The 54,422-nt window shown below is 34.5% G+C and overlaps 6 protein-coding genes and 1 long non-coding RNA gene across 10 annotated transcripts; 6 read left to right on the plus strand and 1 right to left on the minus strand.

Moving 5' to 3' along the window:
* Window positions 1-1,977: 1,977 nt before the first annotated feature.
* LOC133699076 (presequence protease 1, chloroplastic/mitochondrial) lies at window positions 1,978-10,677 on the plus strand. The gene is made up of 19 exons (XM_062122213.1): window positions 1,978-2,335; window positions 2,412-2,595; window positions 3,106-3,280; window positions 3,388-3,520; window positions 3,624-3,694; window positions 3,929-4,012; window positions 4,617-4,707; window positions 5,296-5,816; window positions 5,905-6,069; window positions 6,154-6,372; window positions 6,462-6,589; window positions 6,828-7,017; window positions 7,618-7,701; window positions 7,796-7,893; window positions 8,134-8,398; window positions 8,481-8,643; window positions 8,782-8,962; window positions 9,520-9,591; window positions 10,269-10,677. Exons 1-19 carry the CDS (start codon window positions 2,050-2,052, stop codon window positions 10,408-10,410), a joined length of 3,252 nt encoding a protein of 1,083 aa, XP_061978197.1. The 5' UTR covers window positions 1,978-2,049; the 3' UTR covers window positions 10,411-10,677.
* Window positions 10,678-12,319: 1,642 nt separating this feature from the next.
* On the plus strand, window positions 12,320-13,128 carry LOC133699999 (uncharacterized). Its single transcript, XR_009843348.1, has 2 exons — window positions 12,320-12,554; window positions 12,881-13,128. It is a non-coding gene; the product is annotated as an uncharacterized LOC133699999 (long non-coding RNA).
* Window positions 13,129-15,512: 2,384 nt separating this feature from the next.
* On the minus strand, window positions 15,513-24,993 carry LOC133699451 (uncharacterized). Its single transcript, XM_062122688.1, has 6 exons — window positions 24,957-24,993; window positions 24,659-24,723; window positions 24,121-24,312; window positions 23,952-24,025; window positions 21,983-22,026; window positions 15,513-15,667 (listed from the first exon to the last, which is right to left on the minus strand). Exons 1-6 carry the CDS (start codon window positions 24,991-24,993, stop codon window positions 15,606-15,608), a joined length of 474 nt encoding a protein of 157 aa, XP_061978672.1. The 3' UTR covers window positions 15,513-15,605.
* Window positions 24,994-28,095: 3,102 nt separating this feature from the next.
* On the plus strand, window positions 28,096-30,154 carry LOC133699938 (cyclin-dependent kinase inhibitor 7-like). Of its 2 annotated transcripts, none has more exons than XM_062123461.1 (4): window positions 28,096-28,537; window positions 29,125-29,174; window positions 29,305-29,490; window positions 29,611-30,154. In XM_062123461.1, exons 1-4 carry the CDS (start codon window positions 28,226-28,228, stop codon window positions 29,678-29,680), a joined length of 618 nt encoding a protein of 205 aa, XP_061979445.1. In that variant the 5' UTR covers window positions 28,096-28,225; the 3' UTR covers window positions 29,681-30,154. The 2 variants fall into 2 exon arrangements, with proteins under 2 accessions (XP_061979445.1, XP_061979444.1); XM_062123460.1 differs by having other exon boundaries at window positions 28,100-28,537; window positions 29,302-29,490.
* A 6,203-nt stretch (window positions 30,155-36,357) lies between these two features.
* LOC133698451 (uncharacterized) lies at window positions 36,358-40,953 on the plus strand. Its single transcript, XM_062121371.1, has 7 exons — window positions 36,358-36,694; window positions 37,467-37,524; window positions 37,783-37,863; window positions 37,955-37,990; window positions 38,110-38,349; window positions 38,433-38,574; window positions 39,919-40,953. Exons 1-7 carry the CDS (start codon window positions 36,519-36,521, stop codon window positions 40,410-40,412), a joined length of 1,227 nt encoding a protein of 408 aa, XP_061977355.1. The 5' UTR covers window positions 36,358-36,518; the 3' UTR covers window positions 40,413-40,953.
* Window positions 40,954-42,358: 1,405 nt separating this feature from the next.
* LOC133698452 (B3 domain-containing protein Os06g0194400-like) lies at window positions 42,359-44,824 on the plus strand. Of its 2 annotated transcripts, XM_062121373.1 has the most exons (5): window positions 42,363-42,939; window positions 43,563-43,723; window positions 43,813-44,019; window positions 44,302-44,389; window positions 44,600-44,824. In XM_062121373.1, exons 2-5 carry the CDS (start codon window positions 43,598-43,600, stop codon window positions 44,647-44,649), a joined length of 471 nt encoding a protein of 156 aa, XP_061977357.1. In that variant the 5' UTR covers window positions 42,363-42,939; window positions 43,563-43,597; the 3' UTR covers window positions 44,650-44,824. The 2 variants fall into 2 exon arrangements, with proteins under 2 accessions (XP_061977356.1, XP_061977357.1); XM_062121372.1 differs by lacking the exon at window positions 44,600-44,824 and having other exon boundaries at window positions 42,359-42,939; window positions 44,302-44,579.
* Window positions 44,825-45,874: 1,050 nt separating this feature from the next.
* LOC133698450 (B3 domain-containing protein Os01g0234100-like) lies at window positions 45,875-50,372 on the plus strand. 2 transcript variants are annotated; one of them, XM_062121369.1, is made up of 7 exons: window positions 45,875-46,238; window positions 46,332-46,424; window positions 47,911-47,954; window positions 48,050-48,212; window positions 48,299-48,505; window positions 49,217-49,307; window positions 49,403-50,372. In XM_062121369.1, the coding sequence occupies exons 1-7, from the start codon at window positions 46,155-46,157 to the stop codon at window positions 50,152-50,154; spliced, it is 1,434 nt and encodes a 477-aa protein (XP_061977353.1). In that variant the 5' UTR covers window positions 45,875-46,154; the 3' UTR covers window positions 50,155-50,372. The 2 variants fall into 2 exon arrangements, with proteins under 2 accessions (XP_061977353.1, XP_061977354.1); XM_062121370.1 differs by having other exon boundaries at window positions 47,914-47,954.
* The last annotated feature ends 4,050 nt before the right edge of the window (window positions 50,373-54,422 follow it).

Consider the following 54,422-nt stretch of genomic DNA (forward strand, 5'->3'; position numbering starts at 1 on the left):
TTATTTCCATGCATTTCCATGCAAAAAATACTTTTTTAAAATAACCGTTATCACAATACCAAACGGGCTCCAAAAATATAATAACTGGTTATGATGGATAAACATACTAATTGATCTTGATATTCCATGACATGCATGCAATCCTTGGCACATCAAACATTTTTGTTAATTAAAAACAATGACATTGGCTAGAAGTACTTTATATAAGATCTTACTCATAACAAAGAAAAAAGACATCGAAGAAGAGATATATGTTTCTTCTTCTGATAAACACTCATCAAGTCATACCAAACAATTGGTTCACATACTTCGAGTCCTTGTTAGACAAATTAAAAGAAATTAAAAGAGGTCTTTTTGTTACTACAATTCACATAATATTATGAATTATAACAATGTTTTTTTTTTAATTAGATCCTTGAACTTTTATTTTGCATGATTTAGCTTTTTTAATCCCAAAATAACATCTAATTACATATTTTTTAGGAGGGATGGTTGAATTGAAAGACAAGGGACTGAAGTAAAAAAAACAAGTGGAATGAGTGGTGAATTTGAAATTTGTTTTAAAAGGTCATTTTTATCCCCCCCCCCCATTTTTTTGATCTATTAGGAAACTAGTCCCTGTAATTTTTAAAAATTAAAATTTGGTCTTAAAATTTATTTTCCTTATTTTGTAATCCTTTTCTTGCTGGGAGGAGAGAGAGGAAGTTGCCAGATTCTAGCGTAGAGAGAGAAAGTTGTCAATGGTGATTATTCTGGCCACCAAAACAGTTATTTTTTTGTGTGTCAAATAATTCTATATATGAAGAGAGTTTAAAATAATTATTTTTGTTTACCTTAAAAGTGTCTAAAAAAACAGATTTGATCTCGAGAAGATTTTGGGTTTCAAGTTAATTTTGGGTTTTGGGTGGGGTTTTTGCGTTTTTGAAGGCTATGGATTGGTTTATCAAGATTTATAGAGTATTTTCTGTGTATTTTGGATTAAAAAAATGGGTTGAAAATGAGTTTATTTTTTGAAAAATCTGGTGGATCCTGTTTTTATGACCACCACAGTTACTGGATTTTAGGGATTCCCAAATGACGCGTTGTTTTTTTTTTAAATGATGGGGCCCTATTAACTTTTAAAACAATGAAGGCCCCTGTGCTTGGGCCTGACCCTGTCTGCTCCATAATATTTTTTTTATTATGTTTTGATGTTTTAAATTTGATCTTTATTTTTATATTTTTTGATTTTTTTTCTTGATATTTTTATAAAAGTTTCATTGTTTTTAATTTTACTTTTCAATCCAAGTTTATAGTTTATTGTTTTTTTTTTCATTTTAGTCTTCATTCTTTTTTTTTTCTTTTGTTAATGTTTTTTTTTCTTTTCAATTTATTTCTCAAATTAAAAACTTGTTCCATCTAATATATTTTTTACGATTTTAACTCTCATTTTTTTATTGTTGTTTTTTATTTTGGATTTTTTTTGTTTAGTTTTTTTGTATAATTTCAACCCTCATAATTTTTTCATGTTGATAACTCGAGTCACGGTTTAAAAAGTTAATAGGGAATATTTTTTTTCAACATCATTGTTCAATATTATTTTTTGTTTTGGAAAGATTTTGGTAAAATTGTCATTATTACACACACACACAAAAGAAAATGTACTTTTTTTTTTGTTTTTTTTCAAACCTATTTTCTACTCTAAATATATAAATAACTATAGTATCAATAAGGTTAAACTGTAACTCGGATCAGAATTCATCCTGCTTGTTTTTATGAAAACAACTGAGAACTCAAAAAAAAATAAAGTAAGAATAAATGAATTTATATATAATTTCCGTCTATAAATAATTTAAATAAAGATTTATGATTAAATAAGATGATAATTTCATCAAATGTTTTTATTTTTATTTTTTATGATCAAGAAAAAAGCCCAAAACGACACTCCAAAGTCACATCCTTCCCATCCTTCACCTCTTGATATTTTCCCTCCTTCCCCCGTTAGACCCCAATAAAACAAGAAACAAAACCCACCTCTCTACCTTGGCCCCTCGCTCTATCTCCACAAAAATGGAGACAGCAGTTCTCCTGCGCTCTTCCAACAAACTAATCCTCAACCATCGCTACTACTGTCCTCATAAATTCTTTCGCCTTCTCTCCTCCTCCTCCTCATCCACCCCTCGAAATTCCCACCGTTCGATCAACCCGCTCACTTCTCGCTCCCTAGCCCGCCGCCGCCGCCGCAAACTCCTTCCTCTCTCTGCCACGTCGTCTTCGTCCTCCCCCTCTTTTCACTTCAACAAACATCACTTCTCTACTATCTCTCCTCACGCCATCTCTACTCAGTACTCTCCAGGTCAAGTGTATTTCATTTTTCCAGTTTAAAATCAGAAAAACGAATGACTGAGTTTTGATTTTGTGTGTGGCTGCAGATGTCAGCAACGTGTCTGACGAGGTTGCGGCGAAATATGGATTTGAGAAAGTATCGGAGGAGTTTATCGGAGAGTGTAAATCAAAAGCTGTGTTATTCAAGCATAAAAAAACTGGAGCTGAAGTCATGTCTGTTTCTAATGATGATGAGAACAAAGTTTTCGGCATTGTTTTTCGCACTCCTCCGTAAGTTCTTAGTATCAGCATTAGTATCATCCCTTGTTTTAATTTGATGCTAAGTGGATGCAGTTATAGTGGTTTATTATGTAATTTAGATAAAGAAAATTGGATATTATTGAAATCTTGAATTAGTTGTGATAGTTAATTTTATAGCATTTAGCATTCTTTTTCGTTGTTTTAAAGCTTAATTTAGTGCTACGTGGATGCAGTTGTGGAGGTTCATAGTAGAAGAGTGTGGATACTATTGAAAATCTTGAATTTATTATGATTGTCCAAGTGTTGAATTTGTGAAAGAAAACGGCTATGGAGTGTTTTGTATTTGAAAATTAAATGCTTTGTGAAAAAAATTTGTGTTTTATGCTCTTCTCGGTTTGGTTATCAGTGAAAAATAGTTTCTTGAGAGGGGACCTGAGAACTTGTTAAACTTGTCAGATTTTGTAGCAAGCACCACAAGCTGACTAGTGACTAATTTAGTTGATGTGCAAGCTACTGATCGTGGCTAATGGTGTAATGCAGGAAGGATTCTACTGGGATACCGCACATATTGGAACATAGTGTACTATGTGGGTCAAGAAAGTACCCATTGAAAGAACCATTTGTTGAGTTATTGAAAGGAAGTTTGCATACTTTTCTGAATGCATTCACTTATCCTGATAGGACTTGTTACCCAGTTGCTTCCACGAATACAAAGGTAAGAGGAAATTGATAAATGTACAATATGCAACTTTGGGTAATAGAGTAGTTCTTTTTTTGGATTTTGTTTAGATTTTAATTCTTGGACCTTGTTTTCCAAAACAGGATTTCTATAACTTGGTTGATGTATACCTGGATGCTGTATTCTTCCCAAAATGTGTGGAGGATTACCAGACTTTTCAACAGGAGGGTTGGCATTTCGAGCTCAATGATCCTTCAGAAGAAATATCTTATAAAGGTTGCACATATAAATATATCCAGCTACTTGTTAGGCAGTATTATTTGCTCTTTTTGCATGCAGCATCTTCATCTTTAATGAGTTTATTTTCCCTTTATTTCAGGTGTTGTTTTTAATGAGATGAAGGGTGTCTATTCCCAACCTGATAATATTTTAGGGCGGACTGCTCAGCAGGCAAGTTCCCCTATCTCTAATTGTTTTGATTTTAATCATTTCTGTATGAAAAGTGTTGACTATGACATTCCTTCATGTCTGTTTGGAATCATTCATGAGTGCAATTTTGTGAATGCAGTTATTCAAATGCTTTTAATTTGATATTTAGTTCACTAAGTGCTATTTATTTTATGGACGTGCCTCCACTACACATTATCTTATCCTTAATAACTGTCACTCGCAACTTGTGTGCAGGCTCTTTTCCCAGACAATACCTACGGTGTTGATAGTGGAGGGGATCCAAAAGTTATTCCCAAATTAACTTTTGAGCAATTTAAGGTCAGTCTCAACATCCTTGATCTAGCATGTTAGTGTAGAAGTGTCTATACTATACAATCCACACAGCTGTTTTTTTTTCCTTTTTTTTTGTGCGGGGGGTTGTAAATTCTTTCCAGGTTTGAAATGATATTCTGGTGTGTCAAACTGACCATTTGTTTTTTTTTTTCACTGTCTTGACTGAAAACTTTTGGAACTTTGATGGCACTAATCCATTTGTCTGGACTTAGAAAACTTGTGTGTTTTCATTATTGCTTTTAGAAGCTGGATACTTACAAAACAATATATAGACTAGGGCAGTGAATATTTTATTATCCATTCACTCTTATGTATTGCCTGCTGCAATAACTTCTGCTTTGTGGTGTGATTTTCTCGTCAAGTACATCTGGTGCCTAATATTTTCAATAATGTGTGAATATTTTTATGCATGAATATTTAATTTATTTTGCCCGTGTGCAATCTCTGGCACTGTAGTGAGTATGCTATATATATATATTATTATTTCCTTGCATGCATAGCTTATCCTTGGCTTTACTTAGGATCAGTCTATTCATGATTATGACTAACACATAAGGTAATCTCTTCTTTACTGACTAAAATATCACAGGAGTTTCATGGTAAATATTACCACCCGAGCAATGCCAGGATATGGTTTTATGGAGATGATGATCCAACTGAGCGCTTACGCATTCTGAGTGGTACTGCATCCGAGTCCCATCTCTGTTAATAAATTATGCAAGCAGTTTATGTAAACCATTTTTTCCCATTTAAATACAAGGCACGGTGAGCCTATTAGAAAATACCCAGGTAATTTTGTCCTAAAGGAAAGCATTTGCAAAGCTACAGGTGTAAAAGGTGAAATGATGTTGGCCATGAGTGTCAGGAGTTGATGTTCACAAAATAGCTGAAATGAAACCAAAATTTATTCATTTAATGGGTTTTGTCTGGTGGACTTTTGCTGCTGTTTCATATATTTTAATTTGTCTAAATAATAATGTCATCATGCTTCATCATACTATCACACTATCATACTGTTTAAGTAGAATAAGTTATGTGTCCGTGTATTCACAAAGCATGTAGGCTGGCCTATAGATTGTTAATGTTTCTTTTTTAGTTCTATGATAAATTTGCTTTAGAGGAATACTGTGTTGTGTACCTTAAGATCATTACACAGTCAACATTCATCTCATATACCATCACTTGTAATATTCAGCTCAGTAATTAAGAAAATTTCAGGATTCTGAAAAACTTGTACTTTGATTGTTCTCTCTCTCTCTCTCTCTCAGAGTATCTAGATATGTTTGATGCAAGTTCAGCTCCAAACGAGTCAAGGGTTGAGCAACAGAAGCTTTTTTCAGAGCCTGTCAGGATCATTGAGAAATATCCTGCTGGTGATGGAGGTGATTTGAAAAAGAAGCACATGGTATGCCTTAATTGGCTGCTAGCAGATAAGCCCCTAGACTTGGAAACTGAGCTTACACTTGGCTTTTTGGATCATCTTATGTTGGGAACTCCTGCTTCTCCCTTGAGGAAAATCTTGCTGGAAAGTGGTCTTGGAGATGCCATTGTTGGCGGTGGAATTGAAGATGAGCTGCTTCAGCCTCAATTTAGTATTGGGTTGAAGGGTGTCTTTGAAGAGGACATTCAAAAGGTAGAAGAATTAGTCATGAATACACTTAAAAAGTTAGCAGAGGAAGGATTTGAGACAGAAGCTGTGGAGGCATCCATGAATACAATTGAGTTTTCTCTCAGGGAAAACAACACAGGGTCATTTCCTCGTGGCTTGTCACTGATGCTTCGATCCATTGTAAGATTTGATTATTTTTTCCCTAGCTTCTGCAAACCAGTCATCATTTATTCATTTCAAGTATGATTTATGTGGTTTTGTTTTGTAGAGCAAATGGATATATGATATGAATCCCTTTGAGCCTTTAAAGTATGAGAAACCTTTGATGGACCTAAAAGCAAGAATAGCTGAGGAAGGTTACAAAGCTGTTTTTTCTCCTTTAATTGAGAAATTCATCTTGAACAATCCTCATCGTGTTACTGTTGAAATGCAGGTAAACAGTTAAATCTGAAAGTTCAGTTTCTATTTGTATTGTAAAGTAATTACTTCAGATGACACTGGGTGTTTTCTGTTTCAGCCTGATCCTGAGAAAGCTTCTCATGATGAAGCTGCTGAAAGGGAAATTTTGGAGAAAGTTAAAGCAAGCATGACCGAAGAAGATCTTGCTGAGCTAGCACGTGCTACACAGGAGCTGAAATTGAAGCAGGAAACTCCCGACCCACCTGAAGCTTTAAGAAGTGTTCCAAGCCTCTTTCTGTGTGACATCCCCAAAGAACCCATACATGTTCCCACTGAGGTTATTGTTAAGCTTAGTGTTTTGTACTTGAATATCCTGCAGACAAGAATTTTGGAGACTTGTACTGAGCATTTATATACTAACTGTAGGTTGGGGATATCAATGGAGTAAAAGTATTGAAGCATGACCTCTTCACAAATGATGTCCTTTATGCTGAGATTGTCTTCAATATGAGATCACTGAAGCAAGAACTTCTTCCTTTGGTGCCACTTTTCTGGTGAGATGTTGCCACGAAGATTATCTCCATGGTCATTTCTTGTCATGCATGCTTGTCTTTCCTGTCTCCACTGTTAACAAATGTTCACAAATTGAGTTTTGCTTAGTTCAGGATAACTGATCAGAAATCTTAAAAACAATATGAGATTTTTGGTCAATTTTATTAGCTGGGCCCTGTCTTGTATATTTCTTTGCAGACTATTTATTCATATTTTCACTATTTATCAATGTCCTTCCAGCCAGTCATTGCTTGAAATGGGCACAAAGGATTTGACCTTTGTGCAACTTAACCAGTTGATTGGAAGAAAAACTGGAGGTCTATCAGTTTATCCATTCACATCATCTGTTCGAGGTAGGGAAGATCCATGCAGTCATATAGTTGCTCGGGGGAAAGCCATGGCAGGGCGTGTTGAAGACTTATTTAACCTGGTAAGTGTGGTTGAATTGTTTTGTTACTATAGCCGGTTGAATTGGCTTTCAAGCACTTGTGTCATTGTAGGTATTGCAGTTGCCTTTTTTCCCCTGAAGGCTTCAGCACACGGAGAAATTTGATTAATTTTGCTCTAGTGACTTTTAATGTTTTTTCTCTTGCCTGCTCCTGTTTGTTGAAGTGCTAGTTTCTAGAAATTGAATTTACTGATAGGTGATGCATTCTAGAATCCGGAAATGCTTTCTTTTTTCTTTTTATTGTATGTCCTTGTAAATTCTTCTTTGATACCTGAACCAGTTGAAGAAACCCAGATAGCAACAAATTAACATTTTTGAAGTATTGGTTTTGCTTAAGCATGAATACTATATAGCTACTGGTTTAGTTTCATGAAGATGTTTTTTTGAAGAAGGCTTTACATGGTTTTATTTGTACTCTTTTTTCAAGCCTGCATTTGTTTCTTGCTGCAAACATCTGTACACAGCAAGAGACCTATTTTCTGATACTTTGAGCCGATGCTTTATGTTTCAAAGTCTGTAGCTACATTTACAGAATCAGTTGCCCGGGGATGCAACCAATGGATGCAATGTTTTTTGTTGTAGGTCAATTGTGTTCTTCAAGAAGTCCAATTTACAGACCAGCAACGCTTTAAGCAGTTTGTTTCCCAAAGTAAAGCAAGAATGGAGGTACTTATTCATGTATTTTTGTATGATGAATCAGAAATGAAATTGGGTCTGTCTTTAATAACATCATTTCAATGTTCTCAAAAACTATCTTCAGAACCGTTTAAGAGGCAGTGGCCACGGAATTGCAGCTGCAAGAATGGATGCAAAGTTAAATGTTGCAGGATGGATTTCAGAACAAATGGGTGGTGTAAGGTTAGAATGTTCACCTTTTGGATTAATCTGTTACCCTTTGATTTCATCCCACAACCTAATACGATACAAGTGTTTCAGCTCTAGGATTTCAATACATATGCAATAACATTGATTTGTGATTTTGACATAGTGCTAATTGCTTTGAATGTACAAATAAATCATTAAAGATTCAAGTTTCATGGATAGCTTTCTCACTGCATGAAATGACACTAACACAGCTCAATTTTTGGGGTTCTATAGTTACTTGGAATTCCTAAAAGCTCTCGAGAAGAGAGTTGATCAAGATTGGGCTGGAGTTTCATCATCTCTTGAGGAAATTCGTATGTCCTTATTTTCAAAGAATGGATGCTTGATAAACATGACTGCTGATGGGAAAAATCTCACCAACTCAGAAAAGTATGTTAGCAAGTTTCTTGATTTGCTTCCTAGCAAGTCTTCTGTTGAAGCTGCTGCCTGGAATGCTCGCCTTTCTCCAGGAAATGAAGCTATTGTGATTCCTACACAGGTGAACAAACTACAATGTTGTCTGCCATATTGTCTCTTATTCTTGTTGCCAGGGTAAAATTCTGAGCTTTCACCTTCTACAGGTTAATTATGTAGGCAAAGCTGCTAATATCTATGACACTGGTTATCAGCTTAATGGGAGTGCTTATGTTATCTCCAAATACATTAGTAATACATGGTTGTGGGATCGTGTGCGTGTTAGTGGTGGGGCATATGGAGGGTTTTGTGATTTTGATACTCACTCAGGTATGGGGCATATGGGCATAATGAGATGCAGTGCTCAGCATGGAATTCCAGTTACACACTGTTTGGAACTTGAAAGGAGTTCTAACAGCTACAAAATATAAACCTAACCATTGGAATTCAATTTATGATTTTTTGTAGGAGTGTTCTCCTTCTTATCGTATCGTGATCCCAACCTTTTGAAGACACTTGATGTATACGATGGGTCTGGTGCTTTTCTACGTGAATTAGAAATGGACAATGATACTCTTACTAAAGCAATTATTGGAACAATTGGAGACGTGGATTCATACCAGCTGGCAGATGCCAAAGGTTATAGTAGGTATGTGGAGAGTATGTTTTAGAACCATTTTTGACGACTCAATTTTCTGGACACTCAAAAACCTTTGTTTCATCGTTTAGTCTTCAAAGTTTTTTCTAGAGAACACATGTCTAGGTGACACATACTGTTAATAATTCAATCTTTGGAATTTTTTTAGTGAGATGAGAGATGCAACCATAACCTTGGCCCTGTCAGAGGCACTTTGAACTTCTGACAATAGCTTCCTCCATTGTGTGTGTGTGTTTTGTAGGGTTGACTGCTAGCTTCTCTGGCTGCCTTTTTAACGCACTTCTTTGATTTGAGCTTTTTATCTGCTTGGTGTGGTTAAACAAGGAATATTTAAACACTTTTCTCTTTATTCCCCCACCCCACCCCACCAAACCCCTATCCAAAAAATCCAAAACACAACCTCAATACGTGGAATCAAAATCTATGAGCCTGAAATTAGAAGTCAGCAGTTAAGCAAAAAACTTTAAGGAAATGCAATTCTAATTGGTTTTTATTCTTTGTATTATAACCACTGCACTAACTATATTGTTGTATCCCTTGCCTTTCAGTTTATTGCGGTATTTATTGGGAATCACGGAAGAAGAAAGGCAAAAGAGACGGGAAGAAATATTGTCAACCAGGTAACGGTTAAGGTCTATTTGTTTAATTTCTGCATTGACCAAACACTAAACTTGTGAAAATACAAAAGCGTTGGTTGGTTATTACCCAGAATGGAGGACAGAGCTAGTATCCTTTAAATAAACGTGATAGGGAGAGGAAAATAATGGAAGAACAGATCAAGGCCATATCATTTACATGTATTTTAATGATAACAATGCAAGTCTTGCAGATTGTGATTTGTTTGGCGCTTCATAAAGCTTATCTCTCTGTAATCATGTCATTATAATTGATAGTTTGAAATTTTTTTCATCATGAAACTAACATCATTCTTTTTAGAGGAACTAGAATGATATATAACTTGTAGATGTCAAGGAATCTAAAGTTGTGCGGCTTCTCTTTTCTTAATTGAAATCATGGTCAATGCTCAAGCATTTAGATGTATTTTTCCTCCTAGCATAACTACTTTGATTGTTAGCCATAGACAATTTGAATGACATTGTCTTGATTATATATATATGAAGAACGAACATGAATGCGGTTTTGAATATAGATCCACACCAGCACTTGTCATTTCTATATCTAGTATCAATAAGACAAATGGATTTTGTTCCTATACATGGCATGTAGATCTGTTTCAGATGGATTTTACAAGATTATGAACCTTTCCTTTCTCCTTTCTCCTCTATTTTTTCCACAGCTTGAAGGACTTCAAGGAATTTGGGGAGGTAATCGAGGCTGTTAAAGATAAAGGGGTTTCAGTTGTTGTGGCATCTCCAGAGGATGTTCATGCCGCAAACAAAGAGCGTTCTAATTACTTTGATGTGAAGAAAGCCCTTTAATGCCTCATGGCAATATCAGATCAACTGATATCCCATTTTTTTTTCTTACAGTGATTGACAAATTAAAAATGAAAAAGATATCGGAGGAAAAAAATAATAATTAATCTTAAACCATACACCATGCCAGTGGTGCCGCAAAGGTTACCTGTATCTTTAAACTTTGAACAGTATTGTATATCTCCTTCAAGATTAACTGGAGAAACGTTGTCTTCCTTTTTCTCCCCATATTTTAATGGGTTGATAAACCATCTCAAGACGTTTCCTGCACTTAATCTCACCATAGATTCAAGTTTTCTTTATATGTGAACAACTACATTGGAACTTACCATGTTAAGAAAAACCTTTCTGTATTTTGGCTAGTAAGAGCTTTAAAACTTGACAAGGGTCACCTGTCAATAAATTTATGAAGTAGCAGTCCCTGATTTCATCATCAAGGGCTCTAAAAAACCAGAACGAATTTAAAAACATTTTGTTTTGGCTCCAATCTACCATTTAACTTATGGGTTCAAATTTATACCTTGTCAGAGAAAAGAGAGGGGAGGAACCCAGCCCAGACCCGTAAAAGTCTTCTGGCTTGTGAGGGTTTTACAAACAGAAAAGCACCGTGCTCAAAGTTGAAACGAGAAAGAAGGGTTCTTGTAAAGTGCGAATGTCGTGGAAACAGGGAGGAGAAAAAGAATGTCAGATGATATCCTACAAGAAGCCTTGTCAGAAATTCTTTCAAGATTACCAATGAAATCGCTCCTGAGACTCAGGTGCGTTTCAAAAACATGATGTTTTTTGGGGTTTCTTTACGGTGATGACCATAGACACTTCTTTTCTACCTCTGATCTAGCTTCTCGTCAGCACTGACTCTACATCTTGTCTTTTTTCTGTTTTAAGCCTTGCATGTTAATATCTCCTACTAGTTTAGTTCTCTTGTATTTCTAGTTTCAACTTTTAAAATAATTAACTGTTCAGTTAGGTGTATCTTTATTTTGTTTTATTAGTGTGGAGTTGGTTTAATGTATTGTTTTTTTTTTATTCGAGGAAACCCCACTTCTCGGAAATGGTACTTTGTGGATTCAGGTGTGCGAGTAAAACCTCGGTTGTCCCAGACTCTTACAAGAGATACACGTCCTGACTTGAACTCGAGACCTGCTGTGCAGATCTCAAACCCTTTACAATCACACTACACCTCTTGGGGTCTTAGTGTTAAAGGATACAAAGGTATATTCTATAGAACAGATCCTGTTAAAGTATTATTCTTTAAGCTTTGATTATAAATCTTGTATTATTCTAAATTTCTAATCAATCTTTCTTATTTTGCAACAAGATTAATTTGTTTTTTAAGAATTTTCTTATAATCAATAAATTTTACTAATTTTATTTTTAAAAATTAAACTGAATTGAGCAAAACCGGTTGATATAAATTGATTTTCAATTTAATCCGATCATAATTTATATCAATTTCATTAGTTTTTTATATAAAAAAATTAATTACGGAGCCAAAACCGAAATTATATTATACGAAGATAGAATTTTGCAGAGAATGCAGGCTTTAGAGCTGCCACGTATGGTGTACCGTTGCCACGAAATGATTTTAAGGTAGTGTATATATGTGGCATATCAGCATGTGACAAGCCTATGATACAGCTAAATCATATTTAAAACCGTTTCTCAAGTAGGAAATTAATAAATAAGGGTAGCTCGAATCTGTCAGCAATTCTGTACAATCACATTATTCAACAATCAATATGTTCCAGTAAACGTGGCAGCGTTATTGCTACCTCAGTTATGTACGTACCATTTGCCCCAAGAATAATGAATTTCTTTCTTTAAATGGCCCAAGCCAGTGGCCCGGCTGGGCTCAGCAGCACGCGTGCGCTAACGCACGCGTGCGCTAACGCACGCGTGCGCTAACGCACGCGTGCGCTAACGCACGCGTGCTGCTGCACTGTGCAAGTGAATTAAAATTCACTTGCACAGTGTAAAAGACACTTGAAATAATGCAGAAGAAGAAGTCTCTTACCTGGTCTGCTGGAGGCGAAGGCGCGTGGTTGCTGATCAACCAGCCATTTTCTTGCTTTCCCTGCCTTTGAGTTTATTCCTCTGTTTTTTGTTTCGTTTGGTGATACTCCCCTCTGCAGGTTCACTCCCTCTAGGTTTCCGTCTTCCCCTCTGGTTTCCCCTGTTTATGTTTTCTTCGTCTCCTTGTGTTGTTCGTCTTCCTCTTTCCCCCCCTGCTTGTTTTTTGGGTTTTTTTGTTATCTACAGGGACGAAAGCAATGGTAAAAGCAATACCCCTCTCTGTGTAGTCTTTGTTTGGCTCGTGCTCTATCTCGGGTTTTTGCTCTGTGTGCTGTCTTTTTTCTGTTTTTCTAGGTTTTTTTGCTTTGTTTTTTTGCTCTGGTTCTGCCCTTTTTTTTTTCCAGTTCGTGGTCTTTTTCTCCCTCCCCCTTTGTGACCTTTCGTTCTCTGGCTTTTATAGCCAGAGAACAATCCGTTTCTTCCAACCATTGATTGCAGGTGTAATGGCAGCGATGGCAGCGGCGGGCATCCGTTGAAGAAGATGAACAGCGTATCCACAGACGGCGCCGTTTTGAAGTTTAACGATTATTTGCGTTTTGGCCCTTGAAGTTGTAAATGTTTTGTAATTAAGCCCCTAGTTCAAACTGTAATTGGCTCCCTGCATTTGCGCGCAATTTTTAATGTAGTCCTTGGATTTTAACTTTATAATTTTTACCCCAAACTTTAATATTTCTTCAATTAAGTCCCTGAATAAGTTAATTTAATTAAATCCAAAGTCCAATTAAGTCTAAAACTTATTAATTCTCTAATTAAACCCCTGATTGGATTAATAAAATTAATTCCAAACTTAATTAAGTCTCAAAACTTATCAATTCTCCAATTAAACCCTTGATTGGATGAATTAAATTAATTCCAAGCTTAATTAAGTCTCAAAACTTAATCAATTCTCCAATTAAACCCTTGATTGAATTAATTAAATTAATTTCAAGTTCAATTAACTCTAAAAATTTAATCAATTCTATAATTAAGCCCCTGATTGGATTACTTAAATTAATTTCAAGCTTAATTAAATCTCAAAACTTATCAATTCTCCAATTAAGCCCCTGATTGGATTAATTAAATTAATTCCAAGCTTAATTAAGTCTCAAAACTTATCAATTCTCCAATTAAACCCTTGATTGGATGAATTAAATTAATTCCAAGCTTAATTAAGTCTAAAAATTTATCAATTCTCCAATTAAACCCTTAATTGGATTAATTAAATTAATTCCAAGCTTAATTAGATTAATTTCAAAGTTTAATTAAACCCCAAAACTTCCAATCATTTTGTCCTTAACCCAAATTTTAATTCATTCTGCATTTATTTCATTTTACTTGTTTTTCCATCATTATTATTATTATTATTCCATCATTTTTTATTCTTTTCAGTAAATAAAATAATAATAATAATTAAAATAAAATGGTCAAAAATTGAGTTATGACATTAAGTAAGCATCGTACTCCAACTCTCCAAATGAGTCAGTATTCCCCAGCAAATCCAAGTCATAAACATAAATATCTCCATCAATATTCTTATGAGTCTTGATCTTCTTGTTTGCATGCTCTCTATCACACAAAAGACCAAGGCATAACAGACATGAGACTACACCAACCCTAACTCTCACACGTTATTCCCACCAAGAGGAACAATATTTAATTTGTAACAAAGTGTTATATACTCACCTCACTAAGAATTATGTCGCTGCTAAAGACAACTTACACAACTAAAATGATTTTACAGACCCTATGAAACACTTACAAAACATTAAAAGCATCCTCGAGCTAGTGATAACAAAGAGTGATGCCATGTGTAAGATTTTTATAATAACGTTTCACGGATCTACTAAGGTGTGGTATCATAGCTTTAAACCTGGCTCAATTCTAAGTCTTTATGATCTCTATATAAAGCCCATCTCTCATTTCAACACCAGCATTCCTGCCGAAAAGAGCACCATCAAGCTCTTTGTCATCACATAACGAGATGATAAAAACACGAGGGCATATCTCTAGAGATTTAACAAGGAAACATTAAGCATCAAGAAGCTACTTGAACTCATCACCACCAAAGCCTTAATCAATGGAGTCTATAACTATTCCTTATAAGAAATGTTATACATACTCCTTGATAAAAATCTCCTTAACATCAACCACGTGATGGAAAATTATATTAGGGTAAACGAAGCTAGCGTGAGCAAACAAGATCATCCATGTTTCCACACATAAGAAGAGTCTCTACCATGCCATCAATCTCCAACATTAGTATCCAAAAGAAGCCTTAAGAGGAACATCTATGATCGTTTGACATTCCCTGAGCTTATGACCATACTTCTCACAATGACAAGTGTTGAGACTTTGGCTAATATAAAAGGAAAAGAATCCTTGCAACACTCATGTCCAATGAAAAATGCTTCAAATACAAAGAACTTAAACAAGTTTCATCTTTTTCATTACGATTATGACACAACAAAAAAAAGTGTCACACACTCATAAAAAAGATTAAAGATTGATCTATAAATGGTACCTTCAAGAATTTATAAAGGAAGAGATATAATATGAACAAACAGGAAATAATACTCGTGATGTATATTACCTTAGATAAGATAAATTTCAGAAATTGCATCTTCATCATTTTTGGAGTTTTTGTTTAAAAGTAGTGCATTTTCATATCTCTAAACATGAAAGGTCTCTATGGAATTTCCATGGAAAAATCTCCATTAATCTTTATTTTATCATTAGGTCATTATGATCGATTTTGCATGGATTCAGTGACCAGTTGTCTTCAGGTCCCCTTGTCTTTTTCTTGCTCGTCGACGTTCTTGGCTAGTATATGAAATGTTACAATCAAACTTGTCTTCACCATACAGGAACAATAACAGGTCTATTTTGTCGTTAGGTCACTGTGACCGATTTTCCTTGGATTCAGTGATCAATTATCTTCATGTCCCTTTATCATTTTCTTACTCGTCGATACTCTTGGCTTGTATATGAATTGTTACAATCAAACCTGTTTTCACCATACAAGAACAATATTAAGTACTACAAGACTATTAATTGCAAATGTAATTTGGAGATCTTTTTAAGAAAACCACATAAGTTCTCATTGATAATGTCACATTCAAAGAAGAATTATCCAATGTCCCCAATAATCAGTCCTCCAATGTCATTTGATGAAGGATCATCGTATTGTCAAGAGTCACTATCTCTTTTCCTAAGCAAACAAAGTTTATAATCAGGGACAAGGCCAGAACCCAAGCACTCTTTTACAGAACAAAAGATTTTAGCAAGATCATATGTATTATCAAGTATATTCATAAACCCATAAACAATGTAATTGTCTAGGGACAATGTTACAGAGCCACGAACAAACGGTGTAAGTTGATTTTTGACCTCATTTCTTATGTCATTGATATATAGCTAAGCAAATTTCAGTGTTTCCTCTTCATTAAGCAAAAGGAACCCATAACATGATGGCAATGACCATTTATTTTAAAGAAATATGGTCCTAAATATTCATTAACAGAGTGGTTAACATTAGTGCCCATTAAAGTAAAAACAAACTTTGAGTTATATGCATAGTTGTTATCCTAAAACCTTTTGGCAATTAAGAAGCTTTGGAGTTGGGCGTGGAGAAGGTAATTTGATTTTCCCATTTAAACAACAAAGAGAGAAAAATGATTTTGTTTGTGATGAACCCATCAGCATTTTTTCACACCAAAAAAGAGCATTGTAATGACGGAACTTGTAAGTCATGTTACCTAAATCTACATATTAATAAAACAATCCTAAACAAAATTTAAAGAAACGATAAGGGTAGTTGAAATGATAGATAAAGGCAATTCTAATAGCGACACTTGGAGCATGCATGAGAATCTACGATCTATTACTCGGATCATAAAACAAAGGTATAGACTAGCATGTGTCTACATCCAGTGGAAATGAGTCATTTTTTCCATTTTCATTATTGAGGAACTCAAAAGCCGAGTTAATATAAGTTTTCCATGACAGGGTGAGATTGTAGTGTTTGGTGTTGGCTAGTTATGGGATAAAAGGTTCAATATGAAACCTCGGGTCGAAAGGAAAAGGAAAGAAAACCTAAGAAGTCTAAGCTATTGGAACTGAGTTAGTTAATAATGTCCTAGTTTTTAGGATTAAGAGATTAGGTTTGATTTATTATTTGCACATTAAACCACATTTGTAAAAGTGTTAAAAGTGGGTTATCCATTTTTTTTTGTTTTCTATTGTAATGGTTTGATATATAAACCAGCTTTACTATTGAATAAAGGTGCAGTCTTTCATTCTTCAATTATAAGAGGCTTAAGTGCTTAAACTTGTCTGACTCTAACAATTGGTATAAGAGCTTCATCACACGGGCCTGATCGAGAGAAGGGATATCTTCTTGTGAAGAGAAAAAAAATGCAAAGAAGGAAGAAGGTGAGATCATCAGGATATCATAGGCAAAGAGAGTGCAGAGAAGGAAGAAGGTAAGATCATCAGGAGGTCAAAGGCATGACAACTAAAGGAAATTTCGTTCAACCAGCTATTTCCAAGTTTGATGGTCACTAGACCATTAGGCCATGCTGATGGAAAATTTCCTATGATCCAAAGAGTATTGAAGTTTGATCAAGACTGAAATTCCCACAATTGCAACTAAAACAGAACAGACGGAGGCACAACAAAAAACCGTAGAGGACATAAGGCTGAAAGATTTGAAAGTAAAATTTTTTCTCTTCCAAGCCATTGATTGTACCATTATAGAGACAATCTTGAATAAAGATTCTACAAAAGAAATATGAGATTCCATGCGTCAAAAGTATTAAGGGTCTACTTAGGTGAAACGAGCTCAATTACAAGCCGTTGCGGATAGAATTTGAGCTTCTTATAATGAAAAAAGGAGAGAGTGTTGATGACTATTTTGGTAGAACTCTTACTATTGCCAATAAGATGAAATCTCATGGTGAATGTATGGAGCAAACTATCATCATTGAGAAGATTTTGAGATCCATGACGACAAAGTTTGATTATGTCGCATGCTTTATCGGGGAATCACATAACCTTGCTGAAATGACCATTGATGAGCTTTAAAGCAACCTGCTTGTGCATGAGCAAGTAATGAAAGGATGCAAAAAGGAAGAGCAAGTTCTCAAGGTCACGTCTAAAACAAAGGAAGATGATTGATTTGGAGGTAGAAGTAGAGGTCATAGAGGCTTCAGAGGCAGAGGCAGAGGCAGAGGTAGAGGTCGGGGAAGACAACCTTTCAACAAAGCCATCATTGAGTGCTTTTGATGTCATAAACTAGGACATTTTTCTTATGAATGTCCTAATTGGAAAAAGGCAGCTAATTATGCAGAACTGAATGAAGAAGATGAAATGTTGCTCATATCATATGTGGAACTTCATAAATTAACCAGAGAAGAGATATGGTTTTTGGACTCAGGTTGTACCAGTCATATGAGTGGGAATAAACTGTGGTTTACAGAATTAAATGAAGAGTTTAGACATTCAGTCAAACTAGACAACAATTCAAGAATGACAGTAATGAGAAAAGGGATGTGTGAAACTGATTGTAACTGGAGTAATGTAAAAGATTGGTGGTGTTTACTATATCCCATAGTTGAAAAACAATTTGCTAAATATGGGTCAACCATAGGAGAAAGGCCTATCAATACTTATTCAAAACAACATGTGCAAACTATATCATCCAACTAGAGGCCTCATTATAGAGATAGTCATGATTGCTAACAGAATGTTCATTATGCTTGCAACAATACCTCCAAAAGAACCAGTAGCCTTTTTTGAACTAGTAAAGATGGTGAAACATAATTATAGCACAACAAGTTTGCTCATCTTAGTTTTAAGGGCTTAAGGACATTACAAAAGGATGGTTGAAGAGCTGCCATCACTTAAAGCCCCTACAAAGGTGTATGCTGATTGCTTAGTTGGGAAACAACATAAGGATAATATTCCAAAGAAAAGCAACTGGAGAGCTTCAAACAAATTGCAACTTGTTTATTCGGACATTTATGGACTTATGAACCTAAAATCCAACAGAGAAAATAGGTACTTAATCACTTTCATTGATGATTTTTGTAGAAAGGGTTAGGTTTATTTCATTTCAGAAAAGTCAGAAGCTCTTAATATGTTCAAAAGGTTCAAAAGTTTAGTTGAGAAAGAGGCTGGTTCTTTAGTGGGTTATTTACGAACTGATAAAGATGGTGAATCCACTTTTTTAAAAAATCAATGAGTACTATAGTGTGAATGGGATCAAGAGACAATTAACTTCAACATACACTCCTCAGCAAAACGGAGTTACTGAGAGAAAGAATCAGACGATCATAAATCTAGTTAGAAGCATGTTGTCGAAAAATATATTCCTAAAGACTTCTAGCTGGATGTAGTATACTGATGTGTACATGTACTGAATAGGATTCCTACCTTGGCAGTTAAAGAAATCACACCTGAAGAGGCATGGAGTGGTGTTAAACCCTTAGTTGAATACTTTCGAGTGTTTGGTTGCATTGGCCATGTATATATTCTGGATGTGAAACAAACAAAGTTGGATTCAAGGAGCTCAAAATATGTATTGTTGGGAGTAAGTGAAGAAACAAAAGGCTACAAAATATATAATCCAATCACAAAGAAAGTGATGATTAGTCGAGATTTAATCTTTAAAGAAAATAAAATGTGGAACTGGACAGAAAGTGTTACCAATGTGCTGCTAAAGTGGGGAGATGCTGAGAATGATATAACTAAAGAAGAATTAGAAGAAAATGAAGATGAGATTAAAGAGAAAAAGCAAGAACAGAATGAGGCAATTGGAGTAATCAATCCTTTTTTTTTTAATCAAGATTGTCTTCAACTTCAATAAGCTCAGCCGAACATAATAAGCCTAATCAACCTGCTGCCAAAAACCGAAGAACGCTAACTAGAGTAATCAATTCTTCTTTACAAGTCTGTCTTTAACAAGCTCAACCGAAAACAATAAGTCTAATCATTTTGTTGCCAAAAATTGAAGAACACCATATTAGATGGAGGATTATGTCACAGGTGCAGGTTTATTTGAATAAGAAAAAACTCAAAACATGGTACTTTATACCGGTGTTGGAGATCCATACACCTATGAAGATGCCTTTAAAAGTCAAAAGTAGAGAGAAGCCATGGATAATGAGATTTATGTAATAGAAAAAAAATGGTACGTGGGAACTAACTGTGTTACCAAAGAATGCAAAAAAGATTGGAGTAAAATGAATATACAAGACAAAGCTCAATAAGAAGGGGGAAGTTGACAAATACAAGGCTAGACTTGTAGCAAAGGGGTATGCACAACAACATGAGATTGACTACACTGAGGTGTTCACACCAGTGGCAAGATAGGACATAATCTGGATGGTTCTAGCTATGACAGCACAGAGAAAATGAAAGGTGTATCAACTGGATGTAAAAAGTGTGTTTCTTCATAGAGAATTAGAAAAAGATGTATACGTAGAACAATCCTTTGGTTATGAGAAGAAGAGAGAAAAGTACAAAGTTTTCAAGTTAAAGAAAGCTTTATACAGCTTGAGGCAGGCACCACGAGCCTGAATTAGTAGAATTAAATCATATTTTTTTAGGGAAGGGTTTGTTTGATGTCTAAGTAAGCATATTTATTTGTCAAAACTCAAGGAGAAGGAAAGATTCTGATAGTGAGCATATACGTGGATGACTTGGTATTCACTGGAAGTGATACGGAGATGTTTGCAGAGTTTAAAGCTTTAATGAAACGGGAGTTAGATATGACTGATTTAGGTAAAATAAAGTTTTTTCTCGGAGTAGAGGTTGTGCAGAATGATAAAGGAATTTATTTGAGTCAAAAGAAATATGCTCTAGAAATTTTAGAAAGGTTTGGCTTGGAGAATGCACATTTAGTTTGCAATCTAATGGTACTAGGTATTAAACTAATGAAGAATGAAAATGGAAAGCAAGTGGATATGACTCAATACAAGCAGATGGTATGAAGTCTTATGTACTTATCAGTAACTACATCGAACCTTATGTTTGTGGTTAGTCTGATCAGTAGGTATATGAAGAGACCTACAAATCTATTATGCAAGCTATCAAGAGAGCTTTGAGATATATGAAGGGATCAATGGACTTGGGAATTTACTACAAAAAGGGAGCTGCAAGTTATGAAATGTTAATGGCCTTCTCTGATAGTGACTATACTGGTGATCAAGATGATCGTAGGTTTTTATGCTTAATAAGGAGTAGTTGCTTAGAGTTCGAAGAAGCAATCAATGGTTTTCTTGTCAACAACCAAGGTAGAGTTTATATTTACAGCTCATTGTGCTTGTTAGGTGGTGTGGATGAGAAAAGTGCTTGAAAGGGTAGATTGCAAGCAAGATATACCTACTATCATATACCGTGATAACTTGTCTACAATTAAATTAGCAAAGAATCCAGTTATACATGGCAGAAGCAAGCATATAGATATTAGGTTTCACTTCCTGCGTGAGCTTTGCAAAGAAGGTATAATTGAGTTGAAGTATTAAAATTCATGAGACCAAATTGCTATATTATGACAAAAGCTTTGAAGATGGATGCATTTAAAAAGCTGAGAAGCTTGCTAGGTGTATGTGTGGTATCAAGTGGGTAAACTGTTTGCTGAAAGCAATGCAGTTTAAGGAAGGAATTGTTGGAACTGAATTAGTTAATAATGTACTAGTTTTTAGGATTAAAAAATTAAACTTGATTTACTCTTTGTGTGTTTTAGGAGTATTAAACACGGGTTGTATATTTTTTTGTTTTTTTTTGTAATGGTTTGATATATAAACTAGCTTTAGTTGCATTCTTTCATTCTTTAATTTTGAGAGGCGTAAGTGCTTAAACTTGTTCGGACTCTAACATAAGCAACAACATGAAAATACCCTACAAACAAAGCATTTCAAGTGAATCTAACTCTCATCTCTTTTCTTGATAAGTCATTGAAATTGGGTTAAACATGAAACCTGGCGCAAACAGCACCATATGATAGCAGGGGAAAAAACCGAAATAGAATGTTTGATTCATGAAACGGGAGAAAAAAAAAAGAGTTGCGCAGGGAAAAAAAAACAAAGGAAATGTACTTGGTAAGATTGCCAAACAAGCCAAGTAAGCAGACAAATTAAAGATCAACTAATGGAGGCAACACATCAAGTCGTGATCTTTTATCAGAGACGAAAAACCAAATACTATAGTAAAAGGCTGTGAATGGAAAATAAGGGAGAGAAGCAGAGAAAGTAAGAAGGCATACAACATTGAAAAAAACAGGAAAAATACGGAGCACTAAACAGAGGTTAGGCGTGCAAAACAACAAACAAAGAAGAAATGAAATTCAAGAAAAAGAAAAAAAGTCAACGTAGAGCAATATAAAATAACATTGCATTGAGCATGTGTAGAAAGGCATGTATAAAGGAACCAAGCAGACGCAATTATGACACGGAAAGAACAGCATACATCTGAGAAAAAAAAGAGAGGACCTATAAGCTCTAAGGAAAAAAACCTGAGGTACCTTGAGAAGGGGAGCAGGAAACCTGATAACCCAAACGCCTGTCGCTGAGAAAACAAGGTGAGACAGTGGGGGGAAAAAAGCTGGAGTTAAAAAGTCATGAGATCCAAATAAAAAAATCAAGATGAGCTGGAAAAAAAAAGCCAAAAGCTTGCATAAACAGTGTATAGCTGAATAGCAAGCATTAATATAAATTGAGATCCAAAAACCAAATCGCAAGGTGAATAACTTCTTCTTTTTTTCATGGCTGTTGATTGAAAGAAGTCTGAGAGACCTGAATTGTGTAAAGAAGTAATGAGAATTCATCAAATTCCTAAGGCTTGAAACTGCCATAAAAGGCCGGAAATTGCAGGGGGGGAATCAACAGCTCGATGTGGTCTGACATTCTTAGAAGCAGGTCAGAACATGCTGCTGAAACAGCTCTGACAATAAAATAACAACGACAACCTACACTGCATTGACAGCAATGTTCCATTCTCAACAGAAACCCCGAGTGGATGTGTGAACACCATAACAAATCCCAAAACTAATGGACATCTATGGAAAACTGGGAAACTTACAGCCTACAAAACAAATCAAAGAAAGGCAAGGAAAAATGAAGCTAAAAAGAATGAGAAACCACAACAGAACAACTAAAAGAAAACGATCCTGTAATGGGACCATCCAAAAGGGAGCAGAGTTTTCAGTAGCTAAGAAATTGCTGCTGGTTGGGAAAAAAACAGGACGCCAAAGTGCCAGCTGCAGCTGTGACAACCGCAAGGACAGATTGCAACAAAGTAGAAGATAGAGGCAGTAGGGAAAGATAAGCAAAATAGATTTCCCTACAACAACCAGCCATGCCCTTTATTGTGTAAGATGGAACAACAACATCATTGTCCCATGTAACGGAAAACACCTGAGACAGTGTCACAGGATTTGCACAGGTGATGAAATGCAGCTAAAGGTAATGGTTTTATCAAAGACAAAAAAATAAAATAAAGCAAGAGTGGTAACAGGTCTCGGGATCAACAGTCCCTCGTGAACTTCTGATGTAATGTTGTAAAAAAAAGTAACAAACACCATGACCTCTCAGCGGATAAGGAGATGATGAGCTAGTCCCTATTCCCTGAATTCAAGGCTCCCCTAAGCGGACTCTAAATGTAGAAATAATTCGCAAATTGTCGAAAATGCGCAAACCTACATGCATCACCTTAAATGTCTGGAGAAAACCAATACAAGCAAAGGAACCCCAACATTCAGCTAACTTTGAAAGGTAGCTTAGTCAGCAAAAATGATAAATGAAAAAAATAAATCCTATCCATGTCTATTCCATGTATTAACTTCACAATAAAAGATCCTATCCCCTTCGGTCCAACATAAAAGTCATAACCTTGTTGCTTTTAATGGCTGAATCTTAATCAAAACGAATTTAAACACTTTAGGCCACCAATCTCAGGGCAATTTCCTCAACTAAGCATGCAGTTCCCCCCTACAATGTCAAAAACTTGGGACGCAATCCTGCGTTTTCTTGTTTCAATTGACTGAATCATTTCTGTATTAAAAGGATTAAACAACGGGTTAGACGTCATAAACCAATCTTATAACAACATTTACAGAGACTAGATCAATGCATCAGCCAACCTAGCCACTAACATCCATAAGGGAAACCTTTTAACTGACTGTTTTCCTATGACGCTCACACCTCTCTATCTGAAATATATTTTCTCAAATAACCTCTCACAGCAGCTCAAGCAAGAGTTCAAAAAAAATCATTTCAGAAAATATATATCTTGCAGCAAGGAGCAACACACCTCTACTCTGAAACTCCCATACCAGCAAAGAATAAAGCATTGAATTATGAAACAAAGCATCGGTTCACAGCAGGAAGGATAATTCAAAGAAAATCAGCGAAACAAGCTAGAAAAAGCTCAAAATTCCAGCAGCAGAGCAAAAAAAATTAAAAAACGGAGTGAAAATGGCCTGACACACTTACCTTGAAAGGGGACGGAAAAGACAACAGAAAAAACGACTTAAAATGTTGAGGAGGACCACAAAGGACACTGGAACCTGTGAAAGCAAAAAAACACAGATGATCAAGAGGAATAAAAAAGCAGAAGTGCATCGAAAACAAAAGGCAAAAAGTGGGGAAATCAAACTTTTACATGAGAAAATCCAACACCAAAAGAAATCAAGAAAAGAGTATAGAGGAGTGTAAGCAACCCATCCCAAACAAAGTTGAAAAGCTGCAATCCAAACTGCTTGAATAATAAAACTAAGGAAGAGAAGAAAAAAAGAGATGATGCATCCTGCCTCTGTCTAAGCAGAAACCAAAAAAGGAGAAGAGCCAGTACACCCTAAAGCAGAACCTAAAGCATTATATAAGGGCAGGAGAAAAGGGCAATGTATGCCTGCCATGCTGACCAAAAAAAAAAAACAGGATGACACAAACCAAGCACAAAGGAACAGTTTAGATTAGACATGCTTGAAAGTGCATGAGTATTAAAAAAAAATCCAATCACCTAACCCAGTCAAAGCCAAACTAACCCATCAGAATCCCTCACCATGAATTGATATTTCCCGCCCAAGAAAAAACAGGACAACTCTCCCCTCAACAAAGGACATTCCTAGCAATATGCCAACCTCAACATGCATTCAATGGATGGATGTCGGCTCAAAGAGCCCAGACCCGTAACGCCCTACCCACCTTTCATGGGCAACGAGAAACGCCCCCAGCTCTGCGAAACCCAAAACAACAGCCTTAGAACCTAGCAGAATGATCCAACACCCATCAAGCAATAACATGGCGAGATTTAAGGAAGCAACTTATGGGTAGCCTCAAGTGAGACTGTCAAACGCATGTTAGGCCCTAAATTCCTGGAAAAGGAAGCTTGCCAGCCGAGAGAAATGCTCGCAGATCAATCATAGAAAGAGAAGAAAGATAAAGGCCCTGTTACGCCCAGCCAAGCCACTGAAAACACCATGTTAAACAGAAGAGAACCTGCCCATAAAAGAGCCAGCCAAAAAAGCAAGTCCATGGTGCCCCAGCAGAACAACTAAGAACCTATAAAGAGCTGCCCTGCTGTGGTGCATAGAAATTTGTCTCTTTTTTTTTTCTTTTTCTTTTTTTTAGTTTAACGTGGGTGTCCGAGCCAGCTTGCGCGCACCTCGACTAATTCCACGGGCCCTGAAGTTAACGACCATGTAAGCCTCCAGTGGCCATCATATGAGCAACCACAGGGCTCGAACCTGAAACCATAGAGGGAGCAAACCTCTTGGTCCCAAACTTTTATCACTGAGTCACCACCTAGAAAGTTAAAAATTTGTTTCTTTGATAATATTAGTAATGTCACTCAAGGTTTAATGATCATAATCACCGACTTACCTCAGTGTCTCAATGCTTCTATTTAGAGTGTGTATGTTTTTTATGTTGTTTTTATGGTTATAATTTTAAAAATTAAGTTTTAAAAAAGTATGATTAGCTGTGATTGGTTGAATTTAAATACGTGTTTTGTAAAAATTATAGTTGAAGTTTATATAAAATAAAAAATATGTATAAAATAATTGGAGGAAGTGTGAATGCAGTTGTTTTTTAAAGTATTTTTTACTTGAAAATACATCAAAATAATATTTTTTTTATTTTAAAAAAATTATTTTTGATATCATTGCATCAAAATGATCTAAAAACATAAAAATTATATCAATTTGAAGTAAAGAAAAAAATAAAATAAAAATTTAATTTTTTTCAAAAAAACTTTGAAAACATAAACACAAATAGAGTTATATAAAACTCAATTAAAAAAATATAAAAACTCATATACAAAAACTGTATTTCAAACTTAATTTTTTAATAAATCTCATAATATAAAATATAATTTAATCTATTATCAAACACTATATTCTATATTTATATCCGGTGAAAAACAAATACAGCAGAAAACTACGGCTCTCTATATGGAATTAAAGTGATCTATCTGCCAGTAATGTATAAATAGAATTCCTCATCTAATCTGTCACTGTGCGAAAATGCCATATCAAGACTACTTGTGTTTCTCTTAATCAGGAAAAACACATTTTTCTGCATCAGCATGGTGTATCTAAATAAATTCTTTAAAGCGTTTATCTTTAGATTTAAACATTAAAAAAAATCAATTAATAAATTATACGTCAAAGTTAAAATTAATGAAAGCTTCAAAACAAAGGTTTAATAATAATAATAATAATAATAATAATTTGGATAGTATAGTAAATAGAATGACGCTTATAAAATATTTTATAAAAAGTTGATTAGCTGAAAGTATTTAATTAACAAATTAGGCTTAAAAACTAATTATAAAATATTTTATATTTTATAAAATATATGATAAAGAATAAAACCAAAAAATATATTTTATGCAAAATAAGCGTGCTCTAATATATATATATATATAAAACCTGGTTGTTTAATGAGGGAGAATTGAATTGTTAATGGGAGAGGTTGGCTATTCTATAACTGAATAGCTGCCTGCCATCAAATTTACATGAGCAATTTCAGTTTCAGTACTAATTATAACTACCTGATTCGTACATTAACTGTACAGTATTAAGGCTTCAGTCGGTATAAGCTTGTGGGTCTGGCGATAAAGAATTAGGTGAGCTAGACTTATCTGAACCCACATCTTTAGAGGGTGCATGTTAAAGATGGTGCATGTTAGTGTAATCTACCGGTAATAATTGATTTTTAAAGTATTTTTTATTTAAATATTATTTAAATAATATAAAAATAAATTAATCTCAAACAACTCCTCAAAAACCAACAAAGTGTTAATCTCGTGTTTAAGACATCTTTATATCCATGCAATGATAAAAATACAAGTTTAATTCCTATGAAATGTAATTTTAGAAGAGACAATCATAAATCTCGAACAGAACTAATCTCATTCTATAAAAAGAATGTAAAGATATTGATGTAAAAATCAGAAAAAAAAAACAATTTCTCAGAAAGATAAGATATACTTGTGTCGTCATCACAAACATCACTCATTTAAACATGATTATTAAACTTTATTAAAATCAGTGAAGCGATTGGATCATAGTTAATATATGAAAAAGTTTGATTTCAAAAAATAAATATTCTCTCTCTATGGTTATTTTTCTGTTTTTTTAATTTAAATTTTTGTTTATCTTGTGAGCCCTTTATTTAACCAGGCCAATTACAAATCTAATTTTTTAATATCTAAAACCCAGATAAAGCTCTGGTTCACCTCGTAGGCCGGGTTTTGCAACAAGGCATTTAAGGAAGCTGGTATTTTTATTGACAAGATGAGTCCGTGCAAAATAAAGAACATGCAGACACGTCTTCGTGGTTGGAACTCAAATAATTATGTTCCATCATTGGCACAATGAATTTTTTATAATAATAATAATAATAATAATAATAATAATAATGATAATAATAATGATTTAACCATAACAGCCTTTACCCAGACAATGGTAATCAAACTTAGGAGTTCTGCTTGAATGCAATAAATCCCACTCAATTACTTCCTCTAATTAATGTAATTAGTATATGGTCAAATTCTAGGTTTTCATAATAATATTCTTGATGGAATTTTATACCTTCCCTAATTTAATCTCTTATACTTTGACCTAAGATTGGCAACCTTCGATCTCCTGGTTTATTACTCATCAAAATTAAATCAAGCTAAAATATTTTTATTATATATATATATAGGTGATTAGGTGTGATTGTTAAGAGGGAGGGGAGGAATCGAATATAATACGTTAATTTATTTAAGTTTGTGAGTATTATGGAAAAAACTTCAGTAATTTTTTTTTAATGAAAAACCACGGATAGAAAACTATGTCGTTTTAAGAGAGATTAGAATTATCTGAGATCACCGGTCAAGGATATGATACAAGTAAGAAGGGTTAGCAGGCTACAAATACATAAATACATAAACCTATAGGTAAAAAATAAAAATCCAAAAACTGCACAAATGGCATGGATTTTAACGTGTTAGCAATTCATTGGTCAACAAAAGAATCTCTCAACAGCCAGATCTCCCTAATGGATCCCGATGTTGTTTCCTAATCACCGTCAATGTAATCAGGACCAAGTCAAAAGGGAACATTTAAAAAAACAAATCTCACCCGTCCATTATATCAACGGCTTTCCTTCATTCAGTGCCTCCGTGTTTAACTCTTCACTTCACGCTCTCTCCACTCTTCAGAAACCAGAATCAAAGCACCCACAAACTCAAAATTAAAGTAAAACTTAAAAAAGAAAAGATGGGAGAGAGCGCGAGAAATAGTACGCGGGTAGCAGAAACTGAGATTCCGGAATCCTCGATCACAAGTTTCTCAAAGAAAATGGATTTTGATTTCGAAGAGTTTAACTCACCTTCGTTGAATTTGAAGCTCCAACCTCATCGTTGCACCGATACGTCGCCGCAGAAAGTGGTTTCACCTGGAAATTCTTCGAATCCCAGTGGCGTTCTAACCGGATTTTCCAGCTGCGGCGACTCTCCAGTACTTTCATGCTGCTCCAGCAATGCACCGGTCCAGGTTGTGAAGGATAGCTTGAGGTTTCTAGATCTAGAGGTGAATTTGAAGTTCAAAACTTAGAAGTTGGCTAAATTTTGGTCATGTTTTGTTTCTGTTTGTTCGCAGAGAAAATAGAGGAAAAAATAAACAAGCATTTGAGATGCTTCTGGAATCCTCATGCGAGTTTAAAACTCTTCTCAGTTTGCGTAAACTTTCCTTTTTTTCTCAGTGAACAAACAGAGGCGTTCGTTCAGATTCTATCATGGAATTTAAGTTTTGCAATGTGTTGCAGCTTGTTTTGTGAGAAAAGAAAGAAAAACAACCGGGAAGCTTTAGATTTTGACAAGCTTTATGAATATGAAGTTTTTCTCAGTCCACGCAGGTTTTTCTCACTAAACAAACAAAGACATACAAAATTTGTGACGTGGTTTGATTTTACAGTTTGTTACTGTTTGTTTGCCGAGAAAACGAAGGGAACAGGATTTCACACTCTCTCTTTCAAAATTAAATAAGTTTTGTTTGTTCGTGGTCGTTACTATCTTTTCCATTATTCTTTAAATTTCAGTTTCAGTTTCTCGTGTTTAAATAAGAGTACCTAGCATTAATTAGCAGTAATAATTATGAAATCTTATTTATATTTGCAGGCGAAGAGTCCCGAAACGGAAAGCTCAACGTGCAATGACAGGAAATTCAGGTTCAAATAATTTATAAGCTATCACCTTCGCTTCATTAATTAATATTCCTTTATGGTCTCAGAAAACGAAACCGTCCTTAACCTCTTCATTTCTCCAAACTAAAAATCACCCTCCCTTGCTTGGCAGCAGAGAAACCACTCCTTCAAGCGACTTTCACGGCAGCGGTACCGATCACATGGACACACCGGCAGCTATAGAGAAGATGGAAAGTCTTCGCCCGAGAGATTCACAGGCGGTGAAAATGCCGAGTCAGGCGGAGATCGACGAGTTTTTCACGGGGGCAGAGAGAGAGGAGCAGAGAAGATTTGCGGAGAAGTAAGTGGTCCTATTGTGCAGTGTGGCAGTTACTTTTTATGTGGTGTGGCGTGGGATAAGGAGCGTGGAGAGAACGGAAGAGTAACTAACTGCTAACAAACTTGTATTCGAGATTTGCAGGTACAACTATGATGTTGTGATGGATTTGCCAATGGAGGGTCGCTACCAGTGGATTTGCTTGAAGCCATAGAGGATCGATAAGGGAGTTACAGGGGTAGTAGCCTTCGTCTAGCACGTGACCATTGAAATTGCCAATTTCAGGGAAGGTTGTCTGGTTTGCTGCTGTACAGTTTCTTTTTTCTTTCGTGGAGGTCTCGCATTATTTATATAATATCTGAAGCCCGATACCATACAGTGATCGAAACGAGGTTCTTGAATAAAATTCCCAGGACTTTGAGTGGCGGGCGGGTACTACGGTAGCAATTCTGGCGGTTGTTTTTTGGACTTGCAGGCATGGGATGGGTTTTATTTTGTTCTTGTATGGGGAAAAAGTATTTTTTTGTTTGAGCTTTAGGCTTGGCTGTTTATGGCAGTTCTCTTTTTTGTTTGTTTTTTCAGAGAAGGCTTCTTCTTTTTTTTTATCGTTACCTCCATGTCTCCTTTCTGCTTAATCTTTGAATATTATCTGAAATATCAGGCCATGATCGATGATTTCTTCTGCAAACATATATATATATATATATATATATATATATATATATATATATATATATCTTGGAGGGGTTTTTTTTTTTTTTGAAATTAGAACAGCGGCTAAAAGAATTTATTAATTTAAATGAAAACAAACAGAAAAGGGTTTCTAATTAATTCTGGAGTTTTCTTTATAAAACCGTTCCTGCATTGAGATCATCTCGAGCTAGAAATTCGAGATATCATCCATCCATCCATCCATCCATACATGCATATACGAGACGCTGGAGCAGATCGAGACGAGCACGCACGCATGAGGGGCGAAAATGGTAAATTTGGAGGCTTATCATGTTCGTCTAATCAATTATTAATTTGTTTGCTTCGCGGTGGAAACATGCTTCTGGGGATCGGATACGTTGTGATATGTTGTCCCTCGGAGAGCTGACATTATTGGCTGTATTGTACTGGTGAGAGCATAACAGATATTTCTTGCTCAAGAAGCCAGCTTTACAGGATAGAAGATCTTCACCGTTTAAAAGAAAGCACGGCAGCATCTTCCCATAGAAAGGTAAAAAAATCGTTATCGAGATAACCGAGCAGATCAGGATAGCAAGCACAAAGCTCGCCGGAGGAGGGAAGGAAACAATTATGGAGAAACTAGCTAGACTGGCGGTACATTGCACGTTGGCTAGCTGATTAAGGGCATTGACAACGACATACAAGTGGCAAGATCATAGCGATCGAGCCACAAGTTCATAAATTTGGAAAAAGACGATTGAAAGAAAGAGGGCAGAACGTGCAGTGTGCTTGCCATGTATTATAGCTTGGTGGCTGGCTTTGGATCTGATGAGCCACTAATTAAATTGCTATTTGCAATAATAATAAAAATAACAAACAGATATGGTCCTTGTGGGGGTATAGAATGCATTGCTTGTTAACGAGAGATCAGTATGGTCTCTTTCGATTTTGCTGTTTCTTACAGTTTATCTGTTTACGAAACTGATTAATTATGAGGTTTACAACGAAGAATCGCTTCTGTTTTTGCATCTCGGTAACCATTATTTTTTAAAATATTTTTTATTTAAAAATATATTAAAATAATATTTTTTTATTTTTTAAAAATCATTTTTAATATCAAGACATTAAAATAATTTAAAAATATCAAAAACATATTAATTTAAAAAAAATTAATTTTTTTAAAAAAACTAGAGTTTTTAAAACATACAAATAAAAGAGAATTACATCCTTTTGGTAAATTAAATATCTCCTTGTGCATAAAGTAAGAGTAACAAATATTCTATTGACCCGTCATCTTTGCAGGTATCTTTTTGGTCAACTTGGAGAAAGGTTCCCTCTCCCTCTCCCTCGTGTTTTTGTATTTGTTTACCCTCCTTCTTTTTTTTTTCACTCGTTCAAGATTTTAAAGTGAAGTGTTAGCGTGATCAGTCACGTACACACAGATTCATCTTCATTATTGTGTGTTTCAAACGTATTTAGATTGTTAGATTGGTGTCCCAGCAAAAAAACAAATTATTAAAATGAAAATATGTTACATTGATTTGTGTTAATTTAGATTAATTTATAAAATTTATAATTTAGATAATAAGATCGTGTTAATTTAGATTAATTTATAAAATTTATAATTTAGATAATAAGATCATGATAATGCTATATAAAATAAATCAAAATAAATTATGAAACTCAATTCCAAATCAACTCAGTGTTGAAGAATAAAATTAAAAAAAAAAACAACATAAATTAACTTGTCAAACTCATAACCCGAGTCATGAAACTGGATATTCTCCTAAAAATAAACAAAAAGAGAAAAATAAGTTAACTTGTGATCAAGATCATAAGATTACGATAACTTTATATAAAGAAAATAAAAACAAATTATGAAACTTAATTTTCAACAAATCCATTATTATAGGGTAAAATTGAAAAAAAAATCAATCTAAAAACAAGATGCAATAAAATAACTTGAGTTTACTCAGGTTTACCTGCAAAATATATAATCTGAGTCATAAGATTATTATAATTTTATAGAAAGAAAACCAAAAAGTATCATGAAATCTAATTCTTAATCAACTCAATGTTGAAGGATGAAATTAAAAAAAATTAAAAAATACAAAAAAAAAACTCGAGTCAATTGGGTTTACTTGACAACCCACGACTAAAGTAATGAGACTATAATAACCTCACAGAAAACAAACCAAAATAAATTATAAAGTTTATTTATCAATCAACTCAATGCTAAACAATAAAATTATAAAAAAATTATAAAAGACAAAAAAAAAACTTAAGTTAAGTAAATCATAATAAAATATGAAGTCAAATCTCGAATAAATTAAATGTTGAAGTATGAAATTAATAAAAAATATATAAATTTAGAAAAAGCCAACAAAACTACAAAACAATAGCATGATATTGCAAGGTAGAGCATAGAAAAATCATGTATTATTAATGTATTCTCAAGACCATATCCCTTTCTTTATAAATTTTTATGAGGGTATTTAGTATTTAGAATTTGTTTGGTAATATGACAGTAGTTATTTTTAAAAATATTTTTTATTTAAAAATATATAAAAATAATATTTTTTATATTTTTTTTAAATTTATTTTTGACATTATTGTATAAAAATATATAAGAAAATACATATTTTAAAGTAAAAAAATAATTTTAGATCCAAATTGTCCGATTCGAAGTAAGAAGTTGACAATTATTGGGTCAATCTGTTGGATGACAGGTCCTTGTTGTATCCTTTGATTAGATCATTCAAAATTCAGGTAACAGCATTGTACCGGTTTTGAAGCTTAAAAAAAAAGAGTTTTTTTAATAGTAAGAAAGGTATAAACAAGCCTAGTTTATTTGCTAAAAAATAATTTTTTTAAGAAAATAAATTATTTTTTAATATTTGGTAGTGTAATAGAAAATAAATTAGAAAATATTTTCTAGTGTTTGGTCATGTCATGAAAAATAAGCTGAAAAATAACTTATTAATGTTTTATTTTTTTCAAGTTTATTAAAATAATAAGGAACAAATCTTACAAATTAAAAAGTTGAATGAGAATGAAATTGAAAAAAAAAAATATAATTTCATAAATTATCTCAAATAAAATAAATAATAATCAAAGTAATAGAGATCAAATCTAACAAATAAAAAATTGAAAAGATGAAGAAATTAAAATAATAATAATTACCATTACATAAATTATTTCTAATAAAATAAGTAACAATCACAATAATGAGGATTAAGTTTGATAAATAAAAAATTTCAATTAAAAAATGATAAGAAAAAAGCAAACAACAATTATAAAAATGAGGATCAAAGTTAATATAAAAATTAAATTGTAAGGCATGAAATTGAAAAAAAAATATTCAAAAAAAATATATAGCAATCAAAAGTTTGAGGCTGGATTTGATATAATCAGCAAATAATATGATATTTATAAAAGTTTGATAAATAAAAATTTTCAATTAAAAAATGATAAGGAAAAAGCAAATAACAATTATAAAAATGAGGACAAAAGTTAATATAAAAAATAAATTGTAAGGCATGAAATTGAAAAAAAAAATATTCAAAAAAAAAAATATATAGCAATCAAAAGTTTGAGGCTGAATTTGATATAATCAGCAAATAATATGATATTTTTAAATTTTTCACAACTTTCAAAAAGTGTTTTCCGTCCAAAATAAAAGAAAAACACTTTCTTGAAAACCAATTCAAATTTTTCTTTGATTGAAAAGTATTTTTTATTGACTAATTTTTTTTTAATAATAAATAAACATAAAAAAATTTAAAAAATAATTTACAAAAAAACTATTTTTCATCGAACAAAAGCCTCCAAAGACAAATGGCGTTTTTATTTGAACACGTTATTCATAATCACGTTTCTATATAAAGACGATTCATAATCGCGTTTCTATTTCCAGCGATGATTTCTAACAACACTACGATCGTAACCGGTTCTACTTTGGTACATGCATGCTCGTGGGTTTTTCCCTTTTCTTACTTCTGCTTCGTGGGCTCGCTTGCTGAGCTCATAGAACTAGATCTTCTAAACAAAGTGTTACACTGGTGATGGCTAATCTAGTACTCTCCTAGCTATATCTCGCTTGCACCAACCTTTGCTTGTTCTGCTTCTTTTTCCTTCGCCTCATGTAGCTCTTCATGATCAGCCATTTGAGCAAGTGACTTGGCCTTTCACCCCAGCTGCTTCCGCTTCTTGCTGCAGTTGCTTGGGATATCTCAGCCTTTTTTGCTCTGGCTTCTTTCTCTTAATTTCACCTGAACCAGGGCTGTGATCTGACCTAGTTTTGTCCAGTTCAGCCTCATGAAGAGAAGCAACTGTACGTTACTGAGGTCATTCCTTTTTGTAACGATATGGCAGCCACCTTCTGGCAATAATAGTAATTTTCCACGTAGCCATTTGATGTAACGATGGGTTGTCAATGATCGATTCATTGAAAGAAAGAAAGAAAAAACGAGATTGGTATTAGAGATTACTAACCATGTTATTTTTCTAAATATTCATCAATTTTATCAAAAAAAGGGGGGAAGTACACACCAGTCAAGGCGTGATTGCTGATATTATTTTACTGGGCTTCGCCTTTTCACTGTTTTAAGTAAGTTTCAGCTTGCACTATCAGTGGCATGTGCCTTACAAATCCTAAATAAACATACGATCTTGCAACCTGAATAGCAGTTTTACAGATTATAGTTTAATTTCATCAAGATGACTTGCAAGAAACGCACTTCTATATATTTAGGATAACACTGAGGTGGAAAAGAAGTAGTTGAACTGGATTCAGAGACTAAAATCACAGAAAGAATTAAAAGAACATGAAATTAGTGATCATTGCCCTCCTCCATATAACATATAAATTTCAAGTTCTTTTCTTTTTTTTTGGTAATTAATAGCTACATTTTCAGTTTTGGAATACCAGTGCGTTTTGCCTTTAGCACCCCTCCATGTATACACAGCCATGTTGAAACGGACTTACTGCTCCTCCATCGGTTGGGTTCTCAAGATTGCCGGCTTGTGCTTAGTTGACCCGTTAAAAATGGAGGGAGAATCAGAAACACCGCGACTGGTTCCACTTGGTGGTGAGATCACTCGTAAGCACCGTTGAAATGGTCCCACGATGACCTAAACCCAAATATATATATATATATATATATATATTTGATGTTCTTGTGGTGGGTTTCCAACTTGGACACCAACGTGACGTTTACAAGAAAATTTAAGAATAAAAACACGCATTATTAATTGGATTTCCTTGTAGTTAGTCTTCTAATTAATAAGAAGTTAACCTTCATTTTCTTGACTCGTTAAGAGGAAAATGACTCATCTCCTACCTGTATTTCTTTAGATAAGACAGTTCTGCGCCATTGACAATAACTCGGGAACATAACATGAGATTTACGTAGATGATGAGAGAGGCACCACCTTTTTCAGATTTACCAACCATTCCATCCAAAAATAAAATAAAATAAAATAAAATGAATAGTTGATTTTCAGTTGCTCCACCAAACTATTTGAGAAAGGATTGACATCACGGGCCATGGACTGTTCAAATTCAAGGATTCAAAGCACCTGCTTTCATGAATTTCACCCGAGTTTACGACTTTTTTCCCCTCAAAAATACAAGTTTTTTAAAAATTATAAATTATAATTTTTATTTTAAAAAAGAATTTTTTAATGGGATTTATGTAAAACCGTAGTGTGTATTTGATTAACCAAATATTTTTAGTAAGTGTTTGAGAATGTGATGGATTATATTTTTTAATGTGTTTTACTTGAAAAATTATTAAATTTATAATTTTTTACCTTTTTTTATGATTTTGGTATGATAATATTAAAAATAAAATAAAAAATTTTAATTAAAAATTATTTTAATATATTTTAAAGTATACTTTTCACTAGAATACAAAACACAAATTTAAAAATATAATTAAAACAAAATACAATTTTAACTTCTCTTGCATGGGACCAAACAAACATTCGTCATAGAAAAGCTAAAATCTAAATGGGTCGGAGAATATTAATTTGCATTAAAATTGAAAAGAAGAAAGTTAAAGAAAACTTCTCTCACCAACTTTGATACGACATCGTGTTTGGTCAACAGGCATTGCGCTGGGAGTAACAACTTATCCGGAACGGGCTTGTGCCTGTTAAATCTAACGTGGCAAAAAAATCAAGAAATCATAATTGGATAAAAAAAAAGGGAAAATCGTTTTAAAAAAGGACGCCCTCATAAGCTAAGAAATAATAATTTCACCTAAAAAATCACAACCACACGCAATCCTCTTGTTTTTGTTTTCTTTCTTAGAGTTCAACTCTCCGCCAAAGAGAAGAGGAGAAGAAGTCTTATAGGATTTGAAGAAGCAGCAGTAATGTTTGGTGGCGGTGGCGGTAGTGTTTATTGGGGAAGGAAAGAAGGTGAATCGAAAGGAATTGTGGTCATATTCGCATGGAATTCGATTCCTGAGGAACACTTGAATAGTTACTTGGATTTGTATTCCTCTCTTGGTTGGAATTCCCTCGTTTCTCATGCCGATTTCCTCTCCGCGTTAGTCTTTCTTTCTTTGCCACTGTTTGGTTGCTGAGAGTATCAATTTTTAAAAGTTTTTTTTTTTTTGATAATTTTATAGTGTCTTACTGATTATAGTGACAAAATTGGTTCAGCTTTGTAGATTTTTAGTGAAATAAATACCTAAATAATTTCATTTTGTTTTTAATTGCTGTGATATTCCAAAGCTTTTGAGTAGCCAAACAGAGCATTTAGGGTTCTCTAATCAACTTAATAATGTCCAATTATGTGCGGATTCTAGTGTTGAATGGTGAAATTTGATTTAATTTGCGATAGGAGAAAGAAAATGTGTACGTATTTTGGTAATTCTGTGATAATTGCATTCATGACGACTTATATAGGAGGATGAAGGCCAAAAAGTAGGTTGGTTAAGGGTAAGAAAGGAAAAATCTTTGTTAGATTGCGAAATAAGGTTTGTATTAGAGAGAACTGAATGACTATATGTTGTTCTTCTTCTTCTTCTTGTTGTTTTCATTTGAATGGCTATATGTTATTAAATGGAATGAGTATTGTGTCTGGCTCATTCTATGGATCTCTTTTTGTGTACCATGATTGAAGGGACAAGCTCAATCAACTCTTTTATATGCAATCATTTGCTCAAACTCAAATGCAAAGGCAGTGATGCTAAATTTTTTTTGTGTTTGTTGGGTTGTGTTGGGAGAGGGGGTGGGGAGTTGAAGATGGTTGGATTAATTGTTTTCTCCATAATTTTGAACTTGATGTGTGTTTGTTGCTGGCTAATGATCTACAGATTTTATCCTGAAAGGGCTTTGTCACTGGCATATATTCTCCTCAATGAGCTTGTTGAGGTCAGTTACTTAAACTTTTACTAATTTTCAATTGTTTGATTAGATTTAGATCATCATCCAAAAGTATATTATTATGGAGTTCCAATGTGTGGGAGCGACTGTTTGTGGGGTTCCATATTGGTCAAAATTATGCCAATGAAATTATTTATCCCCTTTGCCATTACCATGACAGCAGTGAAATAGAGCATCTATTAGTTTGGAACTTTTTATGTTTTTCATAATACATAGAGTAATTACCTACTGGTTTTTGGTATGCAGGATCTAAGGGTTAGACCATGTCCAATTGTATTTGTTGCATTTTCTGGGGGTCCAAAAGCTTGCATGTACAAGGTTTTTCAGGTAATTTTAGTGAAATTTTAAGATACTGATTTGTATTTTTCCCCTTTCTCCAACACTGACAGTAGAAGTAATTTTACTGTACTTAATGCAGATTATTCAAGGAACATGTGAAGGTCATCTTAATATGGTAAGCATTGTCTTTCTTCTATTTCTTATATGATATATTCTTTCACCTTCATGGTTCTATTTAATTGAAAGTTTTGATTTTTTTTTTAATTTTCTTTCTATTTGTTTTTTTCCGTGAAGGATGAAAGTAGATTGGTTAAGAATTGCATTTCTGGGCATATCTATGACTCTTGCCCCATAGATTTTACAAGTGATTTGGGTGCCCGATTTGCTCTACACCCTGCAATTCAAAGAATGCCTGGTCCATCAAAATTTGTGTCTTGGGTTGCTAAAGGCCTTGCTTCTGGACTAGATAGTTTATACCTTACGAGGTTTGAGTCCCAGCGTGCTGAGTATTGGCAGACTCTGTATTCTTCAATTGTAAGTTCTAACTGGCCTTCAGCTCCCCTAAAGTTGTCTGTCTTTCTCAATCATTATATTTAACTTTCATTTCTCTTCTATAGGACATGGGTGCTCCATATCTAATTTTATGCTCAGAGAATGATAACCTCGCACCGTATAATGTTATCTCCGAATTTGCTCAACGATTACAAGATCAAGGTGGAGATGTTAAGCTTGTAAAGTGGAATCATTCACCTCACATAGGTTTGTTTCAGACCCATTCTTTTGTATTTTGTTAATACAGTTTGCAGTGGTTTTGAATGCTATTAATGGTTGAAGTGCCTTACTGAAATATAAGAATCTTTTATGTGCGGGTTTTGATTATGAGCCACTATGGTAATCAAGTAAATACAACCAAAATTTAAGCGCTAATGTGCTTGTTAGCGGATAAGTTGAATACCTTCTCTTTTGTTGATACTGATTGGGTGAGTGCTTGAAAGTTGAGAGTTGACCTTTTATCTCATTATTGAACCTTATTACATTTGATAAACCGTAGTCATCATACCTATTTGGTGATTGTAGTCCTGAGCAATGGAAATTTTGTATTGTTTCATCTATATTGTCAAGAAAGAACATTAGTTTCCTGCTGCCATGGGCAGGAGGAAATCCTTCTACCCAACGCATGATAGTCTCTCAAGCCACCTTGTGTAGATAGCATTAATTGCTTTATAATTCATAATCAATACAAATCTTCTGTTTGATCACTAATCTTTTGTCTAAAATGAAAGTTGCCCTTTTATTATATATTAATGAAATTGATCCAGAAAATAGATAGTATTTGCATATTAGCACTTTATTAATGGCATGGATTTGCTTAATATGGGCATTGACACTAATTGGCCTTTGGTCCACTACTAGTGGCTTCCTGTAAAAGCCAGAGGCGATGGGTTCAGCTCTTAGTGAGAAAGCTGAGCTTCTAGATGATAGTAATACAGGCACTTATCATCATTCATGTTACGTATGACATTACTTGATGTTCACTCTGTAAGGTAAGGAATGAAAGGCAGTATTATTTCTTGGGAATAAGCATTGACGAGATCTGAAATCCTACCATTATGATCTTTTTTGCATCTTGTCTCCTTTCATATGCGGGATGCACATGGAGATTTAATCTCAGAAAAACTGTGAATAGTACCTTAAAATGCTTCCAAGAGAAAGTTGGATGAATAAGGAAATTCAAATCTTATGTTTGTCTAGTTCTTTGAATAGGGAGAAGAGCATAATGGCCTCTTCAAATCTGAGTATCTTTGCTTGCAGATTTGCAGATTTATGGTTTACAGTTGGATCAATGATTGCAGTAATCATTTCCAATGGACATGTTCAGCCAATAGTGTCTGTATGTTGTGGGTTTCTTACTGTTTACCAACCATGAAAATGAGAAGGAGAGCAAAGGATAAAAGTTATACAGCTCAAATCCCATTAGTTGACAAGTTACTGGACTACTTTTGTTGCTTGGAATTGAGTTTCTATCTTACTTCTAACTGTTCTATTTGCAGCATCTCTCTTACATGTTAAGACCGAACTAATTCCATCAACTTGGCATTTCAGGTCATTACCAGCACAATCCAATCCAGTACAGGGCTGCGGTGACCAATTTGCTTGACAAGGCACCTTCAGTTTATTATCGAAGAATCCAACAACTCAGAGAAGGAATTGGCCTGGACAGCATGCATGATGAGATGTCCGAATTAATATGTGACCTTCAGAAAGCTGCTGTTAACTCAAACCAAAGCTTAAGAAGAGTTGCTGTTGAGCCAGGTGACCACTTCTTTGTCCCCAGTTCAGCAGAATATTACAATAGCAGGGAGTCGGGACCCCTCCAAGATGAAAGGAAAGAAAGATCAATTTATCTGCCAAACCCTCCAAGTATTAGCGCTCACAGTGTACTTGGCCAAATCCTCTTTGATGCATGTGTCCCGAAGAATGTTGAAGGTTGGGATATTAGATTTTCTGGTTGTCTGAATGGGCAGCCAATTGCTTCTGCTCAGAGGAGACACTCGCCTTTTCATGGTATCAAATTCACTCGTCGCTCAAGATTATGATGCTGTCTGGACTGGAGACACAGCGAAATCCTGCCATTGGCTTTCCATGCATCCATCAAAAGTTTGTAGGAGATTTTGAGCAAGCTGTCTTTATGCTGGAGATGTAATGCTGGAAACTAAGCGATGAAGTAGAGGTCTTTTGACATTTTGCAGGACAACTGTCTTGGATATCTTTGCTCTAGTTTCGGAGCCATTCCTGTGGCATGATAGTGTACAGGTAGAAATATTATGCGTACAGTGGAGTGCTTGTGACAGAGCTGCTTGATATGTGTTGCTAGGAAATTTTAATGTATGATTGGCTGGTCTGTGATATGCTTGTGAGAAGAAAACAAAAGAAGTTTATGGTTGTATTTATAGCTGAGGGTCTGGGCTTCTGATTAAACTTTCTGCTCTATGACCTGTGATTTGACGAGGAGTTAGCAGCACAAGATGTATAGTAGTTTATGCACACACTCTATGGCAACTTGTATCTAGAGCTAATTGTGATTATAGAAAATGTATGTTCAATAAATTATCAAGATTCAGGCAGGAGTTTTTTTTATCTGAGCAGTGAGTTCTCTGTACTCGGTTTTTTCATTTTTGCTTGTTTAGATTTTGCTATGCATTGATTTCTGATCGTTCACATCCTTGAGTTTCTGTGGCCAATGCTCGCTCACAACTGTTTCACTTTCATAATCCAACATCTTGATAGAGAATTTGACGTTATTTTGTAGTTAGAAACTATACTCTAAAAAGCAAAGATTTCCAGCAACAGATTAATTATACTTAATCCTAAGTGCACACGTGTATGTATTTTATATTCAAATACTTTTATATTCAATGGAAAACCTTCTACTCCTGCTTAAAACCATAAGTAAAAAATATTGTAAAGATATATCGAGCTATTGGAGGCTCCTTGGAGCAATGCATTAGCAGCAGAGGAACTTATCAAGACGGTTCGGTCAACCTGAGCCTCCTATTGTCTCCACGCAAGAAAATACGCGTATAGACATCCATCAATCTTGTCCACAGCCAGCAAGGTAAGAGCCGTCTGCAGCAAATACAATTTTATTATAGAGAAAAACGTAATCCATCGTTTTTTATGAGTTCAGACCGTTGATTTTGAAACCAGTGATTTGAATTTTGTTATAGAGAAAAGCATAGTACTAGTTTTTTTAAGAGAATTCTAATCACCAACTAATTTGGTGAAATAAAATCCCAATTCTTCAAATTTGAGGGGATTTTAGTATGAATTTAAAATCTAAACGTCTAACAATGTTCCGGTTCGAACTAGCAAGGGGCAAGTGTGCTTGTTTTGCCGGTTGAGCCACCATTCTGCATTAATTGCCCTTTCGACATTAATTCACAGATTAATGACCGAGACTAATCCTCGAGAGCAGCAGCGCTGTCTATCTTTACTGGCAACTACGATGTGTTTGGCGTTTTTCCCAGGAAAACCAAAGACATTGCCATGATTACATGCACTGAATTTTCCAGTCTGTAGTCGAATTCCTAATTGGTTATCTACGATACATTACTGTAATTTGCAATTGCTTACATACACTGAATTTGCTGTTAATGATGTCTTAGTCTTTATAGATTAAGTTATTTCAGAGAGAAAGACAAATCATTGCAATAAATAGATGAGAAAAAAGAGGGAGAAGAAACGTTATGAGAGCGATGCCTTTAAAGTCTTCCAAAGTCATCACAGAAAATGCCACCCTTCAATCACTTTTCAAAGAAGTGACTCGTACTTGGCTTGGCTGCACTAATTCTACTGATTTGGAAGTGCACCGCGCAGACAGCCAAATTCTTAAAAACCAGGCCTGTCTCGTGGTTCATTCAGCACCCTGATTGGCCAAGCAAGGAGCTTACGAGCTCAAAAATGTGAAGGATCAAATCCTGAACTAAATAAAATAATAAACAATGAACATTAATTAATCGGATCAATTATTGTTGCAAGTAAGAGAAGAAAAGTTGATGCTCCGTTCTATAAAGGAAAAGGAAAGCAAAAAAACACAAGCTTTTCCCTCCTTTAGATTTCTTCCTTGACTTGCCCTCAAATGTGCTAAACTACTTTAGATTTAAATCTTAAGCTCAATTCAAACGTCGCATGAGAGTACAGAATATTTAAGAGAGAGAGAGACTTGACCGGTGGGAGCAGTAAATGGAATTTTGCTGCTAAAAGAAATAAATTTAAGATTCCATTTTCAATCCCACCCTTGTGTGGCCTAAAATGGAGCACCATCTTGATAAACAGTGAGCTAGCAATATCCAGGCACCTTCATCCTTGCCAACCTCCTTCCCGGCCCTGATCCTAGCTAAGCTCACTTATATCTCTTGTCCATTCTGTTTTCTGTCTATACATATGCACCATGTTTACGTGTGTACGAATGTGTGCGTGCAGTAGTACAGTAATTATAACAAAAAAGAAAGAAGACGCAAGGAAGTGAGGAGTTTGTGCTAGAGATGATGAGGGTTGGTCAAACAAAAGAATGAGAAGCAGATCATCATGCTAGACAAGAAAGTAAAGAAAAGATTTTTGCAGGTACCTTTTTTTTATAAATGTTGGTTCTTGTCATGCTTTGATTTCTTCAATCTTTGATATTTAATTCGGGGGCACTTTCTTCTGTGTTTTTGAACAAGGTAAAAACGTTGTCTTAAGACCTCCAGTCAAATCCTTCTGAATCATGGCCAGATTCCGGTAGAAACTGTAGGGATTTAAGGAAAAGTGGTCAAGATTTAAGAAAATATAACCGTATATTACAACGCCTAGCCATCTTGCAGCGATACTGAAAATCTTGCCCAAATTTCCTTTTTTCCAGCAGTAGCCAAAACCCAGAAGTCCATTGCTAATTTTCTCCTGTTGTATTATGTGGACGATTTAATTGCCTTGTATAGGGTGTCTCTAATCAAGGTTTTCTTGATAAATATCCTGTCATAAATTAGATGTCACCATCAGTCTTTGATTGATTGAAATTTCTGAACTACTAGAGTTAAATCATGTTAACTGATCATGATCAGGTAGTTTCCATCACTTAAAGGAATTTCACTCCCAAGTAATTTTGGGCCAGTGGATTTATTTTATCATGTTCTTATCACTACTCGCTCATTTTCCTGCATACAAGAACTATCTTCGTAAAAGTTCTGCCTTTCTTTATCTTGTTACAGTCATAAACGAAAGACGGCTATGCTTAGTCACTTAAATGATCTCGCGGGAAAAAAATTCTGTCATGGAGAGAGCTGAAGAGATTCAAGCCTATCTCGGAAACAAATTCCCTACCTGTGTCAAGCCCATGCTCCCATCTCATGTTTCTGGGGGATTTTGGCTGGTAGATTCTTATTTCCACGTTCATATTGGATCTTGACAAAATCTCAGGACTCTTGACATACCTTCTTTTCTCTTTATGGTTTGATTAAGGGTTTACCAAGAAAGTTTTGTCATCTGCATTTGCCAAATCATGATGCCATAATCATTTTGGTGGATGAAACTGAAAAGGAGTATCAAGTAGTATATATCGCAGAAAGGACTGGGTTAAGTGGAGGGTGGAGAGGGTTTTCAATCGAACACAGATTACTTGAGCAAGATGCTTTGGTTTTCCAGCTGATCGAACCCGACAAACTTAAGGTCACCTTTTTAAACTTGTTCATTTTTATTCCTGGTTTGATAATTATGAAGAAAGTTAACTACCTAAGCATTGGCTTCAATACAACTATTTTGTTAAGCAACATGTGTTAGTCTGCAAAAACTAAATTAAAAATGTTGGGTTTCGTAGTTCATCATTGCCACAATAAAGGATCATAGCCATTGTAGCCATGGAAGCTCAGCTTTGTTATTGAAATTATTATTTTTTGTCAAATGATGGAGATTTGGTACTCACTACCCCAGCTTCTTCTCTCACATCCACAGATCTACATTGTCAGAGCAAATCGATTATCTGAAACAGATGGTGCTCTTGGCCTGATGCATTTATCCCATGCAAAACGAACAGATTTTGGTAAGCAGCGTGCTTCTCGGTCAGCCAGGATGCTTCCGTTATCATTAAAAAATGCTTGCAAAAATAGATATTTGCTTGTCTTTAGGCTGTCTTCAGTTTTGTCCTCTGAATCATTCAAACAAAGGGCAAATAGATGGAAGTTCTGCAGTTGTTTTCTCTAATCTTATCTACCAACGTTGTTTCTCTTGAACTTTTCAAATGATCATGCAGGACAAAACGTCCCTGAAGCCTTTTCCGATGGCAGTTCACCGATAGATTAACGAGGAATCTCTGATGTTAACAGATACTAATCTCTGTCCCTCAGTATATAAATCAATCTGCGTATGACAGTAGCTCAGATATTTTAGAAGATAAATACAGTTTCTTTCCAGTTAGCTCAGGAGTAGAACCATAAATGCTGTTTGCTAGCAATTAATAATCCATCTTTACGTACCAGCACCATTGACTATTTACGCAGTAAATTTGGCAATATCAACAAGACGATCACAAGAGAGAGAAAGAGAGAAGGGCACATGAAAGGCCTTCCTCCACATATGCAATGAATCAGTGTGAAGATAACCTGCAAACAATTTCAAATTGTATTACAGGGGAAGCGTCAAGATTGTGAACTTCCCGGTTTCCATCCACTCGTGACCTTTCCGGCTACATCCACTTGTGACCACTGACCCCTGTGCTTAATTTTTTCATGGTGAAAATTGTGTTAGTCTCAGCTAATGAACTGAGATTACAAGTTAACGTTGGGATCCAGGAAAGATTGTTTTATGAAGGGATTACAATTCACAGCACAACCATTGTGAGCAGACCGACCACTCACGGGCTCATGCTCCGGTCAGAAACCCTAACCCGTGATCCACAATCAAACCCAGAGAAGCCACATCTACATGTTGAAGATATTCATTCCCAATATTTCATTCTACTCATTATTACATTTTTTTTTATTTTTTTTTCTATCTTTCGAAACCATTGAAGTAAATTAAGCACTGACACAACCTCCAATTAGATTCAACCCTTCATTAACACTGCTTATTTTCAGAACTGAGGCATTTTATCCATCGAATCACCCCAGCAAAATAGTCCGGTATGCGTAACTTGTTAATCATTCTTAAGTTGTGTGAAGACTGCATTTTTTTTTAATTTTACGAACACGCATATTGCAGTGACTCTCTTGTCAAGGAACCAACTCGATCTCTAACAAGATGATTGAAAAAAACTAGGGTTCTATCAATATTTCAAAATATGAAAGCCACAAGCAACCGAAACACTCCCTTACTATCAAGTGTGTTTTCCCGGGGCTTTGGAAGGCATCGATCAAATATCAGGTTCAAAAGTTGGTCTCTGCCTTGTTCGATATTTTTGAGGTTTTAAAAGTAAGCCAAGAAATTTTGGGGAAAAAAGTAACAGTAATAACAGTCATTAATTTAAAAAAAAAAAAAAAAACCAGTCCAAGATTCTTAGATATATTAAAGGTTGAACCCAATTTTATTTTTTTTAAAGAAAGAGGTAAGGTAAATTCTAACAGCCAAATACCTTTCCAAAAAACATGATTTTTTTTCTCCGATAATCTCTCTAGCCTGTAGCACTGCATCTGCCCTTGAAAAAAGCAGACAAAAAGAAAAGAAAAGAAAAAACACATACACCAACCTTTAGTTCATGTGTCTCGGTGTCAGCAACATTATCAAAGGACAGGAATCTGAAAGAGAAACCTGCAATAACAGCAAAAACCTTGGAAGCTAGAAGAAACAAACCCTTCTTTCTGCTGCCTAACATGGATGCCAAGGAAGACCAAAACACTTCCCCTAAGCCTCGGCTTCCAATCTCCGACCCAGTTCCCCTTAATACTTATCCCAGGGTTTGTTCCTTCTCTCTTCTCTTCTTTTCCTGTGTTTCTAGCATGCCTGCTTATGTTTCTTGATCTTTGCAAATCTGTTTTGTTCTCTTTTAGATTAGGAGAAGGAAGCCAAATATGTCCAAGCTAAAACTGACCCAGATCCATGAGAAGTCTCCAGAACCTGAGTACAAGACTGGTCATGAACTCGTGAGAATCTTTTCTTCTCTTGATATTCTTTAAGATTGCAATCTTTTATTTAATTTCAGAGTAAAGTTGGCTATCATCCCTGTCTTGATGGTGTTTTTTAGTTAAATGGGTTCTATTTTGTGCTGAGAGGGACTTTGTTATGGTTCTTTTCTTCTACTTCGTTTGCTATGTATCCTGTGCTTGTTCCAGCTGTTTGTTGTTTCTTCGAGGTTCTAGGGGTTTTTAAAGCAATTTGTGGTTTGAAATGTCAGATTAGGTGAACACAGCCAGTAAAGTTTTTTTTTTTGGGGAAATGACGATAGCCTCAGGGAGCATCGAGGTCACCAGTATACTGTAGTTGCTGTCCTCTGTGAACTGGAAATATTAACCCTGTTTTCAACCTTTTCACTTTGATAGCAATTAAGCATTGCTAAAGCAATGTTAAGCAAAATTATGACCTAAAATATGCTGCTATCATCTTTTCCTGTCTGGGGCACTTGTGCACTCCTTCTTGGAACATCTTACGTTGTCCCTTAGGTACCCTTTTGTGTGTGTGTGTCTTTTCTTTCAGTCCAAGTCTCCATTGGCAACATTTCTTCATTTTTCTTTTTCATGATAGCTATTGTCAAGGTAGTCTAGTGAGTCCCTTTCCAGCCTGAACGGAAGATGTTGAACCTGTTCCAATACCAAGCTTGTTGAATTAAAATCAATACAGTGAATGCAGCAGAATGGCTTGTGGCATACATCAAATTAAGCCCTATAACTAAACTAAACACTACACCAATTTCTAATAAAAATGACAAAATGTTGGCATACATCAAATGATTTGAGCTTCTAAGTTTACATGGGAAGCATAATTACTGGCAAATCTTGTTCTATACTTTGTCTCGTTGTAACCTTTCTTGGGTGGATAATCTATTTCAATTCCAAGTCTCGCTCTGCCAACATTTGTCATTTTTGTTTCTGATGATATTTTATTCTCAAGAGAAGTCCCTCTTCTAATCCAAATTCATGACACTAAACCTATCCTGACAGCAAATTTGTTAAACTAAGGTAAATAAAGCAAATGCAGCACAATGCTTGATAGGTGCATTAGATTAAGCCCTTTACGTTAGAAGTTTTGAAGTTTTAAGGTAGGCATAAATACTGGGTTAAAATTTGTTCCATATCTTGTTCCTTTCATCCTTCTATTTCTTTTTCCAAAGATATTTGGATATGTCAGGGTATTGGGTGCCAATCATAAAGAGAAATTCTTTTTTTTTTAAAAAGATAGTAGCTACATGCTCAGCAAATAATGGAGAATGGATTCTTATCTGCTTGAAATGTGTATTCAGCTCTGAGTTGTTTGTACTTGTTACAGACTGACAGATTTCAATTACAAGCCTGATTTGATGCTTAATAGAAAATCAGTCATAGTGTCCTTTTAAACACCCAGGTTCTCTAGTAATTGTTCATCTTTTATTGTTTGATGAATTAATTGAAGAAAAACTTTGTGAAAATTCTCAAGCAGGTGTTGTATGATAAATCAGAGGAATCAAGGGAGCCCAGAAGGTTAGAGATTCTACCTGTCTTGTACTTGGATTGAAGCATAAAACTTTTGAGTTTATTGTATTCTCATCCTGGTTCCTTTATATTTGTATGTAAAGCCGTAAGCGAAAGAAAGACGCGTTCAGTGTATTCTATGATAGTACCGAAACTAAGTCTCCTGCTATGGAACTGGCAGAAGAGATTCGGGCAAATTTAGAAGCAGCATATCCTAGCTTTGCAAAAACTTTGGTCCGTTCAAATGTGACTGTGGGGTTTTGGATGGTAACAAGAAACTCTGTTCTAAACTTAAGAATCAGATGCTATATCTATGGGTTAGACTGTTTTATATGTTCTTTCTCTCATGACAGCATCTTCCCATGCGGTTCTGCAAAATGCATTTGCCAAAGAATGACACGACAGTTTTTCTGGAAAATGAAAGTGGGGAAGAATACATACTAAATTACATTGCAGAAAGGACAGCACTGAGTGGCGGATGGAAAGCATTCTGTGCTGCAAACAATTTACATGAGGGTGATGTTCTTGTTTTCCATTTAATGAAACCTTCAAGGTTTAAGGTACATTGTTTTTGTTATCAAATGTTCCTCTTTTTTTAGTCACTAATTGTTTTAGATGTCCTTTCAGATATGAATATTTAGGAAAAAGCATTCGGCAATAGGGAAAATTTTGGACTCCTTAGCAAAGCAGACTTTGCTAGTCAGAAAATGAAATTCTTAGTATAGAGAACTGGAGAAGAACATTCTATCTCTGAGCCAAGTTTTCAAGAATGATCACTTGAAGAAGAAAATAACCAAAGTTGAAGGCTAGAGCAGTTAAATGAGTAGATTCTTTTTTCTTGTTTAGAGTTCGCTGTGTGATAGTCCTGAAATAACAAGGTACATGTCAGGTTTGCATTTTAATCTCTGAGAGCAGAAAGGAAACACCTTCATTACACACGCGCACACAAACACATACAAGTGGTGATTCACAGAGATATTGCTCATTTGTTGAAAACTGAAATCACAGGTATTGTGTGATGCACCTGTTTGAACAGAGGAGCTGTTCTTTTTCTTTAAAAACTGAAGCAAAAGTTGGTCATACTAAGCACACATACATGTAGTAAAAAGAAAAACTAGAAGGATACTGGTTTTCAGTGGGGATAGGTTTTGTTTTCTTCACTCTAAATGTTGAATGGTTGGGCATATTTTCTGAAGTTGCTTAGCATAAAACTGTTACTCATTGCTATATATTTTCTACTGTAACAATTGCTTCTCATAATGTTTTCGTAGGTGTACATTGTAAAAGGAAATGGTTCCTCTCAAGCAGATGGGGAGTTTGGCATTCCAAGTTCAGATGCTTATGGAAAAGAAATCATCTCTAGTATATAATTCTCTATGAGCTGTTTTGCTATTTATAAATGATCACTTAAAACTTGATCTAATACATTCATAATTTCCTCTTTCCTAACAATGAAGAACCAGATGAAAAAGATGTACAAGGCGGTAAAAAGGCCAAGCATTTGGAGCTTCTTCCAGCTGGCCATCTGGAAGAGAATAATCAAGAGAATGGCCTGATTGCAGTGGACAACAATAAAGGGTACGCTGCCAGTCAATCTGAGAATGAAAGTGAAGATCGTGCCTCCGAAACTTTGGGAGTCATCAAACTTTCTGGATCCACTGTTGATTTTGACAATTTTGAAGGCATTGATAATTTCAGCGTTCTCTTAAACGGTTTTGCTATAGACTCTGAGCTCTCAGAACATCACAGGATTAAGTACTATGAGCTATGTCGCTCACAAAACTCATTTCTGCACAGCAATCTTCTCAACAGTATTAATCATAAATTGGCTGCTGAAATAATAATTGGGACTGTGGACATTTCGGAGGAGATTAGATCTTCAAGGCTTTCCAGCTCCCATGCTGATTATGGAGTTTGGGACAAGACTTTGAAAGGCTTTGAGATGTTTGGCATGAATGTTGGATTTTTACGTGAAAGGTTAAACCGGCTGATGAGCCTTGCTCTGGAATCAGAAGAGGCAATGGAATCAGAATGCAGAGAAGTTAAACTTGAGCAAGCTCGTATAGATTCAGAGATGAAAAGTCTCGAATTGAGGCTTTTGAAATTAAAGGAGACGAGGGAGAGACTTGATGATGAGATAGAGGCCCTAAAGGAGAATGCTGAGAAGCATGAGCTTATGTTTCAGGAAGCTGTCAGTGCCCCATGGTAAAGAGAATTGCAATAATGGGAAACATTTATCATGCTAACAGGATGGTCTTAACAACATTGACGCAGAGCGGTCAACAAAAACAGTGTACGAGTACTGTAATTCCATGTTTTAAATTAGCTGTAACAATGTTAGTGATTTGCAAAGGGAGATGTTGTAGCCAGCACTGTAATCAAATATAACATTATTTAATACTCTCAAAAGTTGTTGTTATTCTCTTACATACATGTAGGATCTGCTATATAAAAATTGTTTCCCAGAATAATGTTTTGCGAGAGAGAGAGAGAGCCAACTCCAAGAGTAATGAATTTGCTCGTTCGAAAGATGAAAATCATAGCTTCATCAAAGATCCATACCATATCTGTATGAAAACTAAACTTATGTAAAGGGATATCTACTCAATCCATGTCATACTTTACAATAAGTGTTCCTTCGTTGGAACTTGGTCATTAGACCCCTAATTAGAAGTCTATTTTGTATCATTTTGAAGATTTATCCTTGTAATTAAGACTCTTATGCAATGAAAATCACAGATGCTTTACGAGGAAGAGAAGATGTTTTTACTTCCCTTAACCCTCTATTATAACTAAAATTTATTATATTTGGTTTCATCTTTGATTTTTTAAGTGATGTTTAACAATTAAAGATATTCTCAAACCATCAATTCGAGTCCTACAAATCTCAAGGTCACTAAAAACTTATATAATCGTTAATTTTAGAGCCCGTAAAATTAATCGAGGTATACACAAGCTGAACCAGACACCCACATTAATAATTAAAAAATTTATATTTTTAAACTAATTTTCTCATACCAAAACAATTTTTTTTCCTGGTCAAGAAATCTCTCTATTTCTCTTAGATTTATAATCATTATTGTCCACCCCACTCTCAAATTATAACACAGGATTAAATTCAAGGAAGGTCTGCAAGAATATAAATATAGCAAAAAAATAATAATTAAGCACAACTTTAGGATTGTTTATTATATACATCTATTCGTATGATCCACTTGTAAATGTTCAAACACTTGAATGCACGTAATTAACCATTCTGCTGTGCATTCTCCTTTTCAGAAAACCCCCCAAATTAACCTTATATTCTTCACATTTATCAATTCAGCCTAATTTAATTATGGATGGATTTCTGTCACACCCTCAATTAAATTTATGTTATATATATATATTATGATTCCTAACTATCCTAACAACTTTTTAAGCTTATTACTCTTATTTTAACTATAAAAAATTCAGCATAATTTCCTCTATAAATTAACTTTTTTAAGTGTCGACATCATCCAAAAACACAATTTATCATGCATATTTATGACCCAACTATCCTGGATCTTTTCCAACATAATCTAATTACTCATCATTCCATCCAATTCAACTTATACCTTCTCTATTTTTCATTCTAATAATAGTATCATATCTTTTCTTTTCATTCATGATGTCATTAAAACAAAGCATATTATAAAGTTATTTATATGCATACAAAAAATTTAAATGCATACACAAAAGATATTTAATTATCTAAACAGTGGTATATAACTTTACATTAATTACAAGCCAAAATGATAACTTCAAATCTCAATGAACTAGAATATTACATAACCAAATACCAAAATATACCTGGTAAATAACTACTCACAAAAAGAAAAGAATCAAGGTTGTCCTATAGTATGAGAAGTACCTACAACAAAGTAATATAATCTATTTTTTAATATCAATTAAATTTATTTATACATATGTATATAGTTTACACATTTTTTTTTAACACCATAATCTCTAATAAATTATCTCTAGACATTTCCTACAACTTTAGTTACTTTTGGATGACTTCTTCATTACCAAGCTTCATAATTTGCTTGTAGAGTTTACTCATCTTGCCACCTTGGTCCTCATCTTAATGGAAACCAAGTAATCATACAAATAATCTACGTCTTCCTCAAAATCTGATCAAGTTCATTTCCACCTTAGCCATCTCATACATAGATGACTAAGTCCTATAACCACACCTTAGTTTCCATTCTTATGGATGGCTAAGTCAATTTTTTTTTGCATCAAATCTCCTTAGTTCCTGTCTTTATAAATAACTACATTTTCTGATCATACCATCTTAGCCCTGCCTCTACGAACAACTAAATCAAACACAATTCACCTTAGCTTTCCACCACTTGGAAGACTAAGTCAAAAACAAAATATTTATATCTCCTTAGTTTCTGATCATTCAGGTAACTTAAGTTAAACACGTTATCCTTTATATTTATTAAATTTGTTCATCGAATAATTTTCATTCGTCACCATATATTCTCACAATTCTCTTACATTCATGACATAATTCTATTTTACTAATTATCAAGTGTACATAACAAAGATAACTCATTCACATATAAGAAAAACAAAGAACAACTATAATAACTTGATATAATTAAAGAGTCAAACACCTACCTGCATATACAACCTTATCATTTATGCATGAACACACCACAATCACACACAATTATACAAGCTTAATTACATTCCATGTTCATCATCTTTTATTCCTAACATGACTGGCCAATGTTGTCTCCATAACACCCAAATTTTATCTTCTATCCTTCATTATTTTGCATCATTTTCAACCTATCCTATCATAAATGTATCAATTTTAACAATTTCATATTTTCTCAAAATTTTCTCCTAAGAAACCTAATTCAAAAATCCGAGAACAATGCATTAAATCTATTTCTTTCCATCCAAACTTGTTTAAAGAATTTAGAACTCATTACTCAACACTAAAATAAACTTCGAATGCTAACTTAATGATGTCTTTCCTCCCCTTTAATTTTTCTTCTTTGCTATGACTTATAGCCCCTTTTTCTCCCTTCTCCCTCACTTAGTTTCTTTTAAATCCTTGGTTGAGGAAGTGATTTGTGTTTTACACCTTTTAGATCCTTAATTATACACAATTTCCACTCTTTCTCTCAAGGTATTTTTATTTTTCTTAAGTGTTTTACTCTCCTTCTTTTTTGTTCCTTTTTTTTCCTCTATTATATCTTTATTTCTAGTGTTAAAAGAAGGGAGAAGAAACTGCTGGAACTTTTCCAGCTCATCAAAATATTTATAAAATTGGCATTGATGAATTTTATATTATTTACTACCTGACTATTGAGAGTTTTAAAATATCTTCCCGAACTCGAATTGCCCTGAAATTATAATTGAATGTGGGACTATATGTTATGAGATTCCTTATAAAATGTCAGCCTGTTCTAACGGTCAGATTGCACATTATGCTCAATAGTGTAAAACTAGTCAATATATGATTTTTTAAAAAATAATTCACTAGAAATCCAACTTATCTTTTATTATTATTATTATTATTATTATTATTATTATTTAACTATTCCTTTTAATCACTCATTTTCATGGTTTCATAATACATGTATTTTTATTTTTATTTTTATTTTTAGCCTAAGACTATATCTAAAGATAGAATGATAATATAATATATCTAGGTTTGACAGAATATCAGACATAGATAATATGGGCTTTCATGCCCAACATTGTTGGGTTTAACTACGCACTAAAGTCAAGTGGACGTGGATCTGGCAAGCTGTCAGACCCAGCATCCTTGGGTCTAGCTGCACGTTGAGCTGAATATGATCGTCAAACTCATACCTAATTGGACTTAGTAAGATGCTAAGCCCATGTTAGGCCATGAGGCTTTGTTTTTTATTCTTATGACTTTTAACATAAAATCTTAAGGTCAAGAATACTCATACCTTCACACCTTAGAAGTCTATAAAAGTCTTTCAGTAGCCTACCATATTCCCATCAATATTAATATCGTGTAAAGAATATTTGTTCCTTATTAATATTGTGTAAGAGATATTTATCCCTCATTAATACTATCAGGAGAAAATGACATTTTAAACCCCTCTATTCAAGCAACATGACAAGGCTCAAAGGCTATAAAATACTCCTTGAACCAACCAGATAATAGACATTTTAAACCCCTCTATTCAAGCAACATGACAAGGTTCAAAGGCTATAAAATACTCCTTGAACCAACCAGATAATAGGTTCACAATTTCTATTCTCTAAGTATTTATACTTTAATTATCAAAGCATTTATCGTACAAAAACAAAAACAAAAACAAAAACTTTTGTTCTTAGAATTGAAAGTTTATTCTCTCATTTATTACAATCTCTTACTAAAAGTTATTAACTTTATCATCAGATAATCTTAAAACCCCCATCAAAAGGGATTGTTTTATAGATGTTAGGTTTTCT

This window comes from Populus nigra, chromosome 7 (genome assembly GCF_951802175.1).
Source record: "Populus nigra chromosome 7, ddPopNigr1.1, whole genome shotgun sequence".
NCBI lineage: Eukaryota > Viridiplantae > Streptophyta > Magnoliopsida > Malpighiales > Salicaceae > Populus > Populus nigra.

Coding starts and splice junctions, on each gene's coding strand:
- LOC133699076 (XM_062122213.1), top strand. CDS start 2,050: ATGGAGACAGCAGTTCTCCTGCGCTCTTCCAACAAACTAATCCTCAAC. Junction 6,590..6,827: donor CCTTTGGTGCCACTTTTCTG/GTGAGATGTTGC, acceptor ATGTCCTTCCAG/CCAGTCATTGCTTGAAATGG. Junction 7,702..7,795: donor AAAGTAAAGCAAGAATGGAG/GTACTTATTCAT, acceptor AACTATCTTCAG/AACCGTTTAAGAGGCAGTGG.
- LOC133699451 (XM_062122688.1), bottom strand. CDS start 24,993: ATGGACTTGCTTTTTTGGCTGGCTCTTTTATGGGCAG. Junction 24,313..24,658: donor TCGTTGCCCATGAAAGGTGG/GTAGGGCGTTAC, acceptor GTTCTGCTTTAG/GGTGTACTGGCTCTTCTCCT. Junction 22,027..23,951: donor CTTTTCCGTCCCCTTTCAAG/GTAAGTGTGTCA, acceptor TTGTTTTCTCAG/CGACAGGCGTTTGGGTTATC.
- LOC133699938 (XM_062123460.1), top strand. CDS start 28,226: ATGGGAGAGAGCGCGAGAAATAGTACGCGGGTAGCAGAAACTGAGATT. Junction 29,175..29,301: donor TGCAATGACAGGAAATTCAG/GTTCAAATAATT, acceptor CTTGCTTGGCAG/CAGAGAAACCACTCCTTCAA. Junction 29,491..29,610: donor CAGAGAAGATTTGCGGAGAA/GTAAGTGGTCCT, acceptor CGAGATTTGCAG/GTACAACTATGATGTTGTGA.
- LOC133698451 (XM_062121371.1), top strand. CDS start 36,519: ATGTTTGGTGGCGGTGGCGGTAGTGTTTATTGGGGAAGGAAAGAAGGT. Junction 37,864..37,954: donor GCATGTACAAGGTTTTTCAG/GTAATTTTAGTG, acceptor TACTTAATGCAG/ATTATTCAAGGAACATGTGA. Junction 37,991..38,109: donor GTGAAGGTCATCTTAATATG/GTAAGCATTGTC, acceptor TTTTCCGTGAAG/GATGAAAGTAGATTGGTTAA.
- LOC133698452 (XM_062121372.1), top strand. CDS start 43,598: ATGATCTCGCGGGAAAAAAATTCTGTCATGGAGAGAGCTGAAGAGATT. Junction 43,724..43,812: donor TTTCTGGGGGATTTTGGCTG/GTAGATTCTTAT, acceptor GGTTTGATTAAG/GGTTTACCAAGAAAGTTTTG. Junction 44,020..44,301: donor TCGAACCCGACAAACTTAAG/GTCACCTTTTTA, acceptor TCACATCCACAG/ATCTACATTGTCAGAGCAAA.
- LOC133698450 (XM_062121369.1), top strand. CDS start 46,155: ATGGATGCCAAGGAAGACCAAAACACTTCCCCTAAGCCTCGGCTTCCA. Junction 46,425..47,910: donor ACAAGACTGGTCATGAACTC/GTGAGAATCTTT, acceptor AAAATTCTCAAG/CAGGTGTTGTATGATAAATC. Junction 48,213..48,298: donor TGACTGTGGGGTTTTGGATG/GTAACAAGAAAC, acceptor CTCTCATGACAG/CATCTTCCCATGCGGTTCTG.